At 48.5% G+C, this 72,089-nt stretch overlaps 1 protein-coding gene across 1 annotated transcript; it reads left to right on the plus strand.

The window, feature by feature from the left end:
* Nucleotides 1–7,200: 7,200 nt before the first annotated feature.
* Nucleotides 7,201–37,693, plus strand: LOC132208092 (utrophin-like). Its single transcript, XM_059643838.1, has 5 exons — nt 7,201–7,225; nt 13,009–13,168; nt 16,396–16,507; nt 31,101–31,221; nt 37,567–37,693. The coding sequence occupies exons 1-5, from the start codon at nt 7,201–7,203 to the stop codon at nt 37,674–37,676; spliced, it is 528 nt and encodes a 175-aa protein (XP_059499821.1). The 3' UTR covers nt 37,677–37,693.
* Nucleotides 37,694–72,089: the final 34,396 nt, after the last annotated feature.

Here is a 72,089-nt window from a genome sequence, read left to right on the forward strand (position 1 = left end):
ACTGGACAGCCTTGGATCAGTCTGGCCGAGTCTTGTGTCGTGGCCTCCTGTGCTTGTCCTTGGGAAAGAGGACAGTTCTGCACTGCACCAATCCATCCACCAGGACCTCCAGGTCCCTAACTGTAAAGTAAGGTGCTAATTTCCCCTTTCCTGCCCTGTCTGGGACAAATGCTATGAACGGTCCGAGGCAGTTCTGGATTCTGAGCAATTTACTGGTCCACAATAGCCTTCAAACATGGCACGAGTGCCAGTAATACCGGGATGGTCCAGTTACTTTGAGTGGAGAACGAACTAGCGTCGGTTGAGAGAGGCACAACAGGAGCATTGTTGCCAGTTATTGAATAGGTTTGCAACAACAGAGTGAGAAAATTTCTTCGGTCTTTTGGAGAGATACTGTCCTTGCAGTGCAATAAAAATGACACTGAACTGATTCATTCCAGTGTTTTAGACCTGAAGATTTAAGAACAGAATTAGATCATTCAGCCCATTGAGTGGGATCTATCATTCTCAATCCCATTCTCCTTTGTCCATACTAAGCAAGAACATATCTATCTATGCCTGAAATCAACTCTGACTTGGCCTCCACAGCTTTCTACATCAATGAGTTCCACAGATTCGCAACTTTCTGACTGAATAAATTCCTCCTCATCTCCATCCTGAAGGGTGGTCCCTTTGACTCTGAGGCTGTGCCCTCAGGTCCAAGTCTCTCCGACTCGTGGAAACAACATCTCCGTGTGCACTCTATCCAGGCCTGACTGACCTTCAGTGTGACCCCCTTCGTCCTTCTAAACTCCGTCGAGTACAGACCCAGAGTTCTCAGCCACTCCTCACATGACAGTCCCTTCATCCCCAGGATTATGTTTGAGAACCTCCGCGAGACCCTGACAAAGGCCCGCACATCCTTCCTTAGATAGATGGCCAAAAACTGCTCTTAATATTCCAAATGCAATATGACCAGAGCCTTACACAGCCTCAGCAATACATCTCTGCTCTTGTATTTTTGCCGTCTTGAAATGAATGCTGACATTGCATTTGCCTTCCCAACTGCCAACTGAACCTGCATGTTAAAAGAATCCTGAACTGGGGCATCTTTGTGCTTCAGATTTCTGAAGCCTTTCCCCATTTAGAAAATAGTCTATGCCTGTAATGCCACTTCTCGAAAGACTCTCTGTGACCTCCCAACCCCCTCAACACTGCCTGCCTTTCCACCTATCGAAATGTCATCTGCAAACTTAGCAACAACCCACTATGGGCAACAATACCATCAGTTCCTTTGTCCAGATTGTTAATGTATAATGTGAATGGCTGTAGTCTGAACTCTGATGACTGCGGAACTCCTATAGTTGCTGGCTGCCATCCTGAAAAAGACCCTTTTATTGCCACTCTGTGCATTCCGCCAGTTAGCCAATTCTCTGTCCGTGGCAGTACCTACTCCCGAACACCATAAGCTCATTTTTTTAAATTTTGAAGCCTCCTGTGTGGGACCTTCTCAAAGGCTTTCTGGAAATCCAAACAGATAAAGTTCAATGGTTCTCTTTTGTTTTAACTCACTGGTTACATTCTCAAAGAATCTAACAGAGACCTTCCCTTGACAAAGTTGTGTTTTCTCAGCCCAATTTAGCATGTATTTCCAAGTATTACCATGTACTTCCAAGTACTCTCCGGCCTCATCCTTAATAATGGACTCTAAAATCTGACCTAATGACCAGCGCCAGGCTAACAGGTCTATAATTTCTTGTCTTTTGCCTCCCTCCATTTTAAACAGGGGCGTTATATTTGCCATTTTGTACTCCTTTGGGACCCACCCTGACTCCAGTAATTCCTGAAAGATCACCAATAACTGCATGGTTTTTTCACTTATCTCCTTCAGAACTCTGGGGGGCAGTCCATCTGGTCCATGTAATTTACCATCTTCTCGGAATTATAGAATTCCTACAGAGCGGAAAGAGGCCATTGGGTCTGCACCATCTCCGCAAAGAACATCCCACCGAGACCCAGCCCTGTACTGTTTCCCCGCAAGCTCACATTTGCCATGGCTGATCCACCTTGCCTGCACATCTTTGGACTGTGGATGGAAATCAGAGCACCTGGCGGAGACCCGTGCAGACATGGGGAGAATGTACAAATTCCACACAGACCCTTCAGCTTCTCCTTTGAGATGGCCACCACACTCACTTCTGCTTCAGACTCCCTTAAAGTTCTACTACTGGTGCCTTCCAACCTGAAGACTGATGCAAAATACTTGTTCAGTTCCTCTGCCATTTCTTTGTTCCCCAACATGACTTATTTGGCCCCTCTTGAAATTTTCTTTGGATTTTCAGGGGTGTTTTACAATAACAATATCTACTTTATTGTGTTGACAAATGGATTATTTAGATCATCACAGAAACAAAAAGCAAAATTCATCAGTACTCTCAATTAACAATCATATATATATATTAATATCACAATCAATGCATTTCCATCAGGTAAGCACGTAGCTGGAACTTTCTAACCTGGCAGTTTTCACTTTTCATTTCTCAGATTTCACTCTCAGACAGAACAGTTGATGTTGACACACTGTTCATTAAAAATAGCATCCACTGTATTTTTCCCCATGTTGTAGCTCGTGGGCTTGTGTCACCTTAACCCATAGAGTCCATGTTCATTTTCAAGCAAGTTATTACTTTCGTGATTTCAGGTGTTACATTCAGAAGGGTACCATGCTGCAATTCGAGCCTGCAGTTTCCAGAGTCATCCCAATGTGGAAGATTTTGAAAAGTATCTAAGTTTCCCTAATTTACTTGTCTTTTAGATCCAAACTGATGAAGACCACGGTCCAGATTTCTGTTCTTAACAAGAATGCCTATTTATTACAACTGCGTAGATTCTAGCTACAGTCAGATATTTACAAACATTGGACACATATCTGTACAAATTAAAACTGTAAGCCCCCTGTTAACTCATCTTCCTGCAGACAAACATCGAGGGGAGAGGGATAAAACATGGATATTATAGGTGTAAAAAAAAGGCTAAGTAAGCTGTTCAGTGGTCCCTGTTCACAGGATTTGCAAAGATGATCTTGAGGATATAAAACAAATGAATAAATATCCCGGAGTGACTTATTATCTATAAAAACATGTGTTGATGATATGGCATTGCTATGATCATAAAATAGAACGTTGTCCAATTTCCTATGAGCATTACCGTAGTTTTCATTTGTATTCTCCATGTCGGGAACATACTTAATTAGTACTTTACTGATTAAGTGACCTTTGCTCATCTACAGTGTTCAGTTGCAAACAGCCAATAGTTTATTATTCTAATTTCGTAACTTTGGTTTGGAATTTTGTCATAGGAAATGTATTTCACCTACATTACCCTGTGTAATTGTAGCCAATCCTCCATTGGCAAAGAAACACAACTACAGAAGTTAATAAAAGAAAGAAGTGCATTTATGTAGCTCATTTTATGGTCTCAGGCATAAAAAGTACTTTATAGGCAGCTGAACTACCTTTGAAATGTCGTCACTGATGTAGCATAAGAAAACCTGTTGTATTTAAAATAGTCAGAAGTAAAGAAATATGAAATAATAAAGAAAGAAGAAATAGTAAAATAGATATGAAATTATGAATGTAAAGAAATATAAAATCTTCAGCCCTTTGCGAGTGGAGACGTAGAATCAGGAGATGCAGAGTCAGTATGGAGCCTACCAGGGAGGAGGCAATTCTGGATCTGGTGTTGTGCAACGAACCGGATTTGATCAGGGACCTTGAAGTAAAGAAGCCATTAGAGGTAGTGACAATAATATGATAAGTTTTAATCAGCAATTTGAGAGGGAGAAGGGAGAATTGGAAGTGTCAGCATTGTAGTTGAAGAAAGGGAACTATGGAGCGATGAGGGAGGAGCTGGCCAAAGTTCAATGGTTCAATACCGTAGCAGGGATGGCAGTGGAACAACAATGGCAGGTATTTCTGGATATAATGCAAAAGGTGCGGGATCAGTTCATTCCAAAGAAAGATCCTAAGGGGAGGCAGGGGCGGCCGTGGCTGACGAGGGAAGTTAAGGACTCTCTAAAGATAAAAGAGAAGTATAACATAGCAAAGATGAGCGGGATGCCGGAGGACTGGGAAGCTTTTAAAGAGCAACAGAAGATCACTAAAAAGGCAATACGCGGAGAAAAAAATGAGGTACGAAGGAAAACTGACCAAAAATATGAAGGAGGATAGTAAGGATAACAAAGTGTGGAGCTGGATGAACACAGCAGGCCAAGCAGCATCTCAGGAGCACAAAAGCTGACGTTTCAGGCCTGGGTGAAGGGTCTAGGCCCGAAACGTCAGCTTTTGTGCTCCTGAGATGCTGCTTGGCCTGCCGTGTTCATCCAGCTCCACATTTTGTTATCTTGGATTCTCCAGCATCTGCAGTTCCAATTATCAAGGAGGATAGTAAAAGGTGTGTTGAAAAAAAAAATGGTTAAGACTAGAATTGGGCCCTTGAAGACAGAAACAAGTGAATTTATTATGGGGATCAAGGAAATGGCAGAAGAGTTGAGTAGGTACTTTGGAACTGTCTTCACTCGGGAAGACACAAGCAATCCCCCAGATATAATAATGGCTGAAGGACCTAGGGTAATGGATGAATTGAAGGGTATTTATGTGAGGCAAGAAATGGTGTTGGATAGACTGTTGGGTCTGGAGGCTGATAAGTCCCTGGGACCTGATGGTCTGCATCCCAGGGTACTTAAGGAGGTGGCTCTGGAAATCGTGAACGCATTGGTAATCATTTTCCAATGTTCTCTAGATTCAGGATCAGTTCCTGCGGATTGGAGGGTGGCTGATGTTGTCCCACTTTTCAAGAAAGGAGGGAGAGAGAAAACAGGAAATTATAGATCGGTTAGCCGGACGTCAGTGGTGGGAACAATGCTGGAGTGAATTATAAAAGATGAAATTACAACTCATTTGGATAGCCGTAACAGGATAGGTCAGAGTCAGCAGGAATTACGAAGGGGAAATTGTGCCTGACTGATCTTCTGGAATTTTTTGAGGATATAACTGTGAAGATGGACAAGGGAGAGCCAGTGGATGGGGTGGACCAGGACTTTCAGAAAGCCTTTGATAAAGCCCCACAGAGGAGATTAGTGAGCAAAATTAGGGCACATGGTATTTGGGGCAAAATACTGACTTGGATTGAAAACTGGCTATCTGACAGGAAGCAGAGAGTAGTGATAAACGGGTCCCTTTCGGAATGGCAGGCGGTGGCCAGTGGGCTACCACAAGGTTCAGTGCTGGGACCGCAGCTGTTTACAATATACATTAATGATACAGATGAAGGCACTAAAAGTAATATTAGCAAATTTGCCAATGACACAAAGCTGGGTGGCAGTGTGAAATGTGAGGAGGATGTTATGAGAATACAGGGTGACTTGGACAGGCTAGCGGAGTGGACGGATGCATGGCGGACGCTGTTTCATGTGGATAAATGTGTGGTTATCCATTTTGGTGACAAGAACAGGAAGGCAGATTACTATCTAAATGGAGTCAGGTTAGGTCAAGGGGGAAGTACAACAAGATCTAGGTGTTCTTGTCCATAAGTCAATGAAAGCGAGCATGCAGGTACAGCAGGCAGTGAAGAAAGCTAATGGCATGCTGGCCTTCATAACAAGAGGAATTGAGTATAGGAGCAAAGAGGTCCTTCTGCAGCTGTACAGGGACCTGGCTTAGAAGGATGAGAGGGTGTCTGATTGAGACGTATAAGATTGTTAAAGGATTGGATACTCTGGAGGTAGGAAGCATGTTTCCGCTGATGTGTGAGTCCAAAACCAGAGGACACAGTTTAAAAATAAGGGGTAGGGCATTTAGAACAGAGTTGAGGGAAAACTTCTTCACCCAGAGAGCAGTGGATGTATGGAATGCTCTGCCCCAGAAGGCAGTGGAGGCCAAGTCTCTGGATAGTTTCAAGAAAGAGATGGATAGAGCTCTTAAAGACAGTGGAATCGAGGGTTATGGGGATAAGGCAGGGACAGGATACTGATTGTGGATGATCAACCATGATTATAATGAATGGTGGTGCTGGCTCGAAGGGCCGAATGGCCTACTTCTGCACCTGTTGTCTATTGTAAAAGTTAATTGTATAAGAATGATTAAGACGGTCCCATATTTCTGGTGTTGGCAGCTTGTCCAGATAGGGAAAGCAAGGTTGATCTTGATTCTGCTCCTGTTTGTTACACAGAAGCCTCTTCGAGCAACAATTCTTGCATGTTGATGGGACGTTGAAACGCAGGTAGATTATCGTGATCACTTGTTGAAAATGGATAGCAGCTAGTAGTTCTCTTTCCTCTCAACCAGTGACCAGTAGGCAATGGTCAAACAACACCTAACCCAGAGGTCACAAGCTCCCCTGAGACATGATGTCAGTTGAGTCTCATGAATAACTACCTGCAGATGAGTTATCTGTAGATAAAGCATGGTATTAAATCTCACATATACTGCTCTCAACCATTTTAATCAAAGTGTTTATCACTCGTTGCATCGAAACAGATCACACAAACTGAATTGGCATCTGCACAAATACCAACATACAAGTTCCATATAGTGGCATTTTGTTTAAAGTTGTATTTATAAAATGATCGGGTGAAGTATTAATCTTCACAAATCATATTAAGATGCTACAGAAATCTATGGAAGTGAGAAATTTGTTTTTTGATTCAATACATGTGTGACAAATGACAATTCAAAGAGATCTTTGTTTCAGCTGGAGTGGGTTGCGGAGTCGGCCTCATTCGGGGCATTTAAGTGACTATTAGACAGGCATATGGATGGTCATATAAGATAGGGGTGGAGTTAGATAGACCTGAGGTTTAGGGTAAAAGTTCGGCACAACATTGTGGGCTGAAGGGCCTGTACTGTTCGATGTTCTATGTACCTTACGCTGTATTCAAATAAGTAAAGTCAGTCAGTGACGTTCTGCAACTTCCTTTTCCAGAAGTATGAGTGGAAGAATCAGAGTGCTTTCTTTGAAAATTGGCTTGACGTGACTCTACAAGGGTCATCTGGAGGAAAAATACAAGTGTCAGTACTAAATCTATCATTGCTGATACACATGTAAACTGTAGATTTAACTGTATGTAAACTTTGTTCAACAAACTAGCACACTCAATAAACTGACAAAAATTATACACCAGATGTTTACTGTATTCTCATCATCTTGTGATGTATGGTGAGGATGCAAGTGAAAAGGCACTCTGCCAGTAAGTTTTAATTGAGGCAAAGTTGCCTCATTACTGAAGTCATGTATGCTGTAAATGAGGGAGAACAGTGATGTGTATATCCCAGATAATAAAATGTGAGGCTGGATGAACACAGCAGGCCCAGCAGCATCTCAGGAGCACAAAAACTGACGTTTCGGGCCTAGACCCTTCATCTGATGAAGGGTCTAGGCCCGAAACGTCAGCTTTTGTTCTCCTGAGATGCTGCTGGGCCTGCTGTGTTCATCCAGCCTCAGATTTTATTATCTTGGATTCTCCAGCATCTGCAGTTCCCATTATCACTGATACAATGTGTATATCCCATGCGTTATGTACCTATTATTGAGTGTGTGTTTTTTGCGTGTGTGGACCTATTGATCAACTGGAATTTTTGATTATTCAGCTCATTCCTGGTACCGCAGGTGCTGTTTAACAAAAGGTTTGCTGTATTGGTATATTTCTGTATTTAGTCACTGCCACATGAGTGTTAAGTCATAACTTGGTCTGTGCAGAATGTGCACAGTGCATTCCTGCAAGATAAATGATGCGCTACATATGTATGATGCTATTGTTTCTCAAAGGCACTAACCTTAGCGGCTGTTTTTGTGACCAATAATGTTTTCATCATTCGCACTGGGAAAAAGATTTGGAAGTGCTGTATGACTCTACTGCTCACTTGCAGAAGTGATAACACTGAATGTGAGGTAATGTTTTTGCCCATTTGTTGTTCTGTTGGTCAGCAATGTATCTCACAAACTAATGGGCATATTTCATTGAAAGCTGGTACGTACGGGTATGGTCCAAGGAAGAACTGATTAGTTTTTGACAGATCCAGATTTATTTCTCTATTTTTTAAAGCAACAGTTAAAATTGGTCGGATAGGCAAATGATCATCTTTCTGGAATATTATTGATTGATTTAGAATGTTGTGGATTGTGTCAGCCCTGATAGTAGAATTTGTCATAACTATCAAAACATGAGCAGATTTTTGAGAGCAGATTATCAAATTGGCCTGAAGCTTTCTCAGTGAGATGGAAGCTTTTAAGAAAAGGATTTATTTTATCGGCCTTGCATTTACAAAGAATCAGTCAAGTGGAGAAATGCCTCAAAGAAAAGCTGTGTAATTATAGTCTCATGGATGTTTTATGCACAGGAGGAGGCCATGCGGTCCGTAGTTCCTGCACTGCTCAACAAAGATCTGTCTGCATCGAACTCACTTTGGCTCATAGCCCTGGAGCCTACGGCAACACAAGTGAATATCTAAATACTTAAATATTCAGACACTTTCTGAATCAGCCACACTTTCAGTCAGTGAGCTCAGGACTCCCACCACACTGGGAAAATAGGTTCTCCTCAACTCCCCTCTTAGCTTTCTACCTGTGAACTTCAATCTATGCCCCCTGTGTATTGACATGTCTACGAATGGAAAAAGCAGCTTCCAGTTATCCTTTCTATGCCCTTCAAAATCTTAAACATCTTTACCAGTTCCCCTTGTCTGCTTCAATCTTGGCATCGGTCAGATGGGCAGGTCAGTGGCAGATTGATTTTGCCTGAAGAAGGATTAAGATAAGAGAGTACTTAATGTGGCAAAGCCTGTCGTGCCCGATGGAGGTCAGCAACGGCAGTCAGCAGTGAAGTCCACCGGCAAGGATGGGCGGGCCTTAGCCCAGCGCAGGGGAATACGAACCGTCATGGGGGAAGCCTCGGTCAGAGTGTCTGAAAACTCGTGGCTTAAGAAAGGACTGTAATGTTTGACTTTTTAAACTTTTGTTTTTATTTTTCTACTGTTATACTAAGAAGACTGTAGTGCTGAACTTTTTAACGTATTCAATTATTTTTATAACATAGAGCATGGAACGGTACAGCTCAGTACAGGCCCTTCAGCCCACGATGTTGTCCCGAACTATTACCCTCATCCCAAGGTCTGTCTCACCTCCACCACTACCTTATACTGTCATCCATGTACTTGTCTAATGGCCGATTAAATGCCCCTAATGAGGCCGACTCCACTACCCTCTCCGGCTTTGCGTTCCACTCCCCTGCGACTGAGTAAAGAAGGATGGATAAATTTTCTACATTTGCAACTGAAATTTCGTACCGAGGTACTTTGTACCTGAGATGGCACCGTCTGAGGTGGCATTGCACTCCTGTACCCTGTATTGAATATGTGTGATAATAAAACCTAAGTCTAAATCTAATGCATAGCAGGACACTGGGAAGCTGAGAGGAGAAAAGGGATCCTAGGGTGCTAGTTCATAAATTCCTGAAGGGGTCAGGTCAGGCTAGTAAGGGTTGTTACAAAGACATATGGGACATCTCCCTTTATCAGATGGTAAGAGTGGGGAGGTCACTTTGTGCTGTTTAAAAGTTTGGTTAGGCCACAGCTGGAGTTGTGTGTGGCATTTTGGTCACCACCCATCAGGAAGGATGTGATTGCACTGGAGGGAATGAAAAGGATGTTGCATATGTTGGAGCATTTTAGCTGTGAAGAAAGGCTGGAAAAATTCAGATTATTTTCTGTGAAGCAGAGAAGTTTTCGGGGTTGAGTGGAGGTCCTGATAGAGGCATTTAAGATTATGAGAGGTAAAGATAGGTTGAGTAGAAAGCATTGTTCCCCTTAGTTAAATCATCAATAACGGTAGGGCATAATGTTAAAGAGAAACACGGGAAATTTAGCGGAGGTTTGAGGAAAATCGTTTTCATCCAGAGTGTGGCAAAGGTCTGGAATGCATTGCCTGGGAGGGAAGTTGAAACAGGAAACCTCACACCCTTTGAAAAGTACTTGGATGAGCACTTGTAATGGCATAATATTTTTGAGAATGGTCTAGTGTGTAAAAATGGGACTAGTATATGTCGCAGTGTGTTTTTAGAGGTACAGCCTTAGTGGGCCGTAGGACCTCTTCTGTACTCTATGATTCCATGAGAACCCCCAGCCCAGGCAGCATCTTGGTTTTTTCAGTAATGTCCAGGATCACACCCTTCATAGTGTGATCCCTTGCCTTGTTAGCCCTCCCGAGTTCGTCAGCTCACACTTTTCCTGGTTGAGTTCCAATTGCTGTGTCCAGCTGACCAGTGTGCTGATCTCCTCCTGAAGTTTATTCTTTCTGTCTGTCAACCAATTTTGGGTCCAGTGTACCACTTTGCCTTTGATCCCATGGCTGTTATTTACATGACCATTCCGTCGATATCCTCCTCACTAAATTAGTCATTCGCTAGCAACACGGTCATACACACTGTGTTTAAGCCAAAATGATGAATCTCGTTGACAAATTTCAAGGGTCCTTGTGGCAAGCCCTGCACAACCCCACTCAAAGCAAACATCCTGTCAAATAGATATCCCTCTACCATCAATCACCCTGTGCTCTCTGCCTCAGCCAGTTTTGGCTCCAGCGTGCCTCTTTGCCTTTGATCCCGTTGACTGTTGCTTTCTTGATCAGTCTGCCAAGGGGGGCTTTACTAAGTCCACATCGAATGCATAAGCTCATCAACACTCCAACATCTCCTCAAAAAAGGATCAAATTTCTGAAACGTGACCTCACCTTAACAAATCCATACTGACTATCCCTGATTAGTTCATGCAAGTACATTCTACCCCTAAGAATGCCTCTTTATAGCTTCTCCAGTGCTGAGATTATTCTGACTGGCCTTTAATTTCCTGGTCTGTTCCTCTCTCCATTTGTTCATCGTAGGACAATGTTCATCGTCCTTCATGACTTCACGTGTGATTGACAAGGGTTTGAAAATTGCTGACAGGGGCCCAAATATCTCCTCCCTCACTTCCCTTGCTCGCTGGTATACATTTCAGTTCGGCCTGTAGATGTATCCACTTTTAAATTTGCTGAACCAGCTGCATCTTCCGATGTCTAAACTTCTGATGTTCCTAGGTCCTCTGCCCTGATATCAATACTTGCAGTGTCCTTTTCCATTGTAAAGATTGACACAAAGTATTCATTGAGGACGGTGCCCATGTTTTCCAGGTCCACACAAAGATTATCTCTGTGAAAAGAACGAGGAGATATTAGAGAGGTTTGAGATTTACAATCAAGAAAGAAATGACTTCCTTGGAGAATCATACAACATACATTGTCCATTGGTGCCAAGAAACAGAAGTTTTTGTTTCCACAGTTGTTTGCAAATAGCCAATCAAGATCATAAAATAATGTTTTAAGATAATTTACAAAGCAAGGCAATTGAGGAAGATATATTGGATGTATTGAACTCTTAACTACCTCCCTTAAGTTTCGGAATATCAAGCTTTTACTTATGGATAACTTTTGCAGACCTCTTCAAACAAGGAGCTGAACCCACAGAATTATGTGACCAACAAAGCCTGAGCCTTTTGCTTCACAATGCAGTCCAGATCCCTCGGCAGCTGGGTGAGGTACCTTCATTTGGAGGCAGCAACATTGAACCAAGTGTCCGCAGTTGCTTCCAACATGTAAGTGTGCTCTGCGCCACTTCAGAAGGTCAAGCGGGTCTACTTGCCAGTATGAATTTTGTGCTCATTTTCGGTTTGAATTAGTTCCAGAGGCCAACATGTACCACCACTAATCCAAGGCTATCATGTTTATAAATAGTCAATGTTTTTAATCATTAATTTAATATGCAGAATTGGCTGGCCAACAGAAGACAGCGAGTGGTAGTAGAAGGAAAATATTCTGCCTGGAAGTCAGTGGTGAGTGGGGTTCCACAGGGCTCTGTCCTTGGGCCTCTACTGTTTGTAATTTTTATTAATGACTTGGACGAGGGAATTGAAGGATGGGTCAGCAAGTTTGCAGACGACACAAAGGTCGGAGGTGTCGTTGACAGTGTAGAGGGCTGTTGTAGGCTGCAGCGGGACATTGACAGGATGCAGAGATGGGCTGAGAGGTGGCAGATGGAGTTCAACCTGGATAAATGCGAGGTGATGCATTTTGGAAGGTCGAATTTGAAAGCTGAGTACAGGATTAAGGATAGGATTCTTGGCAGCGTGGAGGAACAGAGGGATCTTGGTGTGCAGATACATAGATCCCTTAAAATGGCCACCCAAGTGGACAGGGTTGTTAAGAAAGCATATGGTGTTTTGGCTTTCATTAACAGGGGGATTGAGTTTAAGAGTCGTGAGATCTTGTTGCAGCTCTATAAAACTTTGGTTAGACCGCACTTGGAATACTGCGTCCAGTTCTGGGCGCCCTATTATAGGAAAGATGTGGATGCTTTGGAGAGGGTTCAGAGGAGGTTTACCAGGATGCTGCCTGGACTGGAGGGCTTATCTTATGAAGAGAGGTTGACTGAGCTCGGTCTCTTTTCATTGGAGAAAAGGAGGAGGAGAGGGGACCTAATTGAGGTATACAAGATAATGAGAGGCATAGATAGAGTCGATAGCCAGAGACTATTTCCCAGGGCAGAAATGGCTAGCACGAGGGGTCATAGTTTTAAGCTGGTTGGTGGAAAGTATAGAGGGGATGTCAGAGGCAGGTTCTTTACGCAGAGAGTTGTGAGAGCATGGAATGCGTTGCCGGCAGCAGTTGTGGAAGCAAGGTCATTGGGGTCATTTAAGAGACTGCTGGACATGCATATGGTCACAGAAATTTGAGGGTGCATCCATGAGGATCAATGGTCGGCACAACATTGTGGGCTGAAGGGCCTGTTCTGTGCTGTACTGTTCTATGTTCTATGTTCTATGTTCTAATAAAAACAATGTCAGAAACCCCAATGATAGTGTATTAGATATGTCTGAGGATAGCGGATGTAAACTTGACATAATTAATCATGCAGCTGATCTTTTATTTTCTTCTAGGGCCAGAACAAACCAGAGATTGATGTTAAACACTTTGTAGAGTGGATGAGATTGGAGCCTCAGTCCATGGTGTGGCTGCCTGTTCGACACCGTGTGGCAGCTGCTGAAACTGCAAAACATCAGGCTAAGTGTAACATCTGCAAAGAGTACCCACTCGTAGGTTTCAGGTGAGATGTGCAAACCAGCAGAAAGTTAGAGGGAGTTAGTTTTTAAAGAAAGCTTTTACTTTAGATGTTCTATTAGAAACTCCATCAGTCAACAACACAACTGAGATCATCACAAAACCCGAACAAATTCATGGACCAGAGAAGTAATTAGGACAAATTAAGTATCAACTTCTTTACCTTAATTTTTTGTGAGAGGTGAGTGCTGCATGCTTTTGGTATTTTGTTCGCAGTTGCATTGATCACAGACACTGTGGCTCAGAACGGATTGTGACTCGACTTCCGGTTGGTTCTGTAATTTGCAATTATTGGGAATTTACAGAAAGGCCTTTTTATTAGTCCTGTAATCAGTGTGTGTGCATCCTATGAAAGTGATTGCTGTGTTGTTGCTAAATGATCGATAAAACTTCTTGTCCACAACTAGTAAATTAAATTGCAGATTTGGACAGGATTTCTAAGGGGTAAATTGAACCTTTTTGGTTAACTATTCTCCTACATTTCTAAGATTGGCCATCTTGGAGAAGGTGCGTGTTACTGCCATTGATCTGATCAAACAACTCTCTGTCTGAGAAGAACTGGAGTGAGAGCCCAACTGTGGATGAAACTATGACTGCCGTAACTAAATCAAGAGCAACAACGACCCGGAGTCAATTGAATTCCATCTGAAGCTTGAGGAATGGTGGCCTAACTCTGAAGGCCAAGATCTGTTAGCTTTTCATGGACTATGAGGAACAGGGCAGGATTTCACAGAATCTTTAAGATGCCATATCTTGTACAAAACTGAAGGAGAAATGTCAGATTGCTCAAAGAACCATGAGATCACCAGCCTTTGCATTGCTGGGAAGATTCTGGCAAGGTTACTTCTGAATAGGTTTATACCACCATGGCAAATGAAAACCTTCCGTGCGAAGGGAACTTTGTGAAAATGTTGGAGAGAGACAGAGCAGGACCAATTTACAATAACGATTCCAGGGTTGAGATATCTCATTATGAAAATTGATTAGAGGAATTGGGACAGCTTTCCTCGAAGATGCTGAGACTTAGAAGAGATTATTTTGAATCTTGCAAAATCATTTGAGGTCTGGTCAGAGTAGACGAGGGGAAGACTTTGCTACTTGTGACAGAATTGAGAATAAGATGCAGAGGTTTGAAGTGATTGACTAAAGAAGTAACTGCAGTGTAAGAAATAGCTTTATCACAGTCTATAGAATGCATTACCAAGAGGAGGCAGTTTCAGTAAAAGATGCAAGAAAGCACTAGTTGATTAATTAAAGAGAAATAATGTGCAGGTTAAGGAAAAGGCACTAATTTGTGATATGTATTTGGAGATCTAGTTCAAACATGATGGACCAAATGGCTTCCTTTTACTGTGATTTGGACTTAAAATTACTTTAAAGTAAAGTGTAATTGGCTCTGGGACACGGCGGAAAAGGGTGAGGTAAACAGGACGTGAGTGATCGCAGACTTGACAGTTCGAGGGACAGATAGGAGATTTTGTAGCCGCAATCAGGAATCCAAACACAAAACTTGCATGAAAGAACAAAGAAGAGGAATAGATTCAGTTGCCCTGAGCGAAGACTGTGACCACACCTTCACCCGCTGTTGGAGAATCTGCCTGATATGAATGAACCAACCACCAATAGGTCCGCAACCAAAAAGCACAACTTTGCTCGCGTGTTCATCCAGTGAGAAGCACCAAGAGGAAGGCAGCCTTTTTCCTACATTTTGTAAGCTTGACCATTTGGGAAGAGAGCCCCCCTTCTCTGACATTCTGTTCTCTAAAGATCAAATGTATTGGTTCCTGATGTTGCGTGAGGCCAGTGAACTTCCACAATTCTACCACACTGTTGCTTCCAAATCTATTTCTTTCCTTACCATCTTCTCATGTTTCATCTTCTCAATCAACCGTCTGTCTGTGTTTCTTCCGAATGTTGTTCAGAAAAGTAATTCCTTTCATCCCTTTAACTTCCAAATTATGTTTGTTCCTCACGGAAACTGGTATTCTGCTTCACTTTATCTATTGCCTTGAAAATTCTGGACTCATCTGTAATTGACAGTGAGTTTCCTGTTCGCAGTGCTATTTACAAGAGGATTAACTGAACTTAACCACTTCAGTGCATAATTTAATATTGCCTTGCATATCTCCAAAAATTTTAAGAGCCTGCTGTTTGTACTTTTATGTTGGTTTTCATGGCTATTTAGTTTCTGCTCACACATTTGAGTGCTTGCTGAGTCTCAGAGTTTGGCTTCATTGACAGGAATCCTGAAGGCAATATCCTCTGTTTTGCACCATCTCATCGTATTGATGACCTACATTCTGTATGCAGTTCTATCCATTCATCTGTTGATAATTTCACACTACATTGATCAAGTCCTTCCATTTCATGAGAACATTTTCCATTCTTGCAAGGGATTTGGCTATCACTGGTGAAGTTATCATTTGTTGTCCTTCACTAATTGCCGTTGAACTGAGTGGATGGCTGGGAGGGTGGTTCAGAGCTACCTACATTGCTGTGGCTCTGCAGCCACATGTAGTGGTGTAAGGATGATCGAATACTCCCCGAAAGGACATGAGTGAATCGGATGGGTTTTTACCAACATTTGTTGATAGTTTCATGATAGTGTTGCTGGAAATAACTTTTAGTTCTGAGTATTTTTTAATGAAATGTAAATTTGACCAGCTACAGTGTTGGAACATGAACCTACATTCTCCAGAGCATTTCGCTCAATGATATTGCCACTATACCACTGTGACTCAGCCATTATTGCAGTTTATTTCTTCGCTATTTCTTCTCTTTCCCTGGAGTACTTCCCTTCTGCTGTCTGAGCTGAAAATGTGTGTCCTCCTCCTTCAGTGTTGCCTTTACAGCTTCACATGTTACAATCGCTGCTCGTCAGATTTACCTTTTCCAGGAAGATTCTGGCAAGGTTACTTCTAAATAGGTTTATGCCACCGTGGCAGATGAAAACCTTCCATACTATGGGAACGTTGCAGCGCAGAAGCAATTTAAATAATTCCAGGGATGGGATATCCCATTATGAAAATTGACTGGGGGAGTTGGGACAGTTTTCCTCGACTGACCTAGCATTTGCTTCTCCCCACACAATTTTGCCGTTTCTTCAAAATAAAAAAAATACATAATTTAACTACTTAACTTGCATTCCTTGGATGGTTAAAAATATCCAAACAAAAATGAACATTTCTCTTACTTCTTGTTCTTCCTTAATAGGTGCCGCAGCCTCAAACACTTAAATTATGACATCTGCCGAAGCTGTTTCTTTTCGGGACGCACATCCAAGGGGCACAAGTTACATTACCCAATGGTGGAGTACTGCACTTCAGTGAGTAATACATTGTTCCACTTGATAGAATTATTCCGATCTGTGGAAACTTAGGGATTTAACCATTTAAATACAATCTGCCCTCAAAGTTGAAGTAGTTTGCTAAAATGATAAAAGGCCAACAGCTTAAATCAGGCTTCAATACCAGAAATACAATGTTGTGCAGAAGCTCTTTGAGGTCAAGTTGAGGCTCACGCCCACTCTTTTCTCCAGCTTTGTCACCACCATTCTTAATCTCATCAAGAACAAGCTTCTCAGTGGCCTGGACAGGATGGATGGAAAACCTTTTCACCTCAACCAGTTAAAATCACCGAAGAAAATGACACTGACCTCGCTTATGGAGCTTCAGTATGTGGTTCACAACGTCATTTCCGCTCGCAGAAGTCTTCAAATCTCCCTTAAGGCCTTTGCAGAAGTATACTGAAGAATTAGCCTCAACCTTAAATTTGCCACCCAGGTTGATGGGGTTGTTAGGAAGGCATACCGTGTGTTAGGCTTCATTGGTAGAGGGATTGAGTTTCGGAGCCATGAGGGCATGTTGCAGCTGTACAAAACTCTGGTGCAGCCGCACTCGGAGTATTACGTACAGTTCTGGTCGCCGCATCATAGGAAGGATGTGGAAGCGTTGGAAAGGGTGCAGAGGAGATTTACCAGGATGTTGCCTGGTATGGAGGGAAGGCGTTATGAGGAAAGGCTGAGGGACTTGAGGCTGTTTTCGTTCGAGAGAAGAAGATTAAGAGGCGACTTAATAGAACCATACAAGATGATCAGAGCATGAGATAGGGTGGACAGTGAGAGTCGTTTGGCTCGGATGGCCATGTTTGACACGGTGGGGCATAGCTTTAAATTGAGGGGTGATAGATATAGGACAGAAGCCAGAGGTAGGTTCTTTACTCAGAGAGTAGTAACGGCATGGAATGCCCTGCCTGCAACAGTAGTAGACTTGCCAACTTGAAGGGCATTTAAATGGTCGTTGGATAAACATATGGATGATAATGGAATAGTGTAGTTTTGATGGGCTTCAGGTTGGTTTCACAACATCAAGGCCGAAAGGGCCTGTACTGCGCTGTTATGTTCTGTGTTCGAACCTCAAGATGACTCAAATCCTTTACCAGTCTGTCAAGTTGTGGCCCATCTTTTCATCAAAATTAATAGAGAAATCCTCCCAAATGTAGAACATTTCCCTTAGATGGGACGCTCTCTCTCTTTTAAGGCTGACATCGATACAGAGATTCTAACATTACGTCCAATCTGCGAGTGGCACCTTTGGACTCCAGAGGATGAGAATGCACAATTGTGACATCTGTGCTGATCGCAAGATCCTTGAGTTCAAGGCATGCATCGTTCAGCCTCTTCTATATGACTGTGAAACCTGGATAACATAGAGCTGCCACTTCAAGACCCTTTCAGCACAGTTTTGTCATGGATTCTCCACATCAGCTAGGAGGAAAAACCTCCTAGCATCAGCATTGATGCCATGATGATTTGAAACAAACCCCATTGGGCTGGCCATGTACTTTGGATGCCTAAGTTATGACTACCAAAGTAAATTTTTGCCAACTCAAGGAAGGCATCTGATCAAGAAGTAAAAGGAAGCATTTCAGAGACCTTGAAATGTTCCTTCAAGAAATACTACATCGAGGTCAAAGTATGGGATATCCCCATTCAGAAGAAACCAACTTGGTGAATCTCCTGTATGAAGGCACATAATTCTTCAACAGCACCAGACAAGAAGTTGAAGTGTGGGAAAGGAACTGGAGAAAGGAATGCTGGTGTTCTCAAGGCCAAGACCACTTCCATCACACTGAAAGACCTCCTAAACATGTGGTCAGATATGTGGCTCTAGTTGAGGCTAATCAACCCGCACAGAGCTCATGACCTGTGATATGGAATTTCCAAGCTGGGCAATCATACTCATCAGCCAGTGATGGCTCTTAATATTGTGCAGAATGTGATTTGATCACAAATGAGTACTGTGTGTAGCTTTGAGCATTGCCACAGAAAGACCAGGTTTTATAGAATAATCAGAATGGTGCTGCATGAGAAACTGGAATTAGGAGGAGATAGGTGATACTTAATTGTTATTTGTTTCTGGGCCATTGGCATCGCTAACTGGGCCAGCATTTACTTCCCATCCTTAGTTACCCTTGTAATTGGTGAATCAATGTAGCCCATGTGCTGTAGGTAGACTCAGTCAGTCAGGGGAGAATTTCCAGGACTTTGACCCAGTGGTAGTGAAAGAACAGCAATATATTTCCAAGTTGAGATGGTGAGTGGCTTAGACAGGGTGTTGTAGGTGGTGCTGTTCCCATATATCTGTTACGCTTGCCCTTGTAGATGAAATTTGTCATAGGTTTGGAAAGTCCTGTCTCAGGATCTTTTGCAGATTTCTCAGTGCATCTCATAGATGGTGCACACTGCTGCTATTGAGCAGTGCAGGGAGGAGGCTGCTTTTTCCTGGATGGTGTCGAACTTCTTGAGTGCTTTCGCAGCTGCACCCATCTAGGCAAGTGGGGATTATTCCACCATTCTTCTGACTTGTTCCATGTAGCTGGTGGACAGGCTTGGGGAATCAGGAGGTGAGTCACTTGATGCAGTAATCGGAGCTTTGGGCCTGCTCTAGTAGCCACTGCATTTAAATAGGAAGTCCAGTTGAATTTCTGTTCAGTGGTAAAACCCGGGATTTTGATAGCGGACAATTCAGTGATGGTGACACCTTTGAATGTCAAGGGACAATTTATGGATTTTCTCTTCCTGGAGATGGTCATTACCTGGTATTTGTGCAGTATAAATGCGACTTGCCAATTACCAGCCCAAGCCGAGACATCGTTCTGGCCTTGTTGCATTTGGACATGGACAGATTCAGTATCTGAGGAGTGGTGAATGATGCTGAATATTCTGCTATCCCTGGTGAACATCCCCACTTCTGAGCTTATGATGGAGAGATGATGGGATAAATCAGCTGAAGATGGTTAGGCTTCGGACTGTACCCTCAGGACCTCCTGCAGGTGACCTCTAACAACCAAAATGCCAATCATGAGAGGCGATGACCTAATGGTATTATGACTAGACTATTAATCCAAACACTCAGGTAATGTTCTGAGGACCTGGTTCAAATTCCACCATGGCACATAATGGAATTTAAATTCAATGAAAATCTGGAATTAAGCGTCTAATGATGATCGTAAATCCATTGCCAATTGTCGGAAAACCCCATCTGATTCACTTATGTTCTTTAGGGAAGGAAACTGCGTGGCCTGCTGTGGCCTACATGGAACTCCAAATATCAGTTGGGCAATTTGGGATGGGCAATAAAAGCTGGTCTAACCAGCAATTACCTCTTTCCGATTCAAGAATGAAAAAATATCGTCCTCTGTACAGATATTATTCCAACCAGTGGTGAGTTTCTGCTGGATTCCCACCAGCTCCAGTTATGCGAGCGCTCTTTGATGCCACACTCGGTCAAATGTAGCCATCCTTAGCTCACCTCGGGAATTCAACTCTTTTGACCATGTTTGAACAAAAGCTGTAATGAAGTCAGGAGCTGATGAGGTGGCAGAATTGAGGATCTTCTACAGGGATCCGAGGGATGTGGCATATCGAGATTTCCAGAAAGAATTTGACCAGTTGCTGCATAAAAAAGTGAACCAGAAGGTTAGATCCAAGGGGATTAAGGGTAGAATATTGGTTTGAATAAAGGGCTGGCTAACTGACAGAAAGCTGAGTGTCAGGATAAATGAGTCTTTGCCTGGATGGTGAATTGTTACTGGTGGGTTGCTGCGGGGTTCAGGTCTCTGACCTGAACTATTTGTAACGTATACAAATGATATGTAAGCAGAGACAAAATGTAACATAACAGAATGCGTGGATGATTCTGAAAGAGATGGGAAAACAGCCTGTGATGTGAAATAAAACAGAGACAGCTGAATATTGACAGGCGAGGAGAATGGACCAGAATCTGGCAGGTGGTTAATGTGCATAAGCACAAGGCTTGCCTATTTTGTCCATGAAAAAAAGGGCGAATTTTTATTTAAATGGAGGGAAGGTTCAAAGTGTGTCAGTGCAGAGTTGTCTGGCTGTCTTTGTAGCTGAAAGTGGGTATGCAGGAAGAGCATAGCATAAGAAAGGCAGATGGAACTCTGGCATTTATCACCAAAGGACTGGATCATTAAAGTAACACAGTGTTTTTCTGAACACATTGGGTGTTGGTTAAGAAAGGATCAAGGCAAAAGATGGAAAATTACAGGCCGATTAGCCTAACCTCAGTAGTTGGTAAAATTCTAGAATCCATTGTCAAGGATGAGATTTCTAAATTCCTGGAAGTGCAGGGTCAGATTAAAACAAGTCAGCATGGATTTAGTCAGGGGACGTCGTGCCTATTAGAATTCTTTGAAGAGGTAACAAGTATGTTAAACCAGGGAATCCCAGTAGATGTTATCTATCTAGACTTCCAAAAGGCCTTTGATACAGTGCCTCACAGGACGCTGCTGAGCAAGGTGAGGGCCCATGGTGTTCAAGGTGAGCTACTGGCTTGGATTGAGGACTGGCTGTCTGACAGAAGGCAGAGAGTTGGGATAAAAGGCCTCCGCGATTTCCTCAGCCACCTCCCACAGAACTCTAGGATGTAGCCCATCGGGGCCAGGAGATTTATCAATTTTTAGACCCTTTAGGTTTTCTAGCACTTTCTCTTTTGAAATGCCTACCGTACTCAACTCTGCCCCCTGACTCTCCCTAATTGTTGGCATACTACTCATGTCTTCCACTGTGAAGACTGACGCAAAGTACTTATTGAGTTCTTCAGCTATTCCCTGATCTCCCATTACTAGCCTTCCAGCATCAATTTGGAGCGGCCCAATATCTACTTTGGCCTCTCATTTGTTTCTTGTGTATTGAATGAAGCTTTGACTATCATTTCTAATATTACTAGCTAGCCTACCTTCAAAATGATCTTCTCCTTCCTTGTTGCTCTCTTTGTTATCCTCTGTCTGTTTTAGTAGCCTTCCCAATCTTCTGATTTCCCAGTGCTCTTGGCCACTTTATAGGCTGTCTCTTTTACTTTGATATATTTCCTGACTTCCTTTGTCAGCCATGGCTGTCTAATCCCACCCCAGATAATCTTTGTTTTCTTTGGCATGAACCTCTGTACTCTGTCCTCAGTAACACGTATAAACTCCTGCCATTGTTGGTCTACTGTCTTCCCCGCTAGGCTCTGCTTCCAGTCGATCTTCGTCAATTCCCCTCTCATGCCCCTGTAATGACCTTTATTTAACTGGAATACCATTCCATCCGATTTTGCCTTCTCTCTTTCAAACTGCAGACCGAACTCTCCCATATTATGATCACTGCCTCCTAAGTGTTCCCTTACTTTAAGATCTTTTATAAAGTCTGGCTCAGTGCATAGCACCAAGTCCAGAATAGCCTGTTCCCTTCTGGGCTCCATCACAAGCTGTTCCAAAAAGCCATCCTGCAAACATTCCATGAACTCTTTTTCTTTGGATCCACCAGCAACATTATTCACCCAATCCACCTGCATGTTGAAGTCCCCCATGATCACCGTGACCTTGCCTTTCTGACGTGCCCTATTTATTTCTTGGTGCATCTTGCGCCCCTCATCCTGATCACTGTTAGGAGGTGTGTACATAACTCCCATTATAGTTTTTTTTGCCTTTGTGGTTCCTCAATTCCACCCACATAGACTCCACATCTTCTGACCCTATGTCATTTAGTGCCGTAGATCTCATTCCATTCTTAACGAACAAGGGAACCCCACCCGCTCTGCCCACCTCCCTCTCTTTTCGATATGTTGTGAATCCTTGGATGTTTAACTGCCAGTCCTGAGCTCCCTGCAACCATGTCTCTGTGCTGCCTACCACATCATAATCATTCAAGAGGATTTGTGCTGTTAATTCATCTACTTTGTTGCGAATGCTAAGAGCATTTAGATGAAGTGTCTTAATGCAAGCTTTCTTATCAATATGAGAGAGGTTGGACATGCCAAGATGCCTTAAGTTATCCTTCCTTTTTGCTGTATTCCTAGTCTGCCTCGAGCTTAAATCCTCCTGTACACATGCTATCCTGTTGCTTATCTTTCCATTTAACTCCATACTCCCTGTCTCTTTCACTTTCCCTTCCCCCCGACTCACGAGTTTAAAGTCTGACTGACCACCCCATTCATCTTTTTTGCTAGAACACTGGTTCCAGATCGGTTCAGGTGGAGACTGTCCCGATGGTACAGATCCCCCCCGGTTCCAAAACTGATGCCAATGCCCCATGAAATGGAATCCCTCTTTCCCACACCAATTCCTTCGCCACATGTTTACTTCCCTAACTTTCTTTTCCCTATGCCAATTGGCACGTGGCTCGGGCAGTAATCCAGAGATTATGACCCTTGAGGACCTGTACTTCAATTTCTTTCCTCGTGTTTCATAATCCCTGAGCAGGACCTCTACCCGAGCTTTGCCTATGATGTTAGTCCCAACGTGGACCACAACAACCGGATCTCCCCCTCCTGCTCCAATATCCTTTCAACCCGGTCGGAGATGTCTCGCACCCTGGCACCGGGCAGGCAACACACCGTGAGGGACGCCCGATGCAGCTTGCACAGGATACTATCTGTCCCTCTAATTATAGAATCCCTGATAACAACTACCTGTCTTTTTGCTCCCCCCCTCTTGAATGACCTTGTGCGCCACGGTGCCATGGTCAGCTGGCTCATCCTGTCCACAGTCCTTTTCCTCAACCGTACAGGGAGCAACAATCTCATACCTGTTGCAGGTATCTGTCCAGATATATCTGAAAAGACGCTAATGTGTCTGCGTCTACCAGCTCCGCTGGCACCGCGTTCCAGGCACCCACCACCCTCTGTGTATAGAACTTTCCACGCCTATCTCCCTTAAACTTTCCTCCTCTCACTCTGAACTCATGACCCCTAGTAATTGAGTCCCCCACTCTGGGGAATAAGCTTCTTGCTATCCACCCTGTCTCTCCCCTCATGATTTTGTAGACCTCAATCAGGTACCCCCAATCTCCATCTTTCTCATGAAAATAATCCTAATCTACTCAACCTCTCTTCATAGCTAGCACCCTCCATACCAGGCAACATCCTGGTGAACCTCCGCTGCACCCTGCCCAAAGCGTCCACGTCCTTTTGGTAACGTACACAGTACTCTAAATGTGGCTGAACCAAAGTCTTATACAACAGTACATGACCTGCCAACTCTTGTACTCGGTACCCCGTCCGATGAAGGAAAGCATGCCGTATGCCTTCTTGACCACCCTCTTCACCTGGCTTGCCACCTCCAGGGAACAATGGACCTGAACACCCAGGTCTCTCTGTTCATCAATTTTCCCTAGGACTTTACCATTTACTGTATAGTTCGCCCTTGAATTAGATCTTCCAAAATGCATCACCTCACATTTGCCCGGATCGAACTCCATCTGCCATTTATCTGCCACACTCTGCAGTCTATCTATATTCTGCTGTAATCTCTGACAGTCCCCCTCACTATCTGCTGCTCTACCAATCTTAGTGTCATCTGCAAACTTGCTGATCAGACCACCTACACCTTCCTCCAAATCATTTACGTATATCACAAACAACAGTGGTCCCAGCACAGAACCTTGTGGAACACCACTGGTCACAGGTCTCCAATTTGAGAAACTCCTTACTACCGCTACTCTCTGTCTCCTGTTGCCGAGCCCATTTTTTTTTTATCCATCGAGCGAGCACACCCTGGACCCCATGCGACTTCACTTTCTCCATCAGCCTGCCATGGGGAACCTTATCAAACACCTTACTGAAGTCCATGTAAATGACATCTACAGCCTTTCCCTTTCAATCAACTTTGTCACGTCGTCAAAGAATTCTATTAAGTTGGTTAGACATGACCTTCCCTGCACAAAACCATGTTGCCTATCACTGACAAGCTGATTTGCTTCCAAATGGGAACAGATCCTATCCCTCAGTATCTTCTCCAGTAGCTTCCTGACCACTGACGTCAGGCTCACTGGTCAATGATTACCTGGGTTATCCTTGCTAACCTTCTTAAACAAGGCGACAACATGAGCAAGTCTCCAGTCCTCCGGGACCTCACCCGTGTCTAAGGATGCTGCAAAGATATCTGTTAAGGCCCCGGCTATTTCCTGTCTCGCTTCCCTCAATAACCTGGTATAGATCCCCACCTTAATGCCTTTTTGGAGACCCAACACTTCATCCTTCCTTGTGTCAACTTGACCTGGAGTAAGCAAACATCTATCCCTCACATCACCATCTGTCATGTCCCTCCCCTTGATGAATACCGATGCAAAGTATTTGTTAAGAATGTCAAGATAATACAATGTGAGGCTGGATGAACACAGCAGGCCAAGCAGCATCTCAGGAGCTTTTGTGCTCCTGAGATGCTGCTTGGCCTGCTATGTTCATCCAGCCTCACATTGTATTATCTTGGAATTCTCCAGCATCTGCAGTTCCCATTATCTCTGTTAAGAATGTCACCCATTTTCTCTGACTCAGTGCATAACGTTGCTTCTTTGTCCTTAAGTGGGCCAATCCTTCCTCTAGTTACCCTCTTGCTCCTTATATATGAATAAAAGGCTTTGGGATTTTCCTTAACCATGTTTGCCAGCAATATCTCATGTCTTCTCTTAGCCCTCTTCATCCCTCGTTTCAGATGCGCTCGAAATTCCCCGTGTTCTTCCAAAGATTCATCTCTCTTCAGTCGCCTGGACCTAATCTATGCTTCCTTTTTCCTCTTGGCTAGTCTCACAATTTCATCTGTCACCCATGGTTCCCTCATCTTGCCTTTTCTGTTCCTCATTTTCACAGGAACATGTCCTGCACGCTAATCAAACTCTCTTTAAAAGCCTCCCACATATCAAATGTGGATTTACCTTCAAACAGTTTCTCCCAATCTAAATTCCCCAGATGCTGCCAAATCTTGGTATAGTTGGCCTTCCCCCAGTTTAGAACTCTTCCTTTAGGACCACTGCCATCCTTGTCGATGAGTATTGTAAAACTTAGGGAATTGTGGTCGCTATTTCCAAAGTCACTCCCTGCTGTAATTTCAACCATCTGGCTGGGTTCATTCCCCAGCACCAGGTCCAGTATGGCCCCTTCCCGAGTTGGACTACATACACACTGCTCTTGAAAACCCTCCTGGACACACCTTACAAATCCTGCTCCATCTTGACCCCTAACACTAAGTGAATCCCAGTCAATGTTGGGAAAATTAAAATCTCCCATCACCACCACCCTGTTTCTCCTACACCTTTCCATTATCTGTTTACATATTTGTACCTCTATCTCACGCTCGCTGTTGGGAGGCCTGTAGTACAGCCCCAGCATTGTTACTGCATCCTTCCTATTTCTGAGTTCTACCCATATTGCCTCAATGCTTGAGCCCTCCATGGGGCCCTCCTTCAGTACAGCTGTGATATCGTCTTCGACCAGTATTGCAACTGACATTAAAAAGTAGCAGTAGATCACTGGAAAAGGAGGCTGAAGAATCAGTATGAGGAATGAAGAAATGGAAGAGGAACTGAACAGGTACTTTGTATCAGTCTTCATGGTGGAAAACACCCATCGCATACTAGAACTTTGAGAGTTAGGGGCAGTGGTGAATTTCATAGCCATAACTAAGGAAAAGGTGCTCGGGAAGCAGAAAAGTCTGAAGGTGGACCAATCACCCCTGGACCAAATGGACTGTACTGCAGAGTTCTGAAGGAGATAGCTGAGGAAATTGTTGAGGCATTAGTGGTGATCTTTCAGGAATCACTGGAGATAGGGAGGATCTCAGGGATTTGGAAAATGGCTAAAGCAACACCCCTGTTTATGAAAAGAGAGAGGCAGAAGAAGGGAAATTATAGGCCAGTTATCCTGACCTCAATCATTGGTAAGATTTTAGAGTCCATTATTAAGGATGAGATTGCAGAGACCTTGGAAGTACATGACAAAATCGGGCTGAATCAGCACAGCTTCATCGAGGGGAAGTTATACTTGACAAATCTGTTAGAATTCTTTGAGTAGAAAGTGAGCAAGTTAGACAAAAGGAAGCCAGTGAATGTGATTTGTTTGGATTTCCAGAACGCTGTTGAGAAGGTACCAAATAAGATGAGAGCCCATAGTGTTTTAGCAAGGTACTGCCATAGATAGAGCATTGGCTGACTGTCAGAAGGCAGAGAGTGTAGATAAAGGGGTCTTTTACAGGATGGCAGCTGGTGACTAGTGGAGTCCTGCAGGGATCAGTGTTGGGACCGCAACAGTTCACGTAATACCTTAATGATATGTACGAAGCAACTGAGACATTGTTGCTGAGTTTACAGTCGACACAGTGACAGATGGAGGGACAGATAGCAGTGAGGAAGTTGAAGAAGGACTTGCATAGGCTCGGAGACTGGGCAAAGAAGTGGCAGACAGAGACTGTGTGGGACACTGTGAGGTTATGTGCTTTGGTAGGAAAAATGGAGGCGTAGATTATTTTCTAAATGAGAACGGGCATTTGAGGTCTGAAGCACAACTGTCCCTCGTTGCCCTTGAGAAGGTAGCAGTTAGTTTCCTTCTTGAACTGCTGAAAGTACATTTGCTGTTGGTAGATACAATGCCATTAGGGAGGGAATTTTGGATTTTGACCCAGCATGTTACCAGCTGAGCCTGAACATTGTCCAGTTCACTCTGCACAAAATAACCCTTTTTACCCCTGGAATTAACATCATGAACGTTCTGAGAACTGCTGTTGTAAGCATATCCTCGCTTAATAGACCAAAACTGTACACTGTGCTCCTTGAGTGGCGTCACCAATGTCTTGTGTGGAAAGATTTTCACTCCTTCCCTCCTTGAAATAAAGATTTGCACCTCACGTGCCTTCTAAAATACATGCTGTGCATAGAAGCTAAATTTTTGTGCTTCATGTACGCCTTTTGGAAATCCAAATTAACGACATCTGCTAATTTCGCTTCAACGACCCGGTTTGTTGAAGAATTAGAATTCCTTGAAGTAGAAACTCAAATGGATTCACCATATTTTTAAATTTATCCTTTTCACTTAACTTATCAAATCTGCCTGAATATGATCTAAATGGTTTGCTGCTGCCTTCTCAATAATAAATTCTAGCAATTTCCCAATGACAAACTTTAGACGAAGTAAATTCGTACTTCGCTGCATTCTGCTGGGATCTTTCCACAATCTAGAAAAGATTACAGCCAATACATCCATTTGGGCAGCACGGTGACTCAGTGGTTAGCTCTTCAGCCTCACAGCGCCAGGGCCCGGGTTCGACTCCAGCCTTGGGTAACTGTCTGTGCGGAGTTTGCACATTCTCCCTGTGTCTGCATGGGTTTGCTCCATGTGCTCCAATTTCCTCCCGCAGTCCAAAGATGTGCAGGCTAGGTGGATCGGCCATGCTGAATTGCCCATCGTGTTCAGTGGTGTTTGGGTTATAGGGGTGGGGTGGGATGCTGCAAGGGGCGATGTGGACTTGTTGGGCTGTCGGACCTGTTTCCACACTGTAGGGAACCTAATTTAATCTCATCTCTGCAGTCAACTCTTATAATCCTCCATGTTATCATCTAATTTAGTCTGAAGGGATGCCTGAGAACTAACGAAGTGAGGGAACAGGTTTTATGTCTGTATTAATTGAGGATGAATTGAGTGTGAGTTGGTTGTATAAATATGGGAGCTAGTAATTAGGGGTTGAAGTTTATGGAGTATTATTAAAAGAAATAAAGCTCTGATGGTACGATGTGGGGTTGGACTCTTTGCATACCTGGGATCCAAGTCTTTAGGTCCCAGGGAACCTGTTAACTTCATCTTCTCAGTTTTCCTCAATGTTTCCTTGAGGATTTCCTTCTCCCTTTCGCTCCCTACTTTTCGCCCATTGATATTTTTTGTATGTTTTCTACTGTGAAATCAGATGGAAAATATTGGTTCAAAGCTTGTGCCATTACCCTCATTTCCCATCATGAATTCCCCAGTCTCACCCTCTCATGAGCCATTATTCACTGTCTTTACTCTTTTCCTTTTGATACACTTGTGGAAGCCTTTACTGTATTTATATTAATGTCTCCCTCATTATTACTTTGGTCATCTTTTGTTCACATCTGAAATATTTCCAGTTCCACAATTTTCCAATCTTTCTTTCAATTTATACTATCTTTAACTTTCTTAGATAGCAACAGATGGCACCATGGTGCATTCTAGCTGTACATCCTTTCATTCTAAATTGACAATATTTTTGTTCAGAGTTATGAAATATCCCCTGAAACATCTGCCATTGTTTCTCTATGGTCTTACCTTTTAAACTATTTTCCCAGTTCAACTCTGCCTTTATACTCCTGAATTATCTTCAATGAAAGTTTAAGATATTAAACAGTTTCAGACCGAATTCTCAACCTCGACCTTGATGTAAAATTCTACCACATCCTGATCATTCTTACCCAGAGAATCCTGTACTATGTTATGGTTGATGAGTTGTATCTCAAAACATACTACCAGGTCTAAAATATCTTAATCCCTGCTTGGTTCCAGTGGTACAGTTTTAAGACTCCAAATGCATTCTGTGAATATATGCTGAGGGGTAGATAACTGCTCTTAACATCAAGGTGCCATTCAACCAAATATGACATCAAGGAGCCGTCGCAAAGCTGCAGTCAGTAAGAATCAGGTGAAAAACCCTCTGCCGGCTGGAACCTTACCATAAAGCAAGTGGTTGTGGTTGTTGGAAGTCAGTTGCCCCAACTCCAAAGCATCACTGCGGGGGTTACGTAAATTTGTGCCCTGAGCTCAACCATCTTCAACTATTTGATCAAATGCCATCCCTCCGTCAGAAGGTCGTACGTGGGGATGTTCTCAGTTGATTGTGCAATGTTCAGCACCACTCATAGCTCCTCAGATGCTGAAGTAGTCCATATCCACGGAACATAACTAGTTTTGAGCTGAAGAGAAGCAAGTGGTAGTTGTGCTGTGCAAGTTACAGGCAATGAACGTCACCATTAAGGAGAATCTAACCATTGCCCCATGACTTCCACTCCTTTACTGCCAATATGCTGAGGCTTATCAGGTTTCCAGAAACTGAATTGGACCAAACTTATAATTATTGTGACGACAAGAGCAGGTCAGAGGTTAAGAATTCTGCAGTGAATAATGAGCCCCCTGTCTACACAAAGCCTGTCCACCATCTATCAAGCCCAAGTCAGGAATGTAATCTCCACTGGTCAGGACTGGTGCAGCTCCGTCAACACTCAGGAAGCTTGAACCATATGGGACAAAGCAGCCTGTTGGATTGGTACCCCACCCACCACCTTCAACATCTGTTCTATCATCACTAATGCATAATTAGTGCCCCATGCAAGTTTCCCTCCAAGCCACACACACTATCCTGACTCGGAACTATATCACTGTTCATTAATAGTCATTGAGTTAAGATTCTGGAGCTTCTTTCTGAACAGCACTGCTCTAAGGACTGCAGTTATTCAAGAAGGCAGCTCACCACCACCTTCTCCAGGGTAATTGGGCTTAGCCAGCAACATCCACATCCCGTGAATAAAAAAGAATCTTCCAGACTACCTGTGCCAATTGAATTCACAGTTTATTGTAACATCTTTCTGACAAGATCCCATTACTTCTTGGTCTATAGCCTCTCTGCTATCCTGGACTGTATCTTCTGTCAGGGGATCTATGAATCTGAAACTGTCACAGCCGTGACTTCTTTCCTTTGCTGCTCCTTATCTCTACCCAAACTGATTCTATATTTTGCCTGGGAGCCAGTTAGCTCAGTTGGCTGGTTTGTAATTCAGAATGATACCAACAGCATGGGATACTACACTGTCTGAAGTTACAATGAAGGAGTCTCCTTCTCAACCTGTCTCCTCATCGGAGGTGTGGTAACCTTCAATTTAAACCACCTCCAGATATCTCTCTTGACTGTGAGAGCAGCCCTGTGGTCCCATCTGGGACTATAGTGACTTTGAATCTCCAAACCAAGATAATTTCTCACCAATGTATTGATCTCATCTTTGACACAGTACAGAAAACCAAAAAAATTAAACCCAATGAGATGAATTTTGGATCACTGGATTATATGGCAAAATTGGACAAAAAAATGCACTATTGTTAAAATAATTAGCAGTTCAACCAGAAAGGCCACTAATGTGAATCCTGGATCTGTGTATCATTTGAAATGACTTAATTGTATAGTTCTAGTATTTGGCCACAAGATGGAGAATTCTTCTCAGGTGATGTTGTAGCCAGAAGATAGAAAGATGACAGAAATGTTTGGAGAGATATGGGCCAAGCACAGGCAGGTGGAACTAGTTCAGTTTGGGATTGTGATCAGCATAGACTGGTTGGACCAAAGGATCTGTTTTCATGCTGTCTGACTCTATGAAACTGAAGCTTAATAGTCTGAAACTCACATTCAGACATATCTAACTTTATCATAATCTTACAGAAAGATAGCCGACTTTATCCCTCAGAGTTGCAGACTCTTCAATTTTACATCTTCAAAGACATTTAGCAGGGAGAGCATGGATTATCGAGTGAGTTGAGTCGATTGGTTCATTGTTAATTCTGAACTAAATTTGATTTATTTTACGTTTTTAGACAACATCAGGTGAAGATGTGCGTGATTTCACCAAGGTGCTGAAAAATAAGTTCAGATCAAAGAAATACTTGGCCAAGCATCCTCGTTTGGGTTATTTCCCAGTACAAACAGTCCTAGAAGGTGAGAACCTTGAGATGTAAGTTTATTGATGTGAGATTTACTAATGTATCAATGCCCATTTGGGAGTTGACAAATATTGCAGCATTATTCATTCTGCAGCTTAGCAGGAGAGTGAGGTTGTCCATTTGCGCATATGTCAGACATACACAATACAAAAACAAGGGGGGCTTAATGATATCATTGGTCCTCTCGCCTTCAAAACAGTGTAGTTACTCAGAGAGTGCATCTGCTCAGGAGTTGTTGATACTGTCACTAACGTGCAACCTTCCTTGATATCTTTCTCTGTCCTCCAGTTCTGTCTTTAAAAACGACAATCAATTCCCCGCTCCTCAAAAGAAAAGAACCTTTGGCTGAACAGAGAACAAAGAACAGTACAGGCCCTTCGGCCCACGATGTTGTGCCGACCTATTATCCCACTAAGATCAAGCTACCCTGCATACCCTTCATTTTACTGTCCTTCATGTGCCTATCCAAGAGTCGCTTAAAAGTCTCTAAATGTATCTGACTCCATTACCACTGCCAGCAGTGCATTCCACACACCCGCCACTCTCTGTGTAAAGAACTTAGCTCTGACATCTCCCCTCCTCCTTCCTCCAGTCACCTTAAAATTTCTCCCCCTCGTAATAGTCATTTCTGCTCTGGGAAAAAATCTCTGACTATCCACTCCAGCTATGCCTCTCATCATCTTGTGTACCTCAATCAAGTCACCTCTCATTCTTCTTTGCTCCAATGAAAAAAGTCCTCGCCCCCGAACCCTTTCTCCTAAGACCTGCCATCCATTCCATGCAGCATCCTGCTAACTCTCTTCTACACCCTCACTAAAGCTTCCACATCCTCCCTGTAATGAAGCAACCAGAACTGAAGGCAATATTCCAAGCGCTGCTCCATCCCCACGAACTAATGCTCGATTCCAAATCCCTTTCCTCTTGATGCTTTAAATTCATTGCTGTCTTTCGTGTAATTTCATATTTGAATTCACTGGATCAACTTGCCCCTGCATTCCTGAGACGGTCACAGTGACTTCCCCCCGGCAGTCCTGTCCCGCTCACAGTGACTTCTACCAGCAGTCCTGATCCGCCCGAAGTGACTTCTCCCCGCAGCCCTGACCCGCTCACAGGGACTGGCCCCCGCAGCCCTGACCCGCTCACAGACTGGCCCTTGCAGCCCTGACCTGCTCACAGGGACTGGCCCCCGCAGCCCTGACCCGCTCACAGGGACTGGCCCCCGCAGCCCTGACCCGCTCACAGGGACTGGCCCCCGCAGCCCTGACCCGCTCACAGGGACTGGCCCCCGCAGCCCTGACCCGCTCACAGGGACTGGCCCCCGCAGCCCTGTCCCGCTCACAGGGACTGGCCCCCGCGGCCCTGACTTGCTCACAGGGACTGGCCCCCGCAGCCCTGACCCACTCACAGTGACTGGCCCCCGCGGCCCTGACCCGCTCACAGCATACTGCCCCCCGCAGCCGTGTCCCGCTCACAGCGTGCTGCCCCCCGCAGCCGTGTCCCGCTCACAGCGGATGGGCCCCGCAGCCCTGTCCCGCTCACAGGGACTGGGCCCCGAAGCCCTGTCCCGCTCACAGCGTACTTCTCCCCGCAGCCGTGTCCTGCTCACAGCGTACTGCCCCCCGCAGCCGTGTCCCGCTCACAAGGTACTGCCCCCCGCAGCCGTGTCCTGCTCACCGCGTACTGCCCCCCACAGCCATGTCCCGCTCACAGGGACAGGCCCCCGTAGCCCTGACCCGCTCACAGGGACTGGCCCCCGCAGCACTGACCCGCTCACAGGGACTGAACCCCGCAGCCGTGTCCCGCTCACAGGGACTGGACCCCGCAGCCCTGACCCGTTGAGAGGGACTGGCCCCCGCAGCCGTGTCCCGCTCACAGGGACATGCCCCCGCAGCCCAGACCCGCTCGCATCGACATGCCCCCCGCAGTCCTCTCCTGCTCACAGCGACTTGCCCCCGGCAGTCCAGTCCCGCTCACCGCCTACTGCACCCCGCAAACCTTTCCCGCTCACTGAGACTGGGCCCCGAAGCCCTGTCCCGCTCACAGCGTACTTCCCCCCGCAGCCGTGTCCTGCTCACAGCGTACTGCCCGCCGCAGCCGTGTCCCGCTCACAGCGTACTGCCCCCCGCAGCCGTGTCCTGCTCACCGCGTACTGCCCCCCGCAGCCATGTCCCGCTCACAGGGACAGGCCCCCGTAGCCCTGACCCGCTCACAGGGACTGGCCCCCGCAGCACTGACCCGCTCACAGGGACTGAACCCCGCAGCCGTGTCCCGCTCACAGGGACTGGACCCCGCAGCCCTGACCCGTTGAGAGGGACTGGCCCCCGCAGCCGTGTCCCGCTCACAGGGACATGCCCCCGCAGCCCAGACCCGCTCGCATCGACTTGCCCCCCGCAGTCCTCTCCTGCTCACAGCGACTTGCCCCCCGCAGTCCAGTCCCGCTCACCGCCTACTGCACCCCGCAAACCTTTCCCGCTCACTGGGACTGGGCCCTGCAGCCCTGTCCCGCTCATCGGGACTGGCCCCCGCTGCACTGACCCGCCCACAGGGACTGGCCTCTGCAGCCCTGACCCGCTCACAGGGACTGCCCCCCGCAGCCATGTCCCGCTCACAGCGGACTGGGCCCCGCAGCCCTTTCCCGCTCACAGGGACTGGCCCCCGTCGCCCTGACCCGCTCACAGCGACTTGCCCCCCGCAGTCCTAACCCGCTCACAGCGACTTGCCCCCCGCAGTCCTGTCCCGCTCACCGCGTACTGCCCCCCACAGCCCTGTCCCGCTCAAAGGGACTGGGCCCCGCAGTGCTGTCCCGCTCACAGGGACTGACCCCTGCGGCCCTGACTCGCTCACAGGGACTGGCCCCCGCAGCCCTGACCCGCTCACAGGGACTGGCCCCCGCAGCCCTTACCCGCTCACAGGGACTGGCCCCCGATCCCTGACCCGCTCACAGCGAATTGCCCCCTGCAGTCCTGTCGCGCTCAGTGGGACTGGCCCCCGCAGCCCTGTCCCGCTGACAGGGACTGACCCCCGCAGCCCTGTCCCGCTGACAGGGATTTGCCCCTGCAGCCCTGACCCGCTCACTGTGACTTGCCCCTCCTTCCTGACCTGCTCACAGGCACTTGTTCCCTCCGTCGTAACCCGCTCACAACGACTTGTCCCCTCTGTCCTGACCCGCTGACAGCGTCTTGCCTCCCATTCCTCTTAGACAGGTCACCCCTTGCTCAGAAACGGTCCCAATTATCCATGAACCAGAAACCCTGCCCCCTGTGCCAGCTCCTTAACCATGCATTCATCTCACCTATCTTTCTATGACTTAGCTCACTAAGATGTGGCACTCATGGCAACCCATAAATTATTACCCTCTCGGTCCTGCCTTTCAGCCTCTTTGCTAACTCCTTGCACATAGTCCGCAGAATGTCATCCCTCTTTCTGCCGATGTCATTGGTACCAACGTGCACCGTGGCCTCTGGCTGCTCACCCTCCCCTTTTAGAATTTGTTGCAACCACTCAGAGATGTCCTTGACCTTGCACCAGGGAAGCAACACGCAGCCCTGGTGTCTCAAATGTGGCAACAGAATCTATGCCCCCAACGAATGAGTCTCCAACCACACTCGCTCACTTGGATTTGCCTTACTCTGTCCCACAGCAGGGTGGTTTGCACTATGGACCTGGCTACTGCTGATTATATAACTGACCCAGTTTAGTTTTAGATCAGTGTTAACCTTGGTTTAGTGGATAGCCAAGCACCTCAGTAGTCTACAATACAGGAGAAATGCATTCTTAAGCTGACAGATTCTGTGACAGTCAAGGACAAGCACTGAATTGTTCTGACCTCATTTCCAACACCTGGCCCGTAGCCTTGCATGGCTTGGATTGCACTTGCACATTTTAAAAAAAATAAATGTAACGATGATGTGAGGGTAAGGACATGGATTTTTTTTGATATGGCCATATTCTCTCTTGTTGGAGCTGATTGCTGCTTAGCACTTGTATGGTGCAAATGTAACTTATCCTTTCTCAGGCCAAGCCTGATCGTTGTCCAATTCTCACTGTATTTTCTCATCGTTGACTTAATGTTGGTTCGGCCCAACAGTGTTGTACGTACCCTGCCTATTCTGAAACTCTGTCACTTAATATTAAGTCTAATAAAGACAAGTATCCAATCTGCCTTCCAAACCACTTCAACGACCTGGTCCATTACATTGTGGGATCAACAGGCATACACATCAAGATCCTGAGATCCCTCTGATCATTGGTGCTTGTGAGGTCCCTATGATTCATCATGGGCTCCAAGATCTGATTGTGCTGTGTCACCTCATCCTTATCCCGTTTGTCCTAACATGAAATAATGTTCTCAAACGCTTCTCAAAAATTATTCCCAATCCTACTTTTTGTAATCATGATACAAGTGAGCATAAAACTTGGAACACGACGGCAACAGGAATGTGCCCTTCGGCCCACCATGTTGGGCCAAACATGACAACAAATGAAAAAATCCCTTCTGCCTGTCCTTGATCCATAGTCCTCCATTCCTTGCATATTCGTGCACGGAACTAAAAGTGCCTTTTAAATGCTTTCATCGTATCTGCATCCACTACCACCCCGGGCAATGTATTCCACACTTTTAACATGCTCAGTGTGAAATATTTGCCCCTCACATCTCTTTTGAACTTCCCCCCTCTCAGCGTAAATGCATGCCCCCTAATAGTGGACACTTCAACTCCGGGGGAGAAGTTTTCTGACCGTTAGCTGTATTGAAATATCTCCTAATTTTATAGACTTCTATCAAGCCTGCCCTCAGCTTCTACTGCCCCAGAGAAAACGAAGAGTTTTTCCAGCTCCTCCGTCTCGTTCATACCCTCTATTCCAGTCAGCATGCTGGTAAATCTCTTCTGCACCCTGTCCAAAGCCTGCACATCCTAAGTGTAATGTGGCGGCCAGAATTGGATGCAATACTTTGTGTGGTCTCAACAAAGTCTTGTAAAGCTGCAATGTGACATCCTGACTCTTGCACTGAGTTCCCCTATGAATAAAGGCAAGCATGCGATATACCTTCTTGACCACCCTATCTACTTGTGTGGCTACTGTCAGGGAGTTATGGTCTAGGACCCCAAGATCCCTCTGGACATCACTGCTGTTTGGGGTTCTGCCATTAACTGTGTATCCCTTTCCTTAACACTTGGTCTCCTAAAATGTAACACCTCATGCCTGCCCAGATTAAATTCCATCGGCCATTTCTCCGCTCGTGTTTGCAATTGGTCTGTATCTTGCTGTGTCCTTTGACAACCTTCCATGCTGTCCACAAGTCCACTGGTCCTTATATCATCTGCAAACTTAGTAATCCCCAATCTACATTTGCCACCAAGTCATTTACATATATCACAAACAGCAGAAGTCACATCGATGCGGAACACCACTCGTCACTGAGCTGCAGCCAGAAAAACAGCTTTCCACCACTGAGACGGCAAGAACTGTAGATGCTGGAATCAGAGTTAACCAAGTGTGGAGCTGGAGGAACGCAGCAGGTCAGGCAGCATCAGAGGAACAGGAAAGCTGACATTGTTGATGCTGCCTGGCCTGCTGTGTTCCTCCAGCCCTATACTGTGTGATCTTTGTTAGCCTTCCACCGCGACCGTCTGCCTTATATGGGCAGGCCAAGTCACCATGGATCTCATGGATCTTAATCTTCTGGATGAGCATACCATGAGGGACCTTGTTGAAAACGTTCGTAAAATCCATGTATATGCTATCAACTGTTCTACCCGAATTGATCACCCTTGTCACCTCCTTGAAAACTTCAACTGACTTGGTAAGACATAACCTGCCCCGCATAATGCCATGCTGGCTGTCCCTTATTAGCCCATACCTTTGAGACATGAGACACTCACCAGTCTGGAGTTTCCTGGAAAGTCCCTGTTTTCCTGCTTGAACAGAGGAACGACTTTATCCACTCACCAGTCTCCGCAACCCCTCCAGTGCCTGGCAAGGATATCAGATCCTGTTGAAAGTGGTGTGTTGATGCATTTGTGTCATGATTGTGTTTTGTTTGAGCCCTAACATTGAAAGCAGTGTAAGAATGTCTTTGTGCAGCAGGTGAGGTGTGATGAGACTGAGCCTTCATACAATTGCAAGATGTTGAAAATTTGCCATTATTTATGAAAACAGTGATAAATTTCCATGATCAACATTTCTGTTACACTGCGATGATTATCCCGTGGCATGTAAAATCAGAAAGATACGATAAAATGAGACTGGGTCATATGCAGGGAGAATGTTTGCCTTTCATGTCTATAGAAGTAGTGAAATATTTCCATGAAGCTAAAAGTCACTTTTCCGTTCATTGAAGGACACAATCATCGCCTTGGAAGCTTCATCACGATACTACTTTGCATTTCTGAAGAGGGAAGAAGAAATCAACATGCAAATTCAATTCCATGGTTTTGGAAGTCCCTTTGAGAACACGATTCATTTGCGCCGACATAATGCTCTGACCAAGAAAGAATTGAAGGTGAGTTTGTAGTTTGGAAGATCGCAGCAATTTATGCATCAACTTCTTCATCGATAATGTTCCATTGCTTTCAAACTGCATTTTCCTCTCTGCAAGATAATAACTGTTAGAACAAGCAACAGCATCGGTAGATGGTCTATGGGGAATGCAATGTTACAAAACCCGATCCATTCAACAACATATTTCAGATAAGTCAACAAATTAAATATTCCAGCACAGGATAAAACAAGGAGGATGAGAATGAGGAGGCAATAGCTCTGATGACAAAAGAACAGAAATTTACCTTTATCCATTCGAGCAAAAAAGCAGGCACACAAAGAAATAATCATCTAAGAATGCACGTGTGCAACGGAGGCTACAGGGGGACTAAGAATGCCGAATTGTTGTCATGCGTATTGCTGAAAGGATGATTGAAACAGAATCTGTGGTAAATTTGTTGAAATACAGATGATGCATCTCAGGATGTTGGAGGAAGAACATTTATGGACTGAGGCAAATTGTATTGCCCTTTTCAGGAGTTATTAGGTTCATAATGAATTGAAAGACTTCCTTCTGTGCTGAAAGCTTTAGTTTAGTTGCAGCTGAATCACAATTTCTGTTCCTGGGAGTATTTAGCAAACTGTTAAAAGTGAATGTCACTGCACAGAATTCCAAATATGACTCCAATCAGTAGAGAAAATATCCAAGGGGATATGTATCCTCTCATGTTGAACAGCGCAGCTACAGATACAATGGAGGCACTGATGATAATCTTCCAAGAATCCTTAGATTGTGGAAAATTCTCAGAGGATTGAAAGATTGTGAACAGAACACCATTATTACAAAGATACTTGGACAAAGTAGTAAGCATGTATTGCCAATTTAGGTCAACCTGGGTAGATGTTCATGCCTGCAATGAAAGATGAAATAACAGGGTACTTAGTGTGCTATAACATCCTACAGAGTTAACATCCTTTTATAAAGGGGAAATAATACTTGACAAACTTGCTACAGTGCTTTGAGAAGGAAACAAACATTACTGATGAAGGACCACCAGTTGATGTCGTACATTGAGATTTCAAAAAAGCATTTGATAAGGTGCAGCTCATAAGGTGTCTCAAAAGAAAAGAGCCCATGTGTTCAAGGGTAGTACGTTCGGATGGACAGAGGACTGCATCGTAAATAGAAGTAGAGACGTAGCAGCAGGATGGTAACTTACAAGTCATGTACGGCCACAGAGCGAATGCTGCGGAGGCCGAACACCTCATGTTGACTGGGTTGATTTGAGAAATGGCAGAGGGGATTGCTATGCTTATGAAAGTTGGGCAGGCAGGGACTACATTCATTGGCGTTTATAAGATTGAAAAAAATCTTATTTTTTCAACATGTAAGATTCTTAAGAGGCTTGATAGTGTATATCCGTAGAGATTACTCTCATTTGTGAAAGATTTTACGACCAGAGGCCACATTTTCAAATTGGTTGCCCATGAATTCAGGGAAGAATTACTTCTTTCAGGTTGTAGCAATTTATTGAACACTTTAGCCAAGAAAATTTTAGAGGTAATGCCATTAATCATATGCTAGGCTGTAACGGCCAGGTTAATTTTTAAATCAAGAAACAATGATCATGAGAAAAGGGTCTCGGCCTGAAACGTCAGCTTTTGTGCTCCTGAGATGCTGCTTGGCCTGCTGTGTTCATCCAGCTCCACACTTTGTTATCTTGGATTCTGAAGCATCTGCAGTTCCCATTATCTCCGATACAAATGGACAGAGATGCCAGGGTTGGCTTGTCAGTAAGAAATGAGGTCGCTCTTGTGCTTGTTTATGAATGACTTGGAGGAAAGAGGTGCATGTGCTGTGGCTAAATTTGTAGATGACTGAAAAAATATTTAGAAAGACAAGGCATGGCACAGAAACAGAGATTTACCAGGATGTTACTTGGATCGGAATGTATTAGCTATTTGGAGGGTTTGGTGGAAATGCTGTGTCATGATAAATGTAATGAGATCAACCATGATCTCACCGAATGATGGAGGAATATTCAATGGGCCAAATGACTTTTTTTGTGAGCCTTCTTGTTTGACAATGCATTCATGAAGGTGTTTTTTTTCTCTCTCTTGGATAAGATGTGAAAATGAAATGTATCTGAGATAATGGGAACTGCAGATGCTGGAGAATCCAAGACCACAAAATGTGAGGCTGGATGAACACAGCAGGCCAAGCAGCATCTCAGGAGCACAAAAGTGCTCCTGAGATGCTGCTTGGCCTGCTGTGTTCATCCAGCCTCACATTTTGTTGTCATGAAATGTATACACTTCCTTTTCATCTGGGAATAAATAATTGTTCTGAACGATTTCCATTGACTAATAGCAATCTGACAAGCTTCGCAATGTAAAGAGATTTTTAGCTTCTTTTTAATTGTAAAGGTATTCTTTGGATTTAATTTGGCATATATTATTTGCATCTCAGGAAGTATGTTCATCACTGCATCTCAAAAAGTGCTCTGGTGTATGACAGCAGCTTTTTAAAGATCACTTCAATGGTTGTGATTTTCAGTTGCCATAACACACATTAAATTACACTGTTGGCCAATCTGTCCATGATTATTTCATTATCTTATGCTTCAAACACACAAGGAAATATTGGTGATGCAATGAAGTGTTTGACTCTCAAATATAATTGCTGTTATAGTTTCCACTTGGAAGAAAGATTCACATCAAATTGACTGGTCAAGGAAATGGGACACTGACTGTGAGTACTTTGAATGTTCGAGTTATTCCTAAAATGAAAGTTATGACCTTGATGATTTCTCTTTCATGCAGATATGAAGAGACTCTTTTAAAATATCCTCTAGGTTAGTGGTTCAGGCATAAAAGTGTGATATGTATATTTATGTATATACATGTACATGCGTAATCTGATCAGAAAATGACTATAAAACACTTGTTGCATGGTGAGAATGAGTTATCCAGATGGTAAGACCTGCCAATGTTGGTGTCTGAGATAACACATTGTGGAGCTGGAGGAACACAGCAGGGCAGGCAGCATCAGAGGCTCAAGAAAGTTGGGGTTTTGGGTCAGGACCCTTCCTGAGAAATGGAGGGTGGAAGGGAGCTCAGAAACAACTAGTGTGGTGGGGGAGGAGGTGCTGGGGAAGGTAGGTGGGATGGTAATAAGTGAGTACTCTCCAGATTGGAACAGATTTTCCCCAGCGGGTATTGAGTACGAATTCCAAATCACTCTCAAAATCTTAGTGTCTGTTAACATTGATGTTTTTTGTCTGTGTGTTTCAGTAATTGCATGACAGTTGAATGGTTCGTTGAGAGTGAGGAACCTATGGACTCTCAGACACCAAGATGGAATTTAGTTCGAAGAGTGACTTCAAAATAGTTGCTTGCTTTTAAAATCTTGACCGTTTTTGCTGTCCAGTTGAATGAATTTAGCTTCATACTGCTTCAATAGGAATTAGTGTTTAAGAGGAACATATTTGTGAAACTTACAGTTCCGTAAGTTTTAGCATAAACTGGTGCAGCCTTTCGGTGCAAAAAGGCTCACCTCTCCATTAATACCGAAGGAAAATTGGAGTTTAAAAGTAAGTTCACCCGCTGTCAGGGAATGAAATGTTAATGTTGACTCAAACATAATTTTTTAAAAAGTCATATATTTGTGTAACACTGAACTCAAATTAAAATTTGGATATGCTAGTTTTACAGATGGTTGGATATTGAATTCATTTTAAATGAGGGTGAAGATCACTTTAAATCCAGCATATTTGTGAAGAAAAGAAATAGCGTGTCAAATAAAATTAACTGCATGATTCTTCATAGCCCTATACGTAGAATTTCATTCTGAACTATGAGACAGTTGTGACCCCACACCACCTCAGTGCTCATGGCAAGAGTAAGACTCCTGTTTGACGTGCTGTGCACTGCATGGAATGGCGGCAACATCAGATTCATTGATGCTTGAGAATCAAAAGAATATGACGATAAGATTTAAAATCAAAATCTCATTGAACACTTCAAGGAATGTATTACAGGAAGAGGGGGAAAGCATGTATGACTAATAGAAGGTGGTGGCGCAGATCACATAGACCTGTGTGCTAAAACTTATCACAAATTTCACATTGAATGGAACAGTTTAAACAGGCTGGAGGAAGCAGACATGCCAGCCCAAACTTTTTGAATTTGAGCATTCTGTTCGTAAACATCAGCAAAATTGTGGGAAACATGTTTATTCTTTCTCTTTTATTGCACAGAACCATACGATTAGACTTTTGATGAGGAATTTAAAGATTATGTGTCCCATCCGTTTGACTCACAGTTTGGTACCACAGGTTGGTACGATCTTCGTTCGAGAAGGAAAAGGGATGTTCCAGATACAGAAAATCGTCAAACCATTTACTACAAAGTCCGTTTCTGGTTAGTATTAATTAATGCAGTTGACATTTTTAGCTCGACATGATTGCACAATGGAGTCAATAAGAAAATTCCATCTGATATTCCACATAAATTTTAAGTGGATGTTAAAGCAGCTCATTTCTTTTTCACGCTGTCTGCTGCTTTTAAGAATGGTTGTCTTATTGTCGAAATGTTTAGCTTTGACTCCATGGCTTCTTCCATTAGCTCACATTGAAACACATGTTTCTTCAGCCAAAAATGCACGTTTAGCCGGTGTAGCTTGACTAACCTTCCCCTGTGATCGTTCCCCTGAAATCCCCTGCGGTAGCTCCCCTGAAAAACAACGATACCATTTTGGATACTATTCCGGGGGACGACTTAGCAGGGGTACGCAGTAGGGTGCAGGTCTCTGGCACAGAGTCTGTCCCTCTTGCACAGAAGGGAAGCGGGGATAGGAAGAGAGTGATAGTCATTGGGGACTCAATAGTTAGAGGGACTGATAGAAGATTTGCCGGGAACGAAAGAGACCCACGATTGGTGTGTTGCCTACCAGGTGCCAGGGTCTGTGATGTCTCGGATCGTCTCTTTCGGGTCCTGAGGGGAGAGGGTGACCAGCCCCAAGTCGTGATCCAGATAGGCACCAACGGCATGTGTAGAAAGAGGGATAGGGATGTCAGGCAGGATTTGAGGGAGCTCGGGTGGAAGCCGAGAGCGAGAACAAACAGAGTGGTCATCTCTGGTTTGTCACCCGTACCACGTGATAGCGAGGCAAAGAACAGGGAGAGATTTCAGCTGAAGACGTGGCTGCAGGGATGGTGCAGGTGGGAGGGCTTCAGGCACATGGACAATTGGGGCTCGTTCTGGGGGAAGGTGGGACCTGTACAAACAGGACGGTCTCCACTTGAACCAGAGGGGCACAAATATCCTGGGTGGGAAATTGGCTAGTGCCATTCGGTTGGATTTAAACGAGCTCAGAATGGGGATGGGAAACTGAGGTGTAGCCCTAGTACACAGGAGGATGAGCATAGGGAGGACATGGTCAGGACCTCACTGTCACAGAAGTGTGCTGGCAGACAGCAAGCTGGATTGAAGTGTGACGACTTTAATGCCGGGAGTATCCGGAATAATGTAGGTGAGGTTGCAGCTTGGATAGGTACCTGGGACTTCGATGTTGTGGCCATTTCGGAGGCATGGATAGAGCAGGGTCAGGAATGGATGTTGCAGGTTCTCGGGTTTAGATCTTTCATTAAGGTCTGGGAAGGTGGTAAAAGAGGGGGAGGTGTGGCTTTGTTGGTCAAGGACAGTATAACGGCGGCTGAAAGAACCTTTGAGGACTCGTCTCCTGCGGTGGTATGGGCTGAGGTTGCCCAGGAAGGTTTGTCGACTGAGTCAGTGTGGGTGGAAGTTCGGAACAGCAAGGCAGCAGTCACTTCACTGGGGGTTTTCTACAGACCCCAAATAGCAGTTGGGAGATCGAAGAACTCATTGGCCGGCAGATTGTTGAAAAGTGCAAACGTATCAGGGTTGTTGTTATGGGTGACTTCAACTTTCCCAATATAGATTGAAACCTCCTTAGTGCAGATGGTTTGGATGGAGCCGTTTTTGTCAGGTGTGTTCAGGAGGGTTTCCTGACTCAGTATGTGGACAGGCCGACGAGGCGGGAGGCCATTTTGGATTTGGTGCTCGGCGATGAGCCAGCACAGGTGTCAGATCTCGTGGTGGGAGAACACTTTGGCGACAGTGACCGCAAGAGCCTCCCATTTACCATAGCCATGGAAAGGGAAAGGAGCAGTTACCAGGGGAAGATATTTCACTGGGGTCAAGGAAACTATGATGCTATCAGACAGGAGTTGGGAAGTACAGATTGGGAGCAATTGTTCCACAGAAAGGGAGCAGCAGACATGTGGAGGCTGTTCAAGGAGCAGTTGTTGCGAGTGATGTATAAATTGTTCCTCTGAGACAGGTAAGAAGGGGTAAGATTAAGGAGCCTTGGATGACGGGTACAGAGGTGCTTCTTGTCAAAAAGAAAAGGCAGCGTACGTAAGGTGGAGGAAGTGAAGGTCTAGCACAGCTTTAGAGTATTCCAGGCCTGCTCGGAAGGAGCTCAAAAGATATTGCCTGTACAATTGTTACCTGTTACAACCTTTGCGTCCACGCTTGCTCATTCAATGGTGTCAAGATGCCAGCAGTGCATGTACCTTCTCCATCCCCTAATGCCGTCAGCTCACACAAGACATAGTCCTTACTTAAAATCTTCTGATCAACCAAAGTTCATTGTAATGGACATTTTAGTTATCTGTCATGAAACGAAAACTGATTCTGACTGGCATGACCTGCAGTGCAAATGAATATAATCTGTGAAACGAGATTCCTTATGGGCTTGCAGCCGCTACAAATAATTGCTTTTCAAAGACGTTGCAGACATACATTTTTTTCTCCTATCACCTCAGATTATTTTTTTGTTTATGCATGTTGTGTGGGTTTCCAGTCAGACGCATAAACACAGGTTGATGCAGTCACTGTTACAACACGGTATTGAAGGAGAATTTGTGATCTTTGGAGTTTCATTCCAGTGTCTGAAGGAGTGCACCATCAAGCCACTTCAGAGCACTACTGGCGACAAATTGTTGCAAGTTTTCAAGTGTTACCGATGGTCACATAAAATATGGCCTTTTTGTTGTTGCGCTATTCATCTTAACTGCACCTTATCTAGTATTTAGGCTTGGAAACTATTTCAGTTTTTTTGATTTACTTATTCAAAATCATTTATGATTGTTGTCATGATATCTACAATATGTTATTTTGATTGGACATAGAGGATTGGATCTGTCTTAATGGAAATAATGTATGCGCTTATAAAACTCCTTCTGGGCAAGGTAGTTGCTCAGTGGTGAGAGCTGCTCATGCACTGGGGAGCCAATTGAGATTCCAGTCTTGGGTAACTATCTGTGTTGAATTGACACGTCCTCTCCGCGTCTGCGAGGGGCTTCTGCCAGGTGCTGCAGTTTCCTCCCATTGTTCAAAGATGTGCAGGTCCTTATATGTGATTTGTGAAGCATTTCTTAAATGTTTCAATCCTGCCAGCATCCAGTGCCTTGGACAAAATAACTGGAGATGAATAAAAGATACTGTGCCTTTTGACACCATTTCCTGCTGGATTTTCATCAGTCCTGCTTTATATCGGTGACAACTTCCATGACCTTTTTTGATGGTGTCTGAATTGACAGTCTAGTTCCAAATATTTGTTGTGCAGTATTTCAAGGTCTCTATTACAGCATACCCATGAATGCCCACTTCAAAAGATACTTCCATATCATAGAGTCCCTACGGTGTGGAAACAAGCCCCTTTTGACCCAAGAAGTCCACGGCCACCCTCCAAAGAGCATCTCACCCTGACTCATCCCCCGACCCTTTCCTCAGTAACCGTACATTTCCCATGACTAACACACCTAATCTACACATCCCTAAACACAATGGGCAAGTTTGGCATGGCCCATACACTGAGCCTGCACATCTTTGGACTGTGGGAGGAAACCAGAGCACCCAGCAGGAACCCATGCAGGCATGGGCAGAATGTACAAACTCCGCACAGAAAATCGTCCAACGGTGGGATCGAACCTGGGTCCCTGGCGCTGTGAGTCAGCAGTGCTAACCACTGAGCCACCGTGCTGCCCTTGGAGTTAGACAGAGCTTGCTTGTTCCTGGGTGGCCTCAAACTGCCAACCTCCACTTCGTGGCAAAAGTGCTGACCAACTGCACTCATCTTCACTGGTTTTTGCTTTGTATCATTGAATTCAATCCTTCAAACTCTATGATAAATATTTAAATTTCCATTGATATGTGAGGGTTGTTTTTAGTACGCAGTATTGGTTTATTATGTTTCATTGGTACATAATGAATATTGTATGTATATGCAAATGGGCAAGTTGGTAACGATGCAGTCCGCAGACCTGGAGGATAATAACACTGTCCTTCAATCGCCCACGATGACCTCTGCAAATTGGTAGAAAACAAAAATTTCTATAAAATTCATCTCCCCTCCCGTCAGTCAATCAAAATTAATTCAGGATTTTGTACAGGCCAATAACCGTAAGATTACACGAGCCTAAACAAAACTACTGGCTCATATTAGTTCAGTAAAGTGAAAGGGCAACAATAGAGGTAGTAGGAACTGCAGATGCTGGAGAATCTGAGATAAGAAGGTGTAAAGCTGGATGAACACAGCAGGCCAAGCAGTATCATCCGTCTCTGCACCTTGTTATCTCAGATTCTCTAGCGCCAATTTTCTGAAGTAGGGTCTCGTCCCGAAACATCAGCTTTCTTGCTTCTCTGATGCTGCTTGACCTGCTGTGTTCATCCAGCTCTCCACCTTGGGCAACAATAGAGTATGTTTTAAGTCACTAGATATGTTACGTGGGTTTGTCTTCCTTAGGGTGGAGTTGGTGGAACCGAAAAAGATGTCTCCCTCACAGCGTTTGTGACACAAGAATTGCATCGTTCCTTGGCGGCCTTTCAACAGAAGAATATTCAGAGATTTCCCGAGTGGTAAGAATGTAACTTCTTTTACTTCTCTTTATCTCACTTTTTCCAACAATTGGAAAATAGATTTTAGAAATAACGTCGAGCTGATGAAGTGTGAAAAGAAGAATAATTCCAAGCAGTGGTGGGAGTAGGTCAGTGAGGTGGGAGGAGTGGATAGGTGGGAGAGAAGGCGGACAGGTCATGGAGGCGGGGATGAGGGGAGGAACTAGCGTTTGAGACACAAGAATTGCATCTTGGGATGAGGCTGGCGGGTGGGGAGATTTTGAGGGTGGCAAAGTCCATATTAAGGCTATTGAGTTGGAAGCTCCCGAGGCGGAATAGGAGTTGCTGCTCCTCCAGTTTCTGGGTGGTGTGGTTGTGACACTGGAAGAGGCCCAGGATGGACATGTCGTCCAGGGAGTGGGAGGGGGAGTTGAAGTGATGCAATGATTTGGATATGAAAATAGAAGGTGTGGTTAGTAAGTTTCCCAATGATTGAAGGTGTAGTAGCCAGCCAAGAAGGTCACCTCAGAATACAATGGGACATTGACAAGGGCCAATAAACTGAGGAGTGGCAGATTGAGTTGAGGTTAGATAAATGTGAGGTGCTACATTTTGGAAAGGCAAATCAGGGCAGCACGTATACACTGAAGGTTGTGGGGAGAGTTGCTTAATAAAGAGACACTGGAGTGCAGTTTCGTAGTTCCATCAAAGTACAGCCACCGGTAGAAAGGATATGAAGGAGACATTTGGTGTGCTCGCCTTTATCGGTCAGTGCATTGAGTATAGGAGTTGGGAGATCACTTCGCAGCGATATAGGACGTTGGTTCGGCTGCTTTTGGAATACTGCAATCGATTTTGGTCTCCTTGCGAGAGGAAGGATGTCGGCGCAACATTGAGGGCCGAAGGGCCTGTTCTGCGCTGTATTGTTGTATGTTGTAAACTTGAAAGGGTTCAGAGAAGATCTACAAGGATGTTACGAGCATCGGAGGTTGGAGGTATACCGTGGGCTTGAACAGGCAGCTATTTCTTGGAACTTTGGAGTTCAGGGCTGACCATATAGAAGTTTATACAATTACGAGGGACGTGGATAGAGCGAACAGCCAAGATCTTTTCCCCGGGTTGCTGGAATCCAAAACTGGAGGGAATAGGTTAAAAATGAGAGAGGGAAGATTTAAAATGGACCGGATTTTTTTCATAGTGGTGCATGTATGGAATGAGCTGCCAGAGGAAGTGGTGGAGGCTTGTACGTTTAAAAGGCATGTGGATGGGTATATGAATAAGACGGGTTGAGAGGAATATGGGCCAAATGCTGGCAAATGGGACTAAATTAATTTAGGATATCTGGTCAACATAGACAAATTGTGCCAAAGGATCTGTTTCCCGACTGTACATCTCTCTGATTCTAAGTGTCTTTTTTCTTAACCACGTGGCCCATAATTAGAAAAACTTGAATCAGGATTTGGGAATGTGACAATTCTAATTGGATCTGTTTGATGAAATTAACTCTGTAGGTAATGGTGGTTGAATTATGATTTATCAAATTTGAGTTTATTGCAGCATCTTATAGAATAGACGAAACACATGTAATCAAAATTGAAAATCAAAACTTGGTAAAATTTTGCATTGGAAATACATGACCAGCCATTGGAGGAGATTCATGACCATTGCATTCAAGTGAGAACAACAAATGCGATTCAGTGACTCAGTGAAACGGGATGCAGTGACTCAGTGAAATTGGATGCAGTGACTGTGTGAACTGGGATGCAGTGACTGAGGGTAATGGGATGCAGTGGCTTGTGGAAATGGGATGCAGCGACTTATGGAAATGGGATGCACTGACTGAGGGAAATGGGATGCAGTGTCTGAGTGAAATAGTTTGCAGTGACTGCGGGAAATGGGTTGTAGTGACTGAGGGAAATGGGATGCAGTGACTGATGGAAATGGGATGCAGTGACTGAGTGAAATGGGATGCCGTGAATGACAAAAGGAGATGCAGTGACTGTGGGAAATGGGATGCAGTGACTGAGGGAAAGGAGATTCACTGACTGTGGGAAATGGGATGCAGTGACTCTTGGTAATGGGATGCAGTGACTGAGGGTAATGAGATGCAGTGAGTGAGGGTAATGGGATGCAGTGAGTGAGGGTCATGGGATGCAGTGAGTGAGGGTAATGAGATGCAGTGACTGCAGGAAAGGAGATGCAGTGACTGCGAGAAAGGAGATGCACTGACTGAGGGAAAGGAGATGCAGTGACTGAGTGAGATGGGATGCAGTGACTGAGTGGAATGGGATGCAGTGATTGAAGGAAATGGGGGCAGTGACCGATGGAAATGGGATGCAGTGACTGAGGGAAATGGGATGCAGTGGCTGATGGAAAGGAGATGTAGTGACTGAGTGAACTGGGATTCAGTGACTGAGCGAAATGGGATGCAGTGACTGAGCGAAATGGGATGCAGTGACTGAGGGAAATGGGATGCAGTGACTGAGGGTAATGGGATGCAGTGACTGATGGTAATGGGATGCAGTGACTAAGGGTAATGGGATGCAGTGACTGATGGTAATGGGATGCAGTGTCTCAGTGAAATGGGGTGCAGTGACTGATGGTAATGGGATGCAGTGTCTCAGTGAAATGGGGTGCAGTGTCTGAGTGAAATGAGCTGCAGTGACTGAGTGAAATGAGCTGCAGTGACTGAGTGAAATGGGATGCAGTGGCTGTGTGAAATGGGATGCAGTGACTGTGAACTGGGATGCAGTGTCTGTTTGAAATGGCATCCTGCGACTGAAGTTAATGGGATGCAGTGACTGAGGGAAATGGGATGCAGTGACTGATTGAAATGGAATGCACTGACTGATTGAAATGGAATGCACTGACTGAGTGAAATGGGATGCAGTGACTGATGGAAATGGGATGCAGTGACTGAGGGAAACAGGTTGCAGTGATTGAGTGAAATAGGATGCAGTGATTGAGTGAAATGCGATGCCGTGACTGAGTGAAATGGAAAGCATTGGCTGATGGAAATGGGATGTAGTGGCTGAGTGAAATGGGATGCAGTGGCTGAGTGAAATGGGATGCAGTGACTGAGTGAAATGCGATGCTGTGACTGACTGAAATGGGGTGCAGTGACTGAGGGAAAGGTGATTCAGTGACTGTGGGAAATGGCAAGATGTGACTGAGGAAAGGAGATGCAGTGACTGTGGGAAATGGGATGCAGTGGCTGAGTGAAATGGTATGCCGTGTCTGTGGGAAACGGGATGCGCTGACTGTGGGGAATGTGATGCAGTGACTGCGTGAAATGGGATGCAGTGACAGCGTGAAATGGGATGCAGTGACAGCGTGAAATGGGATGCAGTGACTGAGATAAATGGGATGCAGTGAGTGAGGGAAAGGAGATGCAGTGCCTGTGGAAACGGGATGCTGCGACTGAGGGTAATGGGTATGCAGTGACTGTGGGAAATGGGATGCAGTGACTGAGTGAAATGGGATGCAGTGACTGAATGGAATGGGATGCAGGGACTGAGGGAAATTGGATGCTGTGACTCAGTGGAATGGGATGCAGTTACTGAGGGAAAGGTGATTCAGTGACTGTGGGAAATGGCAAGCTGTGACTGAGGAAAGGAGATGCAGTGACTGTGGGAAATGGGACGCAATGACGGAGGGAAATGGGACGCAGTGACTGAGTGAAATGGGATGCAGTGGCTCAGTGAAATGGGATGCAGTGGCTGAGTGAAATGGGATGCCATGGCTGAGTGAAATGGGATGCTGTGGCTGAGTGAAATGGGATGCCGTGGCTGAGTGAAATGGGACGCAGTGACCGAGTGAAACGGGGTGCAGTGACTGAGGGAAATGGGAGGCAGTGGCTGAGTGAAATGGGATGCAGTCACTGAGGGAAATGGGATGCAGTGATGGATGGTAATGGGATGCAGTGACTGAGTAAAATGGGATGCAGTTACTGAATGAAATGGGATGTAGTGACTGAATGAAATGTGATGCAGTGGCTGAGTGAAGTGGGATGCAGTCACTGAGTGAAATGGGATGCAGTGACTGAGTGAAATGGGATGCAGTGACTGAGTGAAATGTGATGCAGTGGCTGAGTGAAATGGGATGCAGTCACTGAGTGAAATGGGATGCAGTGACTGAGTGAAATGGGATGCAGTGACTGAGTGAAATGGGATGCAGTGACTGACTGAAATGGGATGTAGTGAGTGAGTGAAATGGGAAGCAGTGACCGAGGGAAATGGAATGCGGTGACTGTGGGGAATAGGGTGCGGTGACTAACGGAAACGGATGCACTGTCTCAGCTGAATAGTGTTCACTGTCTTCGTTAAATGGGATGCAGTGACTGAGGGAAAGGACATGCAGTGAATGTGGGAAAATGGATGCAGTGACTGAGGGAAATGGGAGTCAGTGACTGACTGAAATGGGAGGGAGTGACTGATTGAAATGGGAGGGAGTGACTGACTGAAATGGGAGGGAGTGACTGACTGAAATGGGAGGGAGTGACTGAGTGAAATGGGAAGCAGTGACTGAGTGAATTGGGAGGCAGTGACTGAGTGAAGTGGAAGGCAGTGACTGAGTGAAATGGGTGGCAGTCACTGAGTGAAATGGGAGGCAGTCACTGAGTGAAATGGGATGCGGTGACTGAGGGTAATGTAATGCAGTGACTGAGTGAAATGCGATGCAGTTAATGGCAAAAGGAGGTGCAGTGACTGAGTGAAGTGGGTGGCAGTGACTGTGGGAAATGGGTGGCAGTGACTGGGTGAAGTGGGAGGCAGTGACTGTGTGAAGTGGGATGCACTGACTGAGTGAAATGGGATGCACTCACTGAGTGAAATGGGATGCTGTGACTGATGGAAATGGGATACTGTGACTGAGGGTAATGTGATGCAGTGCCTGTGGGAAATGGGATGCAATGACTGTGGGAAATGGGTTGCAGTGACTGAGGGAAATGGGACACAGTGACTGAGTGTAATGGGACGAATTGACTGAGTGTAATTGGACAAATTGATTGAGTGAAATGGGATGCTGTGACTGAGGGTAATGGGATGCAGTGGCTGATGGAAATGGGTTGCAGTGACTTCGTGAAATGGGAGGCAGTGACTGAGTGAAATGGGAGGCAGTGACTGAGGGGAATGGGAGGCAGTGACTGAGGGAAATGAGATGCAGCGACTGAGGGGCAGGAGATGCAGTGACTGAGGGGAAGGAGATGCAGTGACTGTGGGAAATGGAATGCTGTGTCTGAGTGTAATGGGATGCACTGTCTCAGTTCAATGAGATTCACTGTCTCAGTTAAATGGGATGCAGTGACTGAGGGAAAGGACATGCAGTGAATGTGGGAAAATGGATGCAGTGACTGAGGGAAATGGGAGTCAGTGACTGACTGAAATGGGAGGGAGTGACTGATTGAAATGGGAGGGAGTGACTGACTGAAATGGGAGGGAGTGACTGACTGAAATGGGAGGGAGTGACTGAGTGAAATGGGAAGCAGTGACTGAGTGAATTGGGATGCAGTGACTGAGTGAAGTGGAAGGCAGTGACTGCCTGAAATGGAATGGAGTGACTGAGTGAAGTGGGATGCAGTGACTGAGTGAAATGGGATGCACTCACTGAGTGAATTGGGATGCTGTTACTGATGGAAATGGGATACTGTGACTGAGGGTAATGGGATGCAGTGACTGTGGGAAATGGGATGCAGTGACTGTGGGAAATGGGTTGCAGTGACTGAGGGAAATGGGACGCAGTGACTGAGTGTAATGGGACGCAGTGACTGAGTGTAATGGGACGCAGTGACTGAGTGTAATGGGACGAATTGACTGAGTGAAATGGGACGCAGTCACTGAGTGAAATGGGATGCTGTGACTGAGGGAAATGTGATGCAGTGTCTGTGTGAAATGTGATGCAGTGTCTGTGTGAAATGTGATTCAGTGACTGAGGGTAATGGGATGCAGTGGCTGATGGAAATGGGTTGCAGTGACTTCGTGAAATGGGAGGCAGTGACTGAGTGAAATGGGAGGCAGTGACTGAGTGAAATGGGAGGCAGTGACTGAGGGGAATGGGATGCAGTGGCTGATGGAAATGGGAGGCAGTGACTGAGGGGAATGGGATGCAGTGGCTGAGGGGAAGGAGATGTAGTGACTGAGGGGAAGGAGATGCAGTGACTGTGGGAAATGGAATGCTGTGTCTGAGTGTAATGGGATGCACTGTCTCAGTTCAATAAGATTCACTGTCTCAGTTAAATGGTATGCAGTGACTGAGTGAAATGGGATGCTCTGACTAAGTGAAGTGGGATGCTGTGACTTAGGGACATGGGATGCAGTGACTGAGGATAATGCGATGCAGTGACTGAGGGAATGGAGATGCAGTGACTGAGTGAAATGGGATGCTGTGACAGAGGGAAAGGAGACGCACTGAATGTGGGAAATGGGATGCAGTGACTGAGTGAAATGGGGTGCAGTGACTGAGTGAAATGGGATGCAGTGACTGAGTGAAATGGGATGGAGTGTCTGAGTGAAATGGGATGCAGTGACTGAGTGAAATGGGATGCAGTGACTGAGTGAAATGGGGTGCAGTGACTGAGTGAAATGGGGTGCAGTGACTGAGTGAAATGGGATGCAGTGACTGAGTGTAATGGGATGCAGTGACTGAGTGAAATGGGATGCAGTGACTGAGGGAAATGGGATGCGGTGGCTGAGGGAAATGGGATGTAGTGACTGAGAGAAATGGGACGCAGTGACTGAGGGAAATGGGACGCAGTGACTGAGGGCAATGGGATGCAGTGACTGAGGGCAATGGGATGCAGTGATTGAGGGAAATGGGATCAAGTGACTGAGTGAAATGGGATGCGGTGACTGAGGGAAATGGAATGTGGTGACTGTGGGGAATAGGGTGCGGTGATTGACGGAAACGGATGCACTGTCTCAGCTGAATAGTACTCACTGTCTCTGTTAAGTGGGATGCAGTGACTGAGGGACAGGAGATGCAGTGAATGTGGGGAATGGGATGCAGTGACTGAGTGAAATGGGAGGCAGTGACTGAGTGAAATGGGAGGCAGTGACTGAGTGAAATGGGAGGCAGTGACTTTGGGAAATGGGATGCAGTGACAGAGTGAAATGGGAGGCAGTGACTGAGTGAAATGGGATGCAGTGACTGAGTGAAATGTGATGCAGTGACTGAGTGAAATGTGATGCAGTGGACGGAGTGAAATGGGCTGCAGTCGCTGAGTGAAATGGGATGCAGTCGCTGAGTGAAATGGGATGCAGTGACTGAGTGAAATGGGATGCAGTGACTGCGTGAAATGGGATGCAGTGACTGAGGGAATTGGGATGCAGTGGCTGAAGGAAAGGAGACGCAGTGACTTTTGGAAACGGGTTGCAGTGATTGAGTGAAATAGGATGCAGTGACTGAGTGAAATGGGAGTCAGTGACTGAGTGAAATGGGAGGCAGTGACTGAGTGAAATGGGATGCAGTGACTGAGTCAAATGGGAGGCAGTGACTGAGTGAAATGGGATGCAGTGACTGAGTGAAATGTGATGCAGTGGACGGAGTGAAATGGGATGCAGTCGCTGAGTGAAATGGGATGCAGTGGCTGAGTGAAATGGGAAGCAGTGGCTGAGTGAAATGGGAAGCAGTGGCTGAGTGAAATGGGATGCAGTGACTGAGTGAAATGGGATGCAGTGACTGAGTGAAATGGGATGCAGTGACTGAGGGAATTGGGATGCAGTGGCTGAAGGAAAGGAGACGCAGTGACTTTTGGAAACGGGTTGCAGTGATTGAGTGAAATAGGATGCAGTGATTGAGTGAAATGCGATGCAGTGACTGAGTGAAATGGGATGCAGTGGCTGAGTGAAATGGGATGCAGTGGCTGAAGGAAAGGAGACGCAGTGACTTCTGGAAACGGGTTGCAGTGATTGAGTGAAATAGGGTGCAGTGATTGAGTGAAATGCGATGCAGTGACTGAGTGAAATGGGATGCAGTGGCTGAGTGAAATGGGGTGCAGTGACTGAGTGAAATGCGATGCAGGGACTGAGGGAAATGGGATGCTGTGACTCAGTTGAATGGGATGCAGTGACTGTGGGAAAGGTGATTCAGTGACTGTGGGAAATGGCAAGCTGTGACTGAGGAAAGGAGATGCAGTGACTGTGGGAAATGGGACACAATGACGGAGGAAAATGGGACGCAGTGACTGAGTGAAATGGGATGCAGTGGCTCAGTGAAATGGGATGCAGTCACTGAGTGAAATGGGATGCCGTGGCTGAGTGAAATGGGATGCCGTGGCTGAGTGAAATGGGATGCCGTGGCGAAGTGAAATGGGATGCCGTGGCTGAGTGAAATGGGACGCCGTGGCTGAGTGAAATAGGACGCCGTGGCTGAGTGAAATGGGACGCAGTGACCGAGTGAAACGGACGCAGTGACCGAGTGAAACGGGGTGCAGTGACTGAGGGAAATGGGATGCAGTGACTGAGTGAAAAGGCAGGCAGTGATTGAGTGAAATGGCAGGTAGTGACTGAGTGAAATGGGAGGCAGTGACTGAGTGAAATGGGAGGCAGTGACTGAGTGAAATGGGGTGCAGTGACTGAGTGAAATGGGATGCAGTGACTGAGTGTAATGGGATGCAGTGACTGAGTGAAATGGGATGCAGTGACTGAGGGAAATGGGATGCAGTGGCTGAGGGAAATGGGATGTAGTGACTGAGAGAAATGGGACGCAGTGACTGAGGGAAATGGGACGCAGTGACTGGGGGAAATGGGACGCAGTGGCTGAGTGAAATGGGATGCAGTTACTGAGTGAAATGGGATGCAGTGACTGAGGGCAATGGGATGCAGTGACTGAGGGCAATGGGATGCAGTGATTGAGGGAAATGGGATCAAGTGACTGAGTGAAATGGGATGCGGTGACTGAGGGAAATGGAATGTGGTGACTGTGGGGAATAGGGTGCGGTGATTGACGGAAACGGATGCACTGTCTCAGCTGAATAGTACTCACTGTCTCTGTTAAGTGGGATGCAGTGACTGAGGGACAGGAGATGCAGTGAATGTGGGGAATGGGATGCAGTGACTGAGTGAAATGGGAGGCAGTGACTGAGTGAAATGGGAGGCAGTGACTGAGTGAAATGGGAGGCAGTGACTTTGGGAAATGGGATGCAGTGACTGAGTGAAATGGGAGGCAGTGACTGAGTGAAATGGGATGCAGTGACTGAGTGAAATGGGATGCAGTGACTGAGTGAAATGTGATGCAGTGGACGGAGTGAAATGGGATGCCGTGGCTGAGTGAAATGGGATGCCGTGGCGAAGTGAAATGGGATGCCGTGGCTGAGTGAAATGGGATGCCGTGGCTGAGTGAAATGGGACGCCGTGGCTGAGTGAAATGGGACGCGGTGGCTGTGTGAAATGGGACGCATTGACCGAGTGAAATGGGACGCAGTGACCGAGTGAAACGGACGCAGTGACCGAGTGAAACGGGGTGCAGTGACTGAGGGAAATGGGATGCAGTGACTGAGTGAAAAGGCAGGCAGTGACTGAGTGAAATGGCAGGCAGTGACTGAGTGAAATGGGAGGCAGTGACTGAGTGAAATGGGAGGCAGTGACTGAGTGAAATGGGAGGCAGTGGCTGTGTGAAATGGGAGGCAGTGGCTGAGTGAAATGGGAGGCAGTGACAGAGTGAAATGGGAGGCAGTGACTGAGTGAAATGGGAGGCAGTGACTGAGTGAAATGGGATGCAGTGACTGAGTGAAATGGGATGCAGTGACTGAGTGAAATGTGATGCAGTGGACGGAGTGAAATGGGATGCAGTCGCTGAGTGAAATGGGAGGCAGTGACTGAGTGAAATGGGATGCAGTGGCTGAAGGAAAGGAGACGCAGTGACTTTTGGAAACGGGTTGCAGTGATTGAGTGAAATAGGGTGCAGTGATTGAGTGAAATGCGATGCAGTGACTGAGTGAAATGGGATGCAGTGGCTGAGTGAAATGGGGTGCAGTGACTGAGTGAAATGCGATGCAGGGACTGAGGGAAATGGGATGCTGTGACTCAGTTGAATGGGATGCAGTGACTGTGGGAAAGGTGATTCAGTGACTGTGGGAAATGGCAAGCTGTGACTGAGGAAAGGAGATGCAGTGACTGTGGGAAATGGGACACAATGACGGAGGAAAATGGGACGCAGTGACTGAGTGAAATGGGATGCAGTGGCTCAGTGAAATGGGATGCAGTCACTGAGTGAAATGGGATGCCGTGGCTGAGTGAAATGGGATGCCGTGGCTGAGTGAAATGGGATGCCGTGGCGAAGTGAAATGGGACGCCGTGGCTGAGTGAAATGGGACGCCGTGGCTGAGTGAAATAGGACGCCGTGGCTGAGTGAAATGGGACGCATTGACCAAGTGAAATGGGACGCAGTGACCGAGTGAAACGGACGCAGTGACCGAGTGAAACGGGGTGCAGTGACTGAGGGAAATGGGATGCAGTGACTGAGTGAAAAGGCAGGCAGTGATTGAGTGAAATGGCAGGTAGTGACTGAGTGAAATGGGAGGCAGTGACTGAGTGAAATGGGAGGCAGTGGCTGAGTGAAATGGGAGGCAGTGGCTGAGTGAAATGGGAGGCAGTGACTGAGTGAAATGGGAGGCAGTGGCTGAGTGAAATGGGAGGCAGTGGCTGAGTGAAATGGGATGCAGTGACTGAGTGAAATGGGATGCAGTCACTGAGTGAAATGGGATGCAGTGATGGATGGTAATGGGATGCAGTGACTGAGTGAAATGGGATGCAGTGACGGAATGAAATGGGATGTAGTGACTGAATGAAATGGGATGTAGTGACTGAATGAAATGGGGTGCGGTGACTGAGGGAAATTGAATGCGGTGACTGTGGGGAATAGGGTGCGGTGACTAACGGAAACGGATGCACTGCCTCAGCTGAATAGTGTTCACTGTCTTCGTTAAATGGGATGCAGTGACTGAGGGAAAGGACATGCAGTGAATGTGGGAAATTGGATGCAGTGACTGAGGGAAATGGGAGGGAGTGACTGTCTGAAATGGGGGGGAGTGACTGACTGAAATGGGAGGCAGTGACTGAGTGAATTGGGAGGCAGTGACTGAGTGAAGTGGGAGGCAGTGACTGAGTGAAGTAGGATACAGTGACTGAGTGAAATGGGTGGCAGTCACTGAGTGAAATGGGATGCTGTGACTGAGGGTAATGTAATGCAGTGACTGAGTGAAATGCGATGCAGTTACTGCCAAAAGGAGATGCAGTGACTGAGAGAAGTGGGTGGCAGTGACTGAGTGAAATGGGTGGCAGTGACTGGGTGAAGTGGGAGGCAGTGACTGGGTGAAGAGGGAGGCAGTGACTGTGTGAAGTGGGAGGCAGTGACTCGGTGAAATGGGATGCAGAGACTGAGTGAAGTGGGTGGCAGTGACTGAGTGAAATGGGTGGCAGTGACTGGGTGAAGTGGGAGGCAGTGACTCGGTGAAATGGGATGCAGTGATTTCGTGAAGTGGGAGGCAGTGACTGAGTGAAATGGGATGCACTCACTGAGTGAATTGGGATGCTGTTACTGATGGAAATGGGATACTGTGACTGAGGGTAATGGGATGCAGTGACTGTGGGAAATGGGATGCAGTGACTGTGGGAAATGGGTTGCAGTGACTGAGGGAAATGGGACGCAGTGACTGAGTGTAATGGGACGCAGTGACTGAGTGTAATGGGACGCAGTGACTGAGTGTAATGGGACGAATTGACTGAGTGAAATGGGACGCAGTCACTGAGTGAAATGGGATGCTGTGACTGAGGGAAATGTGATGCAGTGTCTGTGTGAAATGTGATGCAGTGACTGAGGGGAATGGGATGCAGTGACTGAGGGAAATGAGATGCAGTGACTGAGGGGAAGGAGATGCAGTGACTGAGGGGAAGGAGATGCAGTGACTGTGGGAAATGGAATGCTGTGTCTGAGTGTAATGGGATGCACTGTCTCAGTTCAATGAGATTCACTGTCTCAGTTAAATGGGAGTCAGTGACTGAGTGAAATGTGATGCTCTCACTGAGTGAAGTGGGATGCTGTGACTTAGGGTAATGCGATGCAGTGACTGAGGGAATGGAGATGCAGTGACTGTGGGAAATGGATTGCAATGACTGAGTGAAATGTGATGCAGTGACTGAGTGAAATGTGATGCAGTGACTGAGTGAAATGGGATGGAGTCACTGAGGAAAGGAGATGCCGTGACGATGGGAAATGGTATGCAGTGACTGCCTGAAATGGGATGGAGTGACTGAGTGAAATGGGAGGCAGTGACTGAGGGGAATGGGATGCAGTGGCTGATGGAAATGGGATGCAGTGACCGTGGGAAATGGAATGCACTGTCTCAGTTCAATGAGATTCACTGTCTCAGTTAAATGGGATGCAGTGACTGAGTGAAAAGGGATGCTGTGACTTAGGGACATGGGATGCTGTGACTGAGGGTAATGCGATGCAGTGACTGAGGGAATGGAGATGCAGTGACTGTGGGAAATGGGTTGCAATGACTGAGTGAAATGTGATGCAGTGACTGAGTGAAATGTGATGCAGTGACTGAGTGAAATGTGATGCAGTGACTGAGTGAAATGGGATGCAGTGACTGAATGAAATGGGATGGAGTGACTGAGTGAAGTGGGATGCAGTGACTGAGTGAAATGGGATGCACTCACTGAGTGAATTGGGATGCTGTTACTGATGGAAATGGGATACTGTGACTGAGGGTAATGGGATGCAGTGACTGTGGGAAATGGGATGCAGTGACTGTGGGAAATGGGTTGCAGTGACTGAGGGAAATGGGACGCAGTGACTGAGTGTAATGGGACGCAGTGACTGAGTGTAATGGGACGCAGTGACTGAGTGTAATGGGACGAATTGACTGAGTGAAATGGGACGCAGTCACTGAGTGAAATGGGATGCAGTGACTGAGGGAATGGAGATGCAGTGACTGAGTGAAATGGGATGCTGTGACAGAGGGAAAGGAGACGCACTGAATGTGGGAAATGGGATGCAGTGACTGACTGAAATGGGATGGAGTGTCTGAGTGAAATGGGATGGAGTGACTGAGTGAAATGGGAGTCAGTGACTGAGTGAAATGGGAGGCAGTGACTGAGTGAAATGGGATGCAGTGACTGAGTGAAATGGGGTGCAGTGACTGAGTGAAATGGGATGCAGTGACTGAGTGAAATGGGATGCAGTGACTGAGTGTAATGGGATGCAGTGACTGAGTGAAATGGGATGCGGTGGCTGAGGGAAATGGGACGTAGTGACTGAGAGAAATGGGACGCAGTGACTGAGGGAAATGGGACGCAGTGACTGGGGGAAATGGGACGCAGTGGCTGAGTGAAATGAGATGCAGTTACTGAGTGAAATGGGATGCAGTGATTGAGGGAAATGGGATCAAGTGACTGAGTGAAATGGGATGCGGTGACTGAGGGAAATGGAATGTGGTGACTGTGGGGAATAGGGTGCGGTGATTGACGGAATCGGATGCACTGTCTCAGCTGAATAGTACTCACTGTCTCTGTTAAGTGGGATGCAGTGACTGAGGGACAGGAGATGCAGTGAATGTGGGGAATGGGATGCAGTGACTGAGTGAAATGGGAGGCAGTGACTGAGTGAAATGGGAGGCAGTGACTGAGTGAAATGGGAGGCAGTGACTTTGGGAAATGGGATGCAGTGACTGAGTGAAATGGGAGGCAGTGACTGAGTGAAATGGGATGCAGTGACTGAGTGAAATGTGATGCAGTGACTGAGTGAAATGTGATGCAGTGGACGGAGTGAAATGGGCTGCAGTCGCTGAGTGAAATGGGATGCAGTCGCTGAGTGAAATGGGATGCAGTGACTGAGTGAAATGGGATGCAGTGACTGCGTGAAATGGGATGCAGTGACTGAGGGAATTGGGATGCAGTGGCTGAAGGAAAGGAGACGCAGTGACTTTTGGAAACGGGTTGCAGTGATTGAGTGAAATAGGATGCAGTGACTGAGTGAAATGGGAGTCAGTGACTGAGTGAAATGGGAGGCAGTGACTGAGTGAAATGGGATGCAGTGACTGAGTGAAATGGGAGGCAGTGACTGAGTGAAATGGGATGCAGTGACTGAGTGAAATGTGATGCAGTGGACGGAGTGAAATGGGATGCAGTCGCTGAGTGAAATGGGATGCAGTGGCTGAGTGAAATGGGAAGCAGTGGCTGAGTGAAATGGGAAGCAGTGGCTGAGTGAAATGGGAAGCAGTGGCTGAGTGAAATGGGATGCAGTGACTGAGTGAAATGGGATGCATTGACTGAGTGAAATGGGATGCAGTGACTGAGGGAATTGGGATGCAGTGGCTGAAGGAAAGGAGACGCAGTGACTTTTGGAAATGGGTTGCAGTGATTGAGTGAAATAGGATGCAGTGATTGAGTGAAATGCGATGCAGTGACTGAGTGAAATGGGGTGCAGTGGCTGAGTGAAATGGGGTGCAGTGACTGAGTGAAATGCGATGCAGGGACTGAGGGAAATGGGATGCTGTGACTCAGTGGAATGGGATGCAGTGACTGTGGGAAAGGTGATTCAGTGACTGTGGGAAATGGCAAGCTGTGACTGAGGAAAGGAGATGCAGTGACTGTGGGAAATGGGACACAATGACGGAGGAAAATGGGACGCAGTGACTGAGTGAAATGGGATGCAGTGGCTCAGTGAAATGGGATGCAGTCACTGAGTGAAATGGGATGCCGTGGCTGAGTGAAATGGGATGCCGTGGCTGAGTGAAATGGGATGCAGTGGCTGATGGAAATGGGTTTCAGTGACTTAGTGAAATGGGAGGCAGTGACTGAGTGAAATGGGAGGCAGTGACTCGGTGAAATGGGATGCAGAGACTGAGTGAAGTGGGTGGCAGTGACTGAGTGAAATGGGTGGCAGTGACTGGGTGAAGTGGGAGGCAGTGACTCGGTGAAATGGGATGCAGTGATTGCGTGAAGTGGGAGGCAGTGACTGAGTGAAATGGGATGCACTCACTGAGTGAATTGGGATGCTGTGACTGATGGCAATGGGATACTGTGACTGAGGGTAATGGGATGCAGTGACTGTGGGAAATGGGATGCAGTGACTGTGGGAAATGGGTTGCAGTGACTGAGGGAAATGGGACGCAGTGACTGAGTGTAATGGGACGCAGTCACTGAGTGAAATGGGATGCTGTGACTGAGGGAAATGCGATGCAGTGTCTGTGTGAAATGTGATGCAGTGACTGAGGGTAATGGGATGCAGTGGCTGATGGAAATGGGTTGCAGTGACTTAGTGAAATGGGAGGCAGTGACTGAGTGAAATGGGACGCAGTGACCGAGTGAAACGGACGCAGTGACCGAGTGAAACGGGGTGCAGTGACCGAGGGAAATGGGATGCAGTGACTGAGTGAAAAGGCAGGCAGTGACTGAGTGAAATGGGAGGCAGTGGCTGAGTGAAATGGGAGGCAGTGGCTGAGTGAAATGGGAGGCAGTGGCTGAGTGAAATGGGATGCAGTGATGGATGGTAATGGGATGCAGTGACTGAGTGAAATGGGATGCAGTGACGGAATGAAATGGGATGTAGTGACTGAATGAAATGGGATGTAGTGACTGAATGAAATGGGGTGCGGTGACTGAGGGAAATGGAATGCGGTGACTGTGGGGAATAGGGTGCGGTGACTAACGGAAACGGATGCACTGCCTCAGCTGAATAGTGTTCACTGTCTTCGTTAAATGGGATGCAGTGACTGAGGGAAATGGGAGGGAGTGACTGTCTGAAATGGGAGGGAGTGACTGACTGAAATGGGAGGCAGTGACTGAGTGAAATGGGAGGCAGTGACTGAGTGAATTGGGAGGCAGTGACTGAGTGAATTGGGAGGCAGTGACTGAGTGAAGTGGGAGGCAGTGACTGAGTGAAGTAGGATACAGTGACTGAGTGAAATGGGTGGCAGTCACTGAGTGAAATGGGATGCTGTGACTGAGGGTAATTTGATGCAGTGACTGAGGGTAAGGGGACGCAGTGACTGAGTGAAATCGGACGCAGTGACTGAGTGAAATGGGAAGCAGTGAGCGAGGGTCATGGGATGCATTGACTGAGGAAAATGAGATGCAGTGACTGAGGGAAAAGAGATGCAGTGACTGAGGGTAATGGGATGCACCGTCTCAGTTCAATGAGATTCACTGTCTCAGTTAAATGGGACGCAGTGACTGAGTGAAATGGGACGCAGTGACTGAGGGAAATGTGATGCCGTGACTGTGGGGAATAGGCTGCGGTGACTGATGGAAATGGATTCACTGTCTCACTTGGATAAGATTCACTGTCTCTGTTAAATGGGATGCAGTGACTGAGTGAAATGGGAGGGAGTGACTGAGTGAAATGGCAGGCAGTGACTGAGTGAAATGGCAGGCAGTGACTGAGTGAAATGGGAGGCAGTGGCTGAGTGAAATGGGACGCAGTGACTGAGGGAAATGGGATGCAGTGACTGAGGGAAATGCGATGCGGTGAGTGAGGGAAAGGAGATGCAGTGAATGTGGGAAAGGAGATGCAGTGAATGTGGAAAATGGGAGGCAGTGACTGAGGAAATGGGTTGCAGTACCTGACGGAAATTGAATGCAGCGTCAGTGAGAAACGGGATACAGTGACTGAGGGAAATGGGATGCAGTGACTGAGTGAAATGTGATTAACTCACTGAGTGAAATGGGATGCAGTGATTGTGAGAAATGAGATGCAGAGACTGATGGAAATTGCATGCAGTAAGAGAGTGACATCAGCTGCAGTGACTGAGTGAAATGGGATGCAGTGACTGCGCAAGTGGGATGCAGTATCTGATGGAAATTTGATGAAGTGTCAGTGAGAAACGGGACACAGTGACTGAGTGAAATGGGATGCAGTGACTGAGGAAAGGAGATGCAGTGACTATGGGATATGGGATGCAGTGACTGCGTGAAATGGGATGCAGTGACTGACTGAAATGGGAGTGACTGACTGAAATGGGAGGGAGTGACTGAGTGAAATGGGATGCCGTGACTGAGTGAAATGGGATGCCGTGACTGAGTGAAATGGGATGCAGTGACTGAGTGAAATGGGATGCAGTGACTGAGTGAAATGGGATCCATTGACTGAGGGAAATGGGATGCAGTGACTGACTGAAATGGGAGGGAGTGACTGACAGAAATGGGAGGGAGTGACTGACTGAAATGGGAGGGAGTGACTGACTGAAATGGGATGTAGTGACTGAGGGAATTGGGATGCAGTGACTGAGGGAAATGGGATGCAGTGACTGAGTGAAATGGGATGCACTGAATGAGTGACATGAGATGCAGAGACTGATGGAAATTGCATGCAGTAAGAGAGTGACATGAGCTGCAGTGACTGAGTGAAATGGGATGCAGTGACTGCGCAAGTGGGATGCAGTATCTGACGGAAATTTGATGAAGTGTCAGTGAGAAACGGGATACAGTGACTGAGTGAAATGGGTTGCAGTGACTGAGGGAAATGGGACGCAGTGACTGAGGGAAATGGGACGCAGTGACTGAGGGTATGGGACGCAGTGACTGAGGGAAATAGGACGCAGTGACTGAGTGAAATGGGGTGCAGTGACTGAGTGAAATGGGGTGCAGTGACTGAGTGAAATGGGATGCAGTGACTGAGTGTAATGTGATGCCGTGACTGTGGGGAATAGGGGGCGGTGACTGATGGAAATGGGTTCACTGTCGCAGTTGAATAGGATTCACTGTCTCCATGAAATGGGATGCAGTGACTGATTGTAATGGGATGCAGTGACTGAGGGAAATGGGATGCAGAGACTGACTGAAATGGGAGGGACTGACTGAAATGGGAGGGAGTGACTGACTGAAATCCGATGTAGTGACTGAGTGAAATGGGATGCAGTGACTGCGTGAAATGGGTTGTAGTGACTGAGTGAAATGGGATGCAGTGACTGAGTGAAATGGGATGCAGTGACTGAATGTAATGGGATGCACTGACTGAGGGAAATGGGATGCAGTGACTGAGTGCAATGTGATGCCGTGACTGTGGGGAATAGGGGTGGTGACTGATGGAAGTGGATTCCCTGCCTGACTTGGACAGGTGTCACTGTCTCCTGCTCAGAGGGACTGGCCCCTGCAGCCCTGAACCGCTCAGAGGGACTGGCGCCCGCCGCCCTGACCCGCTCAGAGGGAGTGGCCCCCGCAGCCCTGACCCGCTCAGAGGGACTTGCCCCCGCAGCCAGATCCGCTCAGAGGGACGAGCCCCCGCAGCCCTGACCCGCTCACTGCGACTTGCCCCCTGCAGTCCTGACCCGCTCACTGCGACTTGCCCCCGACAGTCCTGACCCGCTCACTGCGACCTGCCCCCCGCAGACCTGACCCGCTGACAGGGACTTCCCCCTTGCAGTCCTGTCCCGCTGACAGGGACTTGCCCCCGCAGCCCTGACCCGCTCACTGCGACTTGCCCCCCGCAGACCTGACCGCTCACTGTGACTTGCCCCCCGCAGTCCTGAACCGCTCAAAGCGACTTGCCCCCGCAGCCCTGACCCGCTCACTGCAACACTGCCCCCCGCAGCCCTGACCCGCTCACGTGGGCTGTCCGCCCACAGCCCTGACCGGCTCACTGCGACACTGCCCCCCGCAGCCCTGACCCGCTCACTGCGACTTGCCCCCTGCAGCCCTGACCCGCTCACTGCGACTTGCCCCCCGCAGTGCTGACCCGCTGACAGGGACTGGCCCCCCGCAGCCCTGACCCGCTCACAGGGACTGGCCCCCCGCAGCCCTGACCCGCTCACAGGGACTGGTCCCCGCAGCCCAGACCCGCTCACAGGGACAGGCCCCCAGCAGCCCTGACCCACTCACTGCGACTTGCCCCCCGCAGCCCTGACCCGCTCACTGCGACTTGCCCCCCGCAGTCCTGACCCGCTCACTGCGACTTGCCACCCGCAGTCCTGACCCGCTCAGAGGGACTGCCCCCGGAGCCCTGACCCGCTCAGAGGGACTGGCCCCTGCAGCCCTGAACCGCTCACAGGGACTGGCCCCCGCAGCCCTGACCCGCTCACTGGGACTGGCCCGCCGCAGCCCTGACCCGCTCACAGGGACTGGCCCCCGCAGCCCTGACCCACTCACAGGGACTGGCCCCCCACAGCCCTGAACTGCTCACTGCGACACTGCCCACGGCAGCCCTGACCCGCTCACTGCGACTTGCCGCCCGCAGCCCTGACCCGCTCACTGCGACTTGCCCCCCGCAGACCTGACCCGCTCACTGCGACTTGCCGCCCGCAGCCCTGACCCGCTCACTGTGACCTGCCCCCTGCAGCCCTGACCCGCTCACTGCGACTTACCCCCCGCAGACGTGACCCGCTCACTGCGACTTGCCCCCGCAGCCCTGACCCGCTCACTGCGACTTGCACTCAGCAGCCCTAACCCGCTCATGGGGACTTGCCCCCGCAGTCCTGTCCTGCTCACATTGACTGGCCCCCGCAGCCCTGACCCGCTCACTGCGACTGGCCCCCGCAGCCCTGACCTGCTCGCTGCGACAATGCCCCCCGCAGCCCTGACCTGCTCACTGTGACTTGCCCCTCGCAGTCCTGTCCCGCTGAGAGGGACTTGCCCCCGCAGCCCTGACCCGCTCACTGCGACTGGCCCCCCGCAGCCCTGACCCGCTCACTGTGACTTGCACCCCGCAGCCCTGACCCGCTCACGGGGACTTGCCCCCGCAGCCCTGACCCGCTCACTGCAACACTGCCCCCCGCAGCCCTGACCCGCTCACGTGGGCTGTCCGCCCACAGCCCTGACCGGCTCACTGCGACACTGCCCCCCGCAGCCCTGACCCGCTCACTGCGACTTGCCCCCTGCAGCCCTGACCCGCTCACTGCGACTTGCCCCCCGCAGTGCTGACCCGCTGACAGGGACTGGCCCCCCGCAGCCCTGACCCGCTCACAGGGACTGGCCCCCCGCAGCCCTGACCCGCTCACAGGGACTGGTCCCCGCAGCCCAGACCCGCTCACAGGGACAGGCCCCCAGCAGCCCTGACCCACTCACTGCGACTTGCCCCCCGCAGCCCTGACCCGCTCACTGCGACTTGCCCCCCGCAGTCCTGACCCGCTCACTGCGACTTGCCACCCGCAGTCCTGACCCGCTCAGAGGGACTGCCCCCGGAGCCCTGACCCGCTCAGAGGGACTGGCCCCTGCAGCCCTGAACCGCTCACAGGGACTGGCCCCCGCAGCCCTGACCCGCTCACTGGGACTGGCCCGCCGCAGCCCTGACCCGCTCACAGGGACTGGCCCCCGCAGCCCTGACCCACTCACAGGGACTGGCCCCCCACAGCCCTGAACTGCTCACTGCGACACTGCCCACGGCAGCCCTGACCCGCTCACTGCGACTTGCCGCCCGCAGCCCTGACCCGCTCACTGCGACTTGCCCCCCGCAGACCTGACCCGCTCACTGCGACTTGCCGCCCGCAGCCCTGACCCGCTCACTGTGACCTGCCCCCTGCAGCCCTGACCCGCTCACTGCGACTTACCCCCCGCAGACGTGACCCGCTCACTGCGACTTGCCCCCGCAGCCCTGACCCGCTCACTGCGACTTGCACTCAGCAGCCCTAACCCGCTCATGGGGACTTGCCCCCGCAGTCCTGTCCTGCTCACATTGACTGGCCCCCGCAGCCCTGACCCGCTCACTGCGACTGGCCCCCGCAGCCCTGACCTGCTCGCTGCGACAATGCCCCCCGCAGCCCTGACCTGCTCACTGTGACTTGCCCCTCGCAGTCCTGTCCCGCTGAGAGGGACTTGCCCCCGCAGCCCTGACCCGCTCACTGCGACTGGCCCCCCGCAGCCCTGACCCGCTCACTGTGACTTGCACCCCGCAGCCCTGACCCGCTCACGGGGACTTGCCCCCGCAGTCCTGTCCCGCTCACATTGACTTGCCCCCGCAGCCCTGACCCGCTCACTGCGACTGCCCCCCGCAGCCCTGACCCGCTGACTGCGACTTGCCCCCCGCAGCCCTGACCCGCTCACTGCGACACTGCCACTCGCAGCCCTGACCCGCTCACTGCGACTTGCTCCCCGCTGCCCTGACCCGCTGACAGGGACTTGCCCCCCGCAGTCCTATCCCGCTGACAGTGACTGGCCCCCGCATCCTGACCCGCTCACTGCGCCACTCCCCCCCGCAGCCCTGACCCGCTGAGTGGGACTGGCCCCCGCAGCCCTGACCCGCTCACTGCGACTTGCCCCCGCAGTCCTGTCCCGCTGACAGGGATTTGCCCCCGCAGCCCTGGACTGCTCACTGCGACTGGCCCACCCGCAGCCCTGACCCGCTCACTGCGACCTGCCCCCCGCAGCCCTGACCCGCTCACTGCGACCCGCCCCCCCCGCAGCCGAGACCCGCTCACGGGTACTGGCCCCCTGCTGCTCTGACACGCTCACTGCGACACTGTCCCCCGCAGTCCTGACCCCCTCAGAGGGACTGGTCCCTGCATCCCTGAACTGCTCACAGGGACTGGCCCCCGCAGACCTGACCCGCTCACTGTGACTTGCCCCCTGCAGACCTGACCCATTTCACTTCGACTTGCCACCCGCAGACCTGACCCGCTCACTGCTACTTGCCCCCCGCAGCCCTGATCCGCTCAGGGGGTCCGGACCCCCGAACCCCGACCCGCTCACGGGGACTTGCCCCCGCAGTCCTGTCCCGCTCACTGCGACTTACCCCCCGCAGACGTGACCCGCTCACTGCAACTGGCCCCCCGCAGTCCTGTCCCGCTCACTGCGACTGGCCCCCCGCAGCCCTGACCCGCTCACTGCGACTTGCCCCCCGCTGTCCTGTCCCGCTGACAGGGACTTGCCCCCGCAGCCCTGACCCGCTCACTGCGACTGGCCCCCCCACAGCCCTGACCCGCTCACTGCAACTTGCATCACGCAGCCCTGACCCGCTCACTGCGACATGCCCCCCTCAGCCCTGTCCCGCTGACAGGGACTTGGCCCCGCAGCCCTGACACGCTGACAGGGACTGGCCCCCGCAGCCCTGACCCGCTCACTGCGACTTGCCCCCCGCAGGCCTGACCCGGTGAAAGGGACTGGCCCCCGCCGCCCTGACCAGCTCACAGGGACTGGCCCTGACCCGCTCACTGCGACTTGCCCCCCGCAGTCCTGACCCGCTCACAGGGACTTGTCCCCCGCAGTCCTGACCCGCTCACTGCAACTGGCCCCCGCAGCCCTGACCCGCTCGCTGCGACTGGCCCCCCGCAGCCCTGACCCGCTCACTGTGACTTGCACCCCGCAGCCCTGACCCGCTCACGGGGACTTGCCCCCGCAGTCCTGTCCCGCTCACATTGACTTGCCCCCGCAGCCCTGACCCGCTCACTGCGACTGCCCCCCGCAGCCCTGACCCGCTGACTGCGACTTGCCCCCCGCAGCCCTGACCCGCTCACTGCGACACTGCCACTCGCAGCCCTGACCCGCTCACTGCGACTTGCCCCCCGCTGCCCTGACCCGCTGACAGGGACTTGCCCCCCGCAGTCCTATCCCGCTGACAGTGACTGGCCCCCACATCCTGACCCGCTCACTGCGCCACTGCCCCCCGCAGCCCTGACCCGCTGAGTGGGACTGGCCCCCGCAGCCCTGACCCGCTCACTGCGACATGCCCCCGCAGTCCTGTCCCGCTGACAGGGACTTGCCCCCGCAGCCCTGACCCGCTCACTGCGACCCGCCCCCCCGCAGCCGAGAACCGCTCACGGGTACTGGCCCCCCGCTGCCCTGACACACTCACTGCGACACTGTCCCCCGCAGTCCTGACCCCCTCAGAGGGACTGGTCCCTGCAGCCCTGACCCGCTCCCAGGGACTGACCCCCGCAGCCCTGACCGGCTCCCAGGGACTGGCCCCCGCAGCCCTGACCCGCTCCCAGGGACTGGCCCCTGCAGCCCTGACCCGCTCCCAGGTACTGGCCCCCGCTCCCCTGACCGGCTCCCATGGACTGGCCCCCGCAGCCCTGACCAGCTCCCAGGGACTGGACCCCGCAGCCCTGACCCCCTGACAGGGACTGGTCCCCGCAGCCCTGACCCCCTGACAGGGACTGGTACCCGCAGCCCTGACCCTGTGACAGCTATTTGCCACCGCAGCCCTGACCCGCTCACAGGGACTGGCCCCCGCAGCCCTGACCCGCTCACAGGGACTGACCTACGCAGACCTGTGCGGCTGACAGGGACTGGCCCTTATAGCCCTGACCCTGTGACAGCTATTTGCCACCGCAGCCCTGACCCGCTCACAGGGACTGGCCCCCGCAGCCCTGACCCCCTGACAGGGACTGGTCCCCGCAGCCCTGACCCCCTGACAGGGACTGGTACCCGCAGCCCTGACCCTGTGACAGCTATTTGCCACCGCAGCCCTGACCCGCTCACAGGGACTGGCCCCCGCAGCCCTGACCCGCTCACAGGGACTGACCTACGCAGACCTGTGCGGCTGACAGGGACTGGCCCTTATAGCCCTGACCCTGTGACAGCTATTTGCCACCGCAGCCCTGACCCGCTCACAGGGACTGGCCCTGACCCGCTCACTGCGACTTGCCCCCCGCAGTCCTGACCCGCTCACAGGGACTTGTCCCCCGCAGTCCTGACCCGCTCACTGCAACTGGCCCCCGCAGCCCTGACCCGCTCGCTGCGACTGGCCCCCCGCAGCCCTGACCCGCTCACTGTGACTTGCACCCCGCAGCCCTGACCCGCTCACGGGGACTTGCCCCCGCAGTCCTGTCCCGCTCACATTGACTTGCCCCCGCAGCCCTGACCCGCTCACTGCGACTGCCCCCCGCAGCCCTGACCCGCTGACTGCGACTTGCCCCCCGCAGCCCTGACCCGCTCACTGCGACACTGCCACTCGCAGCCCTGACCCGCTCACTGCGACTTGCCCCCCGCTGCCCTGACCCGCTGACAGGGACTTGCCCCCCGCAGTCCTATCCCGCTGACAGTGACTGGCCCCCACATCCTGACCCGCTCACTGCGCCACTGCCCCCCGCAGCCCTGACCCGCTGAGTGGGACTGGCCCCCGCAGCCCTGACCCGCTCACTGCGACATGCCCCCGCAGTCCTGTCCCGCTGACAGGGACTTGCCCCCGCAGCCCTGACCCGCTCACTGCGACCCGCCCCCCCGCAGCCGAGAACCGCTCACGGGTACTGGCCCCCCGCTGCCCTGACACACTCACTGCGACACTGTCCCCCGCAGTCCTGACCCCCTCAGAGGGACTGGTCCCTGCAGCCCTGAACTGCTCACAGGGACTGGCCCCCGCAGACCTGACCCGCTCACTGCGACTTGCCCCCTGCAGACCTGACCCATTTCACTTCGACTTGCCACCCGCAGACCTGACCCGCTCACTGCTCCTTGCCCCCCGCAGCCCTGATCGGCTCACAGCGACTGGCCCCGGCAGCCCTGACCCGCTCACTGCGACTTGCCCCCCGCTGCCCTGACACGCTCACTGCGACACTGCCCCCCGCAGTCCTGACTCCCTCAGAGGGACTGGTGCCTGCAGCCCTGAACTGCTCACAGGGACTGGCCCCCGCAGACCTGGCCCGCTCACTGCGACTTGCCCCCTGCAGACCTGACCCATTTCACTGCGACTTGCCACCCGCAGACCTGACCCGCTCACTGCGACTTGCCACCCGCAGCCCTGATCCGCTCACAGCGACTGGCCCCGGCAGCCCTGACCCCCTCACTGCGACTTGCCCCCCGCAGTCCTGACCTGCTCCCTGCGACTGGCCCCCCCCTGCGCTGACCCGCTCACTGCGACTTGACCCCCGCAGACCTCACCCGCTCACTGCGACTTGCCCCCCCCGCTGCCCTGACCCGCTGACAGGGACTTGCCCCCCGCAGTCCTATCCCGCTGACAGTGACCGGCCCCCGCAGCCCTGACCCGCTCACTGCGACTTGCCCTCCGCAGCCCTGACCCGCTCACTGCGACCCGCCCCCCCCGCAGCCGAGACCCGCTCACGGGTACTGGCCCCCTGCTGCCCTGACACGCTCACTGCGACACTGTCCCCCGCAGTCCTGACCCCCTCAGAGGGACTGGTCCCTGCATCCCTGAACTGCTCACAGGGACTGGCCCCCGCAGACCTGACCCGCTCACTGTGACTTGCCCCCTGCAGACCTGACCCATTTCACTTCGACTTGCCACCCGCAGACCTGACCCGCTCACTGCTACTTGCCCCCCGCAGCCCTGATCCGCTCAGGGGGTCCGGACCCCCGAACCCCGACCCGCTCACGGGGACTTGCCCCCGCAGTCCTGTCCCGCTCACTGCGACTTACCCCCCGCAGACGTGACCCGCTCACTGCAACTGGCCCCCCGCAGTCCTGTCCCGCTCACTGCGACTGGCCCCCCGCAGCCCTGACCCGCTCACTGCGACTTGCCCCCCGCTGTCCTGTCCCGCTGACAGGGACTTGCCCCCGCAGCCCTGACCCGCTCACTGCGACTGGCCCCCCCACAGCCCTGACCCGCTCACTGCAACTTGCATCACGCAGC

Source organism: Stegostoma tigrinum, unplaced genomic scaffold (assembly GCF_030684315.1).
Source record: "Stegostoma tigrinum isolate sSteTig4 unplaced genomic scaffold, sSteTig4.hap1 scaffold_288, whole genome shotgun sequence".
Taxonomy (NCBI): Eukaryota; Metazoa; Chordata; class Chondrichthyes; order Orectolobiformes; family Stegostomatidae; genus Stegostoma; species Stegostoma tigrinum.

What these genes read in the sequence shown, in the direction of transcription:
- LOC132208092 (XM_059643838.1), top strand. Translation starts at nt 7,201, where the DNA reads ATGCAAGTGAAAAGGCACTCTGCCA. An exon ending in AGTGAAAAGGCACTCTGCCA is followed by an intron (nt 7,226 to 13,008) that starts GTAAGTTTTAAT and finishes TCTAGGGCCAGA; the next exon opens with ACAAACCAGAGATTGATGTT. An exon ending in AGTACAAACAGTCCTAGAAG is followed by an intron (nt 31,222 to 37,566) that starts GTGAGAACCTTG and finishes CGTTCATTGAAG; the next exon opens with GACACAATCATCGCCTTGGA.